We start from the raw sequence: 72,089 nt of genomic DNA, 5'->3' as shown, positions 1-72,089 counted from the left end.
GCAGGAAAAATTTATAACAACTTTACTCTCATTGAACTTCCAACTACCACTCAACATCCAGTGCATTTTATCATTCCAACAACCAGAAGCGTATAATGCAATCGCCATATTCTTAAAAGACACTGATTTAAGATTATAAAGTTTGATGTGATACTACTTCAGAAAAACTACGTAAACATACTACAGTTGCAGTGTCCCAATTTGTTCTTTTGTTTTTTCTCTTCGTATGTGTGTGCGCGCATTCTGTACGGGCCGGAACGTAATACCATTATAATACTGTGGAAGATTCATAGGTGTATATGTATTCTAAGTGTATATTTAATGTATATGCTTTGTTATCTAATGTATATCTAGCTGGCTGTTTGGTCTGGCACCTAAAGCCAATAAATTAATTTTTTTTAAAAAGCTCAATGCTTGGAATTGACTGAGAAAATTGAATGCCGATTTAATGTAGTTAGGAAAGAATTTGTTGAAAACAGCAAGGAATGTGATAAGAGAATAAAAATAGTGGAATATAAAATCGAAGAAATAGATAGAATTAAATCCAATCAGAACGTTTTAGCGAAGCGTATAGATGAGAAGGATGAGAAATTGGAGAAAGACCTTAAGTCGGTAAAAGATGACCTCAAGTCAGTAGAAGGAAATGCCAGAATGGTAGTGGAAGAAGGAATTAAATCATGTCTTGTGAAATTAAGGCAGGAAATCAGTCAAATCCAAGTAAGTAGCAGTATATGTAATAGGTACGTATCTTGTACGAAGGACTCAGAATTACCCAAGTTTAATGGTCGGCAGTTTAATCCGATGGAATTCTTGAAAACGGCTGAGAAACGGTTTTCCAAGAATCTTGACGATGGTTTGATCGAGTGGAGTATGGTTGATGAGATGTTGGATATTGCATTTGTTGGAGAAGCGAGATCCTGGTTTCAAGTTTATAGACAGGGTATTTCGAGTTTGGAGGAATTTAGGGAGAAACTTAGTTCTAAATTTTGGAGTGATGCTATTCAGGGAAGGGAAAGAGATCGCGTGCTATTTGGCAAATATAGACCTCAGGAAGGTGTGTCTATGACGGAATATTTCTTGGCGCATGTTCTGATCAGCCAGAATATTGAAGGTCTAGCATCGGAGAGAGATACAGTCCGCCAGTTGTTGAGGCATTTTCCTGAGAAGGTCGGATTAGCTGCATGTATGCAGAATATTGTTACGATTAAGGAATTAGAGCAGCTGTTAGAGAGGTTTGATGCTTTGGAAGGGCAGGGGTGGACTAGGCAAAGTGAAGGTAGATATTACGGGGATAATGGAAGACAAGGTAATCAGGTAGCGGGAGATAGGAATAATCAGAATTTCAGTCATTCTAGGCAAGCGAATCAGGGTGGTAATTCCCGAAGGGGAAACAGACACTCTAACCAAGGAGGTAATCACCAGGAATATTATGGCAGAAGACCTAATCAAGGGGAATCAGAAAGTAGGGGGCGTACGGATCAAAGACCGCCAGATCAAGTGCCGAGACATGATAATAGTGAACAGTCCACGTCAAGTAATTTAAACCGGAATCGGACTTCTTAGTTGTGTCAGATAGGCAGTCCGATACCGAAATTCCTATTCACGCGATGAAACAGGTAAGTTACGAGGTAGACGTGAAAGAGGAATTATTGTATGACCATGTGTTTTGTGTTCAGGGAGATTTTGAGAATAGGGGGCGTGATGAAGGTAAGAAAGCTGTGTCGGATGACTTACTTTGTGCTAGTGGTGATGGTAATAGCGGTGTTGCGATCGATAATCTTGTGGAAGTTTCTGAAATTGAAAGCGAAGTTTTTTGTGAAGTTGATGGAGGTTGTTTTGCGAGTGAAGAGTGTTTACAGAGTATACATCATGAGGATGTTTTTGTTGATTTAAGTGTACGTGAGGAGAGTAAAGTTAGGTCCATTATGTGTGAAAATGGTGACTTTAAGAGTAATGAAACTTCTGATAAGAGAGTCGAAAGTAGCAGAGTTGTTGGCATGAAAGTGGTGCAAGTGGGAGCTCATATGGAATGTGGTGAAGATGGTTTAATTGTTGGGTCATGAAGTGGTAATGATAGCAACATTATAGTGAATTATGGTAAGAATTTCAGTAGTAGAGTGAACGTGAGTGAGAATGGAAGTGTGCGTGAGATGAAAGAAAGTCTATCCAAGCGAGTGTGTTATGTTTTATTTAAGGCTGAAAGCTGTGCCAATGATCTGAATGACGTGCTCAGTGATATCGATGTGGAATGTATGAAAAAGTATGTGATCTGTTTGCTTGCATTAATTATGGTTTTGTGGAAGAGTAAATATTGTGAGATTCCCGCGCATTTCAGAAACAGGGATTTCTTTGTTATGAATGTTCTGAATGAAAGCTTGTATGATTCTTGTGTGACCGAATGGGATGAATGTTTGTGTGTGAGATAGTGGATTCCAGACGTAGTTAGTTTTATTACGTTACGCATTCCTCGCTTATCGATGCCAATGTTAAGTTTATGTATAGTTTTTCAATTGAATCAGGGTCCGTATACTGTGGACACTAGAATAGACAAGTGTGCTTATAGGCTCCTAACCGCTGACAAAAAGGTCCTTGGGACATTTAATATCTATAGCCTTCGCAGATATAAGAGATAGGATCTGCACCCTGGATATATATATTATCAATTATGAGTTATGTGTACAGTAGTTAGAAGAGATTGTGTTCAATGCTATATGAAACAATCAGAGTTGTGTGTATATAGCCAGATTATTATTATTATTGTTTGGACAAATTGTATTTCGTGTGTGCGAATACAATGCAGTAGACGCAATGTATATATCATTATTACAGTAAATTATGTGTTCAGTTATGCCATTATAAGGTTATGTATGAAGTTCTGTTTTATGGTGAATCATAATATGTGATATCATCGATTCACCAAGGGGGCGTTATGTGATAGTACATATATCACACCCCCGAATTATATGTAGAAGTTAGAGATATTATTGTCAGTATTCGATTTATTTTTATTATTATTATTATTATTATTATTATTATTATTATTATTATTATTATTATTATTATTATTATCATTATTATTATCAGTATTTCATTTGTATATTTTGCCATTTATATTGGTAAGCTGGAAGATATCCACATATGTAGGTATGAGTAATTTGTTTTGCACGAGTGGGAAAACATTGCTTTAATAACTCTGGTAATTTGAATGAGTCATATGGCTACCCCAGTGTTTGTTGTGATGTACTTGTGTCGGGAAATTCATGAGTCATGTATATATCTCAGCCTGATGAGATGAGCTTGTTGTTGTATTAGGAAAATTTGGTGACTCATGGAATATACCCCAGAGTTTGTTATTGTCTTGGGAGGAAGAAGTAGTTCAGGGCTTGGTCTTGACAAGAGGTTTACTCATGATTGGTGGGCAAGCACCAATCCAGACGTATCATCTGAGAGGAGGGGGATGTTGATGTCTATAAAGGTTGATCATACGGCGGCAACCAAAAACATTGTAAGGGGGTGATTGTAGAGGTGATTGTAAAGGAACGAGAAGGAAGATAACTACAACTACAACTGACGCACTGTACGGGAAGGAAGTGGTTCTGATACACGGTACTGGAATGACACGGCTGCAATGGACTGGACTTCAAACGTTCGTGGAGCGTAGTCTTGTTATGTTCGTGGAAAGTGGCTGATTGTGGAGAGTGCTTGCGCATTAAGTATTGTAGCACTTGTGGCGGCCTAGCATTATATGTTGGTGAAAGCTATCTCAGACTTTCCATAAATTTATATGTTGAGGATCGACAGACGTGTGTATATATCTTTACAACAAGTGTTAAAATATGTGAACACAGTAGTACAAGGTACAGTATCTGTGTGATGTGATAACTGCCGATTATGAGAATCGGTAAGTCGAACTGATATAGAGACAGTGAAGGGTATTTATCTTCATACATGTACATTGTTCATCGGACTATCTACAAATGGTAGCTTAGTTCTCACTTTCGTTTTCCCACAGTTTTCATTATTATTGTTGTAAATATGGAGTCTTCCAGCAATATTTTATGTGTGTATTATATGTACAGTATAATGTTGTGTGTTGATGAGGTGCTCATGCACGGAATTTGTTAAGAATATAGTTAGCTATTTTAGAATCAGTGTTATTGATGAACCTAGGTGCAGTTCCTACCTAATTAGTCGTTTTCAGGAGGTTAGGTAAGGCCTGCAGCAGATGTACCAGTACGCAGCATTATGTACACGCCCTGGGATATAAAGTTTATCATGCTCTTATCTAAATTCGAGGGATCCATTCTGGTGAACTCTGGAGCCCATACTACGGACATTTCGGTTAATTATGCTTATTAATTTTATTAAGTTTTTGAGTAATTTTATTTATATATTTTATTCATGATTTTATTTATTATTATCATCAAAAAGTTACAACCTATGCCATTGTTACCGCCTACCAGTCCCTCAAAAACCAACTGAACAAGTCCTGAGTGTCTTAAGATGTGTCCTATCATTCTATCACTTTTTCTCGTCAAATTTAGGCAAATCGATCTCCTCTCCCCAATTCGATTCAACATCTCTTCATTCGTAAATCGATCTATCCATCTCATCTTTAGCACTCTTCCGTAACGCCACATTTCAAAAGCTTCTATTATCTTTCTTTCTGGGCTAGTTATCGCCTATGTTTCACTTCCATACAATGTCACGATCCAGAAGAAAATCTTCAAAAACGTCTTTCTAATTCTTATATCAATGTTCGAAGTGAGCAAATTTCTTTTCTTAAGAGAGGCCTTCCTTGCTTGTGCTAGATGGCATTTTACGTCTCCTTACTTCTGCCGTCATTAATTATTTTACTGCCCAAGTAACAATATTCATCTACTTCCTTTAAGACTTTATTTCGTTTTCGTAAATTTCCTGCATCACCTGACTTTGTTCGACTGCATTTCATTACTTTAGTTTTGGATTTACTTATTTTCATCTTGTACTCCTTACCCAAGACTCTGTCCATACCATTCAACAATTTCTCTAGATCTTTTGCAGAGTCGGATAAAATAACAATATCATCAGCAAATCTCAGGGTTTTGATTTCCTCTCCTTGCATTGTGATTCCCAATAATAATATGAAGAGACCATAATATGAAGAGAATATTGGAATTCAAGGCGACAAACTGGTGCAAATATTCACGTATAAGAAGAGGAAATAGGGAATGGAATAATTTATCGATAACTTTTTCAAGTTCGTTGAAATCATTTAATACTCATAAAGATTCTTTAGACCTCGCTACCCTAAAAAGAGTTGACCAAGGGAGGCCTGGCGGGACACTTGAGAGGTTGGAGCCTGGCCCAAATAAGTGGAAACAATTTCGGACTCAGCTAGGGCCCCCATGCTTGCTAACACACGCTAAAAAGTTGAGAGACGCTGGGAGTTACCACTGTCGCTTCTTACGACAGGTAGGGTTTACATGTATATCGTTGTTGCGCCTTGACATACCGTTATATGACAATGTTCAGAGGAGAAATACTGACCTGCAGCACATGTATCACAACGAAAATTTGTTGACTTTGCAGTTCATGCAATACTGAACCTTAGATGATAGAACCTTTCTGGTCAGACTTCTAAGCTGATATATATTATTGTTTTCGAATCGAGCCTCTATGAACTGTGTGATACCAACCAATCTCATTTTCACTGTCTGTGTCTTGTTCGTCTGCCGGCTTTGACATCCTGCCTGTATCTCTTGAGTCCGTCGATCAGCGCTTTCTTCCGCTTCTCTGATAAAGGGCCTCTCCATCTTCTGGGTTCTGTCTCCTCCATAACAGCCTAATAGTTTTCCGCCATCCTTCTGAAACTCACCCTGCCATTGATTTCATCCTGCGTAATTCCCACGTCTCCCAGATCTTTCTCACACTCTTGGAAACATCTCAACATAGATGCATTTGGTTTCAGAAAATTCCAAATTTTCCTTGTGAGCTGGTCATTAATCATACGGAAGATGTGTCCATAAAACAGAAATCTTATCTTTCTAATTGCTGTTGTCATCGGTTTCATCTTGCTGTATACTTCTTTATTGGATATCAGTCGAACCTGCCCGTCAACCCATCTGTCGCCTAACCTTCTTAAGGAAACAGTAGAGAAAGTAAGACTACAAATCTCCTTTCAGAATACATAATACATGACTAACATCAGTGATGGTTTAAAATGGATGTTAACAGATCATGGAAAGATTGGAAGTCAAGAAGCGTTCCAATTAGCTAAAAGATTCTGAGTTTCGGGAGTTAGACCAGAAGGTTTAATATGCTTCGGAGACCCTGTGCATTAATCGGAAAGGACAAGTCAATCAACTATTTAAAAGAGAACGCAGGCTACTACGGAATTCTAAGCTGAAATATTATCACGGTTTTTCTAGGTGCAAAGGCGATATATTCTACGGCAACCACCAACTGGAGGAAAAGCTTACAAAGATTGCGCAAAATCTTTCCTTCACTGTGTTAAGCTCGTAAGAAGTACCGTATTCCTATTACATCTTGTATAGCTTGAGAACCTATTCCCACCGCTGAGCTGACGAAGCATCTACTGTAGGCCTATATATTTTTCTAACATTTGAACCCAACGTATATTCTGGCTACTGGCTTAATGACCAAAATATAACATGCTGAGAGGTCATATGAGCTTGATACCCCCCGCAAGTCCACATTTTTATATCCCTCATAACCATTAATCATAGTCCGTAACTTGCTTTTGTCTGTCTTCCTTATCGTCCATTATGAAGTCAGTGATATCAAGTACAAAGATACTCAACACCCGACTGTGCATGTTAAGTTTTAATTTTGTTATTGTTTTAAAATGTTGATAACTTTTCTTAGCAGACAATGTAGGGGTCCCCAAACGACGAAAAACGTAAAATTAATCAATTTCCTCAATTGTGCCGAAATTTGAAAGTCTAAAGGGCCAGGAAATGTTTCAAACTGTGAGTCTTGGATAGCTCTATCAAACAAAACTAATTCTGAAAATCACTTCCGTCCTAAATTCAGTTCCAGAAAATCAGCCTAAAATCGCTTGTTCTTTACGCGTTTCTTATTTTATTCAAATCCTAGCCAAATTAACTTATTTACATAACTATTTTTGTAATGTGTTCCTTGCTTGAATACCCTCAGGCGTTTTTGGATTTTTTGAAAAATGTCCACACCGAATGTAGTTATAAGGGCTTAGGTGAAGCTCTGTATTGACTCACATTAGCGCTCGTAGTGGTGCTTAAGTGAAACGATGCATTGACTCAGATTAGCGCTCCTAGTGGTAGAAAAAGGCAAACTGCTAATCTAATCGGCCAGATAACGATGATTAAGAAAAATGATTGTAATTTTAGGAATAAAAAATATATTCTCATACATTATTATATTTTGCAGCTCATATCCTTAGGATGTTTTCAACATTGCGCTGCTTGTCTGAAGGACTAGAACTGTGGATTTTATATATATATATATATATATATAATTCGCTGCGGCCATCAAGGACCACGTTAAGTCTTGTTGCATTTGACACTGAACTTGGCCTTCTTTAGAGCCCAAATTTCCCTCATTCTTTGTGAGTGGGCCTGCTTACGCTCCGCTGTCCAAGGGGCACCGTGTCTTCTCTTCGGTTGCTCGTCTCGGTTTAGCCCGTTCGTCAATATTTTCTTGCGGAAGAGATCTCTGTTAAAGGCGTCTTCAGCTGAGATATGTAGCATTTGCAGGTCTTCTTTGGTATTTCTAAACCAGGGAATTGTGGTTTTGGGGTTTGAATCAAAAAAGTGAAAGATTTCTTTAGTTAACTTTCTTCTGTCCATTCTTTTCAGATGACCGTAAAATCGTGCCCGTCTTTTTCTGATTGTGTCGGTAATTTTCTCTATTTTGCTGTAGACTTCCTTGTTGGATCTCTTTGGATGGATTCCATTTCTGTACTTTGATTCCAAGATTCCTCTCACAATTTTGCGTTCTCTTTTCTCCAGTTTCTCAAGGAGTCCTTTGTTGGCATTTAGAGACAGGGTTTCGGCTGCATATAGAACTACTGGCTTCAGAACTGTTTCATAGTGACGTGTCTTGGTGTTTTGGGAAAGGCATTTTTTGTTGTAGATTGTGCGGGATGTTTGGTAGGCTATTTCCAGTTTGCGTACTCGCTCCTGAAGTGCTTCTTTGTCTAGTCCATTTTTCATGATGATCTCACCCAGGTATTTGAATTTGTCTACTCGGGTGATGTCCCCGTATTTTGTATGGAGTTTTGGTGGAGCCTCTTTGATGTTAGTCATTACTTCTGTTTTCTCAAACGATATCTGCAAACCAGTTTGTTCGGCAATTTCCTTTAAAATTTCAACTTGAGCTCTAGCGGTTTCTATGTCGGTTGAGAGAACAGCAATATCATCGGCAAATGCTAAGCAGTCTGTTGCGATCCCCTTGGATTTGGTTCCTATTCTCAATGGACTGTAGTTGGTTTCCTGTAATCTCACCCGCCAGGTTCTGATGATCTTTTCAAGAACACAGTTGAAGAGTATCGGGGATAGCCCATCACCTTGTCGGACTCCTGTTTTGATGTCAAAGGAATGCGAGAGACATCCGTGGAACTTCACCTTGGATTTTGTATCGGTCAGGGTGGCTCTAATTAATGCCAGCAGTTTCAAATCAACTCCAAATTCACTTAAGATGTTTAGCAGGACTTCCCGGTCAATGGAGTCGTACGCTTTCTTAAAGTCCACAAAGACAGACACATACTGCTTGGACCTTAGTGTACAATATCTGATGATCGTTTTGAGATTTTGTATCTGTTCAGCTGTTGAGCGACCTTTTCTGAACCCTCCTTGGTATTCAGCTATTTGATGTTCGACTTGTGCTTCCAAACGCTCCAGGATGGCAAGTGATAGAATTTTGTAAGTCACGGGTAGCAAAGATATTCCTCTGTAGTTGTTGATGTTCTTCATGCTGCCTTTTTTGTGTAATGGATGGATCAAAGCTATTTTCCAATCTTCGGGTAGGGTCTCCTTGTTCCAAATTTCTTCTATTTGCTTTTGCAAGATATTAAGTGATTCTTCTGGGGCATATTTCCATAGTTCTACTACTACTGAGTCCTCCCCCGGCGCTTTGTTATTTTTGAGACGGGCAATGTGGCGCTTGATTTCTTCTCTGTCGGGTGGTCTGGAATCTGGGTACCTGAGTACGGGTTCCTTGGTCTCAATGGCGCTTTGCGGTTTAGAGCAATTAAGTAAATTCTTGAAGTAATCTGCCAGAATGCTGCAATTTTCTTCATTTGACGTCGCCAGTGTGCCGTCCGTTCGCTCAAAGCATAGAGATGGTGGTTTATAGCCAGTGAGTTTGCGTTTGAAGGCTCTGCAGTACTCTCTGCTTTCATTCTTCCTAAAGTTTTGTTCTATCTTTTCAATGAGAGAATTTTCGTATTTACGTTTCTCAGTTCTGAACACCCTAGCTGCTTGGGCACGTTGGGTTTTGTAGGTTTCCCAATCATTTTCTGATTTCGTAGAGTAGTACTGTTTCCACGCATTGAGTCTTTCTTGGAGGACTGATTCGCAGGTACTATTCCACCAGGCATGCTTTTTGCTTCTCTTGATTTCTGCAACGTCTTTGGCGGCCTCAACAAGGAGACTTTTGGCGTTGTTAAAGTCACAGTCATTTGGTCTAGCCTTCTCCTGGAACTCCTCGACCCTTTGCCGAAGTTGATCATTGTCGAAGCGTGTGATCTGTTTGGTTGTCTTCCTTGTGTTTGCGGGAATTGGTTTGAATTTGATAAGAGACATATAATGATCTGAGGTCACATTGATGCCTTTCTTTACCTTGACATTCATAATCTCAGGGCTGTTTCTCCTGGAGATCGCAACATGATCAATTTGGAACTCTCCGAGAGCTTGGACGGGAGAACGTCAAGTCATTTGCTTTCTGGGTAGACGGCGAAAGTGGGTCGACATGACCTGCAGGTTGTGATTTTCGCAAATGGTCACCAGTCTTTTGCCGTTGGGATTGGTTCTTTTGTGAGCAGGGTGGATTTTTTTTTTTTTTTTTTTTTTTTTTTTTTTTTTTTTTTTTTTTTTTTTACAAGTTGCTGTTCGCCGCACCGTAACAAAGAGGTCTTATGGCGACGATGGGATAGAAAAGGGCTAGAAGTGGGAAGGAAGCGGCCGTGGCCATAATTAACGTAGATTCTCAGCAATTGCCTGATCTGAAAATGGTAAACGACTGAAAACATCTTCAGGGCTGCCGAAAGTGGGGTTCGAACACACTAACTTCCGAATGCAAGCTCACAGCACCGTGCCCCTAACCGCACGGTCAACTCGGCGGTCGCTCAAACTTAAACCCTATGTTGTCATAAAAGTCAGCTAAGTATGATCTGCTACCCTGAATATTTGATCATCTTCCGAAGTTATCCTCCAAATAACCAAACAAATAAATTGATTCTTATCAGTCCTCTTTGACGACGTAAATTCCTAGATTCTCTTGGAATTTACTGGGTAAAAAATTGCTTAGTTCGCCCCTGTGATGTAATGGTTAGTGTGATTAGCTACCACTCCCGAAGGACCGGTTTCGATTCCCGGCTCTGCCACGAAATTTGAAAAGTGCTACGAGGGCTGGAACGGGTTCAGTTCAGTCTCGGGAGGTCAACTGAGTGTAGGGGTGTTCGATTCCCATCTCAGCCATTCTCGAAGTGGTGTTCCGTTGATTCCCCAATTCCCCTCCAGGCAAATGCTGGGATGGTACGTAATTTACGGTCACGACCGCTTCCTTCCCTCTTCCTTTTATGTCCCTTCCGATCTTTCTTTATTCCTCACAAGGGGCCTGTTCAGCAACGCAGATGAGACCGCCTCGGCGAGACACTGGTCCTCCACCCCAGTTGTATCCTCCGACCCAAAGTCTCACGCTCCAGGCGTTAGACGTAGTATCCCTCACTGAGTCTGTGGAAAAAACCAACTCTGGAGAGTAAACGGATTTAGAAAGATTGAAAGATTCAAATATCCATATCGTAGAATTATCGAAGAAATCATTTCGAAGTGGCGGTCATACAAAGCCTTCATGTATAAATATATTTTATATAACGAAATATTAAAGTGTACAACGAAATATTCCAAAATTTATCAGGAATGAGACCAGATCGTGAGTCAACAAAACAGAAATAATAATAATAATAATAATAATAATAATAATAATAATAATAATAATAATAATAATAATAATAATAATAATAATAATAACGTATGGCTTCCGGAGAGGCCTGGTGCAGGTCTTTTCCTCATACATGACCTATAGGCGACCTGCGTGTCTATGAGGATGGAGCCCTACTTAAGATTTATAATGTTGAACACATCACAAATACCCAGTCCCTGAGTCAGACGAATGAACTAATTACAGTTAAAATCCCCGACACTGCCGGGAATCGAACCCGGGACCCATTGGACCAAAGGCCAGCATGATATCTATTTAACCATGGAGCTGGGAAAAAATATAAATAACAATTGATGATTAAAATAAATGTCTGCCTCTGTGGTGTAGTGGTTAGTGTGATTAGCTGCTACCTCCCAGAGGTCCGGGTTCGATTCCCGGCCCTGCCACGAAATTTGAAAAGTGATAGAGTACTCGAACGGGGTCCACTCAGCCTCGTGACGTCCACTGACTAGAGGAAGGTTCGATTCCCTCCTCAGCCACCCTCGAAGTGGCTTCCCGTGGTTTCCCACTTCTGCTCCGGGCAAATGCCGCGATGGTACCTACCTCAAGTCCACGGCCGCTTCCTTTCCTCTTCCTTGTCTATCCCTTTCAATACTCCCACCCCCCGACAAGGCCTCTGTTCAGCATTGTAGGGGAAGCCGCCTGGGTGAGGTACTGGTCCTCCTCCCAGTTGTATCCCCCGACATAAAAGCTCACGCTCCAGGACACTACCTTTGTGGTGATAGAGGTGGGATCCCTCGCTGAGTCCGAGGGAGAATCCAACCCTGGACAGTAAATGGATTAAGAAAGAAAGAAGGAATAAAGTAAACGCAAGTTCCGGTGGCATAATCAGACATACTTCACAACATGAGAAATGTTTGTAACATTGTATCAATGCTATCTTACGTAATCATTAGTGGTTCGATGTGACGAAAATCATAAACATGTCTCTCAACGACGGAACATTTTTAATATCTGGTTTGCAACTACAGTAGCCTCCGTCGAACTAATCGCAGCAGTAATACAGTAATATACTGAGAGTATACCAGACATTCGGTAACCGAGAAGAGGCGAGATATTTGATGAAACGGAACGAAATTTTGAAGAACATGCTTTTCTCTCCCCAAGAAGTGAGGCGTTGTAACATTAGGATTTATGCCCCTGCTTTCATATATACGGTAAAATAAATACACAAAAAGTCCCACAATTTTTCATTGTTTATTCATTGTAAATGAGATCCTTTACTATGGCAACTTATCGCCTTGGTTTGTCGCGAATTGCAGATGCACACGGAGCTAGGAAAATGAACTGTGACTCTCTGTAACCAGGAAACCCCTATTTTCTTTCTGTCAAACTCTTCCGACAAAATCATCCGTGGCGCAACAGTGCATAAAAAGCCTGGTCTGCCAAGACGACTACTGCCCAGTTAGAATAGTATAGTTTCAAGTGGTCAGTGTGACTAAATCCTCAGCCAAATGCTTGACTTTTGAGGCAGGTTTCGCTGTTTCTCGCATCAGACATCTTTCCGGTTGGTCTCAAGAGGCTGAATGAAACTAATCTAGCCCAGAATCCTTAGTATTAAAACCTTTGGACTGGTCAGAAATCGAACCGGGTTTGTTTGTTTGTTTGTTTGTTTGTTTGTTTGTTTGTTTGTTTGTTTGTTTGTTTGTTTGTTTGTTTGTTTGTTTGTTTGTTTGTTTGTTTGTTTGTTTGTTTGTTTGTTTGTTTGTTTGTTTGTTTGTTTTTCTGTTTTTCTGTTGGTTTTACGTCGCACCGATACAGCCACGCCTTATGGCAGCGATGAGGACAGAGTGACGTAACCGTAGCCGTAACTAAGGTAGAGCCCCAACTTTTGCTGGGAGTGAAAATGAGAAACCACGGAAAACCACCTTCATAGTTAGCGACCGACATTGGGATTTGTATCCACTATCTCCTGAATACAAGCTCACTCACTGCAAGCGTAAACAACTCACTCGGTATGTATGTACGTTGAAGGTATTTACGACTATCTTATAGTTATAGCTATTCCACACCAAAATTAATAAATGATGTTAACAAAACGAATTTAATAAACAATGTTAATGAAAATTTTTCTCAACATAGATAATAAACTGTGGTTAACAAACTTCTTCAACATTATGACCACACCAAGAAAGTTGTTTGTGAGGTTACGATGCATAGGCTCAGGAAAAAGAAAATAGACGCAAAATGTGGCAAAGAAAAATATTGGAAAGGCGTTTAGAATTAAGTTTGGAGAGGACACTTACGTCAGAACTTGTAATTCACGGCACAGCAGGCTTTCAAAATTTTCTTGAGAATGTCCCCACACAACATTTGGTTCCTCTTGACAGTAATTGGGTTTGAAATCCAAGAAATGATACAGATTATCGGGAAGCCGGCTCCACTAATGACGGGCTATGTATAACCTTAAGATTCCTGGCAACTGGTGACACGGACATTTCACTTATATATTTGTCTAGAGTATCAAAAGAAGCAATTTCAGTTATTGGGCTTGAGGTGTTGAAGCCTTACACAACAATCTTAAGGAATTGGTAAAGGTACGAAATAAAGAAAATCTTCATTTAACCTAGTTACGATAGTATTATTTTGATTATGTTATTCAGCGAGGAGCGAAGCTGGAAATGAAACTACATCAGAAAATAACTAAAAGAATATAAAATACTGTATATTAGAACTTTCGCTTGCGGTTTGATAGTCAATTTTTAGAAGAACTAAGAAAGTATGTGTTCCGCGCTACGAATTTGCGTGCTCTAACTGCGTTATTGAGCATGAGCGAACCGAAATGTTAACGAAAACACTAAAAGACAATGAAAAGATTCGTTCCCAAAAGTTAAAGATATTTTGTTAATCAACATTTTCGAAAAATTAACGAACGCGCTATTTTGTTTATGAAGAGTCAAAAATGTTCATGAACATTATTGGTTAACAGTGCGTAATAATAAAGTTTACGAAAACATCTGGGCGTGTATGCACCTTAAATATGAAAAATGAAAATCCACAGCCTGTTTCCAGTCATTTTGATCGGGTCAGGAATGGAATGGAATGAATGAAGTCCCAATCTAGCGGCGAGGATAGGAATTGTGCCGGCTGCCGAGGCCTGTTGCACTCCTCTGGGGCAATGATTAATGACTGACAGATGAAATGAAATGATATTGGAGAGTGTCGCTGGAATGAAATATGGCAGGAAAAACGGGAGAACCCGGAGAAAAAAACGTCCCGCCTCCGCTTTGTCCAGCGCAAATATCACATGTAGTGACCGGTATTTGAAGCACGGAACCCAGCGGTGAGAGGCTGGCGCGCTGCCGTCTGAGCCACGGAGGCTTCTTTGCCAATATGCCACATATTAAATGGTTTTATTTCCGTTATTTCACAGACTGTGCTGTGATCAATGTGTCTTTAACCATGACATTTTTGATAAGCTGTCCTACTTCGGTTCAAGCATTAATTAAATAGTTCTCTTACAATATGCTTCACGTCGCACCGACACAGATAGGTCTTATGGCGACGATGGGAGAGGAGTGGGAAGGAATAGAACATTGTCTTGATCAAGGTACAGACCCAGCGTTTGACTGGCGAGAAATGGGAAACCACGGAAAACCATCTTTAGGGCTGCCGAACCGATTAACTGCCAAATGCAAGCTGACAGCTACGTGACCCAAACCGCACAGTCACTCACTCAGTAGATTGGAGAAATCTTGAGTATGTGTCACGACCAAATAATGGCAGAATGTGTTCCGATGATGTTGTTTCTAATGACCATGACCTTCCGGCACAGTAAGTTACACAACGTTGTTTATCAGTGTGTCCAATGTGCATAGGTTTCTCACGAAACCGTCCTCTTTTGGTCTCCATCAGCTGTTGTGTTCCTTGGACTATCTATTTAGTCATACTCTTGTCAAAAATATACCTTGTCGCTGGTAAACAATTTGTTTACACAACTAAACAAATATGTTTAACAAATAAAAGAATGTGTTTATCTGCATTAATGACAGCCTAGATACAAAACAGCTTCAGTCTTCCGAAACTATATTCACTTCTGAATTAAGCTTACATAAATTACATCATGTCCGCCTCTGTGGTTAGTACTTAGCGTTATTAGCTGCCACCCCTGGAGGCTCAAATTCGATTCCCGGCTCCGCCACGAAATTTGGAAAGTGGTACGAGGGCTGGAACGGGATCCACTCAGCCTCGGGAGGTGAACTGAGTATAGGGGGGATTCGATTCCCTCCTTAACCATTATTGAAGTGGTTTTCTGTGATTTCCCACTTCTTCTCCAGTCAAATGCCGCCACAGCCGCTTCCTTCCCTCTCCTTCGTCTGTCCCTTCCGATCTTCCAAAGCCCAACATGGGCCCTGTGCAGCATAGCAGGCGAAGCCGCCTGGGCGAGGTACTAGTCCTCCTACCCAGTTTTATCCATCGACCCAAAGTCTCACACTCCTGGACACTACCCTTAAGGCGGTAGAGATGGAATCACTCACTGAGTCCGAGAGAAAAACCAACTCTGGAGGGTAAACGGAGGTGTCATCCTGATTGCGAACAAGTGGGTAACTGAAAGGAACGGTTTGGGTTTGACACACATTAATGAGTCCAGATTGCGGCCAGGTATAAAAAAGAAGCCCTTAAGCGAGAATATAATGAGCAAGAATACATCATTTTATATATGTTACGCTGCTTATCTAGATGGATTGTGGCAGGAGCATGCATCACTAGAGGTACCTACAGTCTTCTGAAGTTCTTTAGAAAGCCGCTTTAATTATTACCCGAAATACTAAGTTGCCCAACCCGCTTTACTAGAAATGTTGACTTGGATATGAACAAACTTCTAATTTGACGGGCTACAGAAAATTGGAATACTGGGTAATACACAAAAAAAGTTAAAAGCATGTAAGAAAAAACCCACTTGTTTCCAAATAATCTGAATATTTCATTTCTTATGTATTATTTTGAATAATAATAATAATAATAATAATAATAATAATAATAATAATAATAATAATATAAAGGCCTTGTCGATGCAACCACTCACTTCTTTCATTGGCATAATAATAATAATAATACCGGGCGAGTTGGCCATGCGGTTAGGGGCTGTGAACTTGCATCCGGGAGTTAGTAGGTTCGAATCCCACTGTCGGAAGCCCTGAAGATGGTTTTCCGTGGTTATCCACTTTCGCACCAGGCAAATGCTGGGGCTGTACCTTAATTACGGCCACGGCCGCTTCCTTCCAACTTTTAGGCCTTTCCTATCCCATCGTCGCCATAAGACCTATTTGTATCTAAATGGTAATATTACCTCAAACTAAATTATTAAACATTTTCAATAAGAAAAATATTTTTAAAACATGGTTAGGTTATCTAAAATATCCCAATGTTACCAGTAAATGTTAATACTAGTAGAACAAAAATTACATATGAAACTGTTTTGAAAATTGTATCTGTTTTATGTATCTCGCGTCAACACTAATCTCTTGTTCGCAATCTGGACAGGGTATATTTAGCTGTTCGGAATCTAGACGGTTTTTGCCTTGTTCGCAATCAAGACACAACCTAAAGAGATTAAGAAAGAAAGAAATTACATCACATGCCTACATAGAAAATAGCGTTTTAATGTTACTGGAGATATATATTTATCCATCCCCGAGGCGTAAGGGTAACTCAGAGATCAAGAGTTCCATGTCAAGCCAGTCCCAGTATTTTGTTTCTGGACTGAGGGCTGGAACGGAGTTCACTCCGCTCGTGAGACTAAATTAGGAGCTGTCTGATGTAAGAGGCTGCGAACAGGGTCGCGATAAGCAAGCAAAACGGCTGAGGATAATGTCACATTGACCAAATACGCTCCAATACTTTCAGGCTAACTGACTTGAGTTGACATGCCAAGACCCTTATAGGACTCTTCCACCTCAGGTTTGATTTGTTTGTTTTTGTTGAAAACATCGCTTAAGGAGGGACCTAGAAAAATGGGATATATTAAACTTTTCTTTTTAAAAATTTCTTCACAACTCGCTTTACGTCGCACCGACACAGATAGGTCTTATGGCGATGATGGGATAGGAACGGGCTAGGAGTGGGAAGGAAGCAGCCGTGGCCTTCATTAAGATACAGTCCCACCATTTGTCTGGTGTGAAAATGGGAAACCACCTAAAACCATCTTCAGGTTGCCAACAGTGGGATTACCGGGCGAGTTGGCCGTGCGCGTAGAGGCGCGCGGCTGTGAGCTTGCATCCGGGAGATAGTAGGTTCGAATCCCACTATCGGCAGCCCTGAAGATGATTTTCCGTGGTTTCCCATTTTCACACCAGGCAAATGCTGGGGCTGTACCTTAATTAAGGCCACGGCCGCTTCCTACCAACTCCTAGGCCTTTCCTATCCCATCGTCGCCATAAGACCTATCTGTGTCGGTGCGACGTAAAGCCCCTAGAAAAAAAACAGTGGGATTCGAACCCATTATCTTCCGCATGCAAGCTCACAGCTGCACGCCCCTCACCGCGCAACCAACTCGTCCAGTATACATTTTCCTGCAAGGGAATTACAAAATATGTAATTTTGTGGACATAGTTTCGCATATATGTATTTTTGTAAAAAATTTCAAATTGGAAAGTTAACTTATAATTAAAAAATCAAAATAGGCATGAAATTAAACACTCCTGCATGCATTAAATCATCAAGGTATCAGAAATCATAAAAAAGCACATAGTCCTGGACCTCTCAGTTGCTGAGGAAGAGGTACGTCAATATGACCAATATTCAAATTTGAAAAAATATTGTCAAAACTTTTTATCTAAATTAATTTATTAATGTTTGTGGCTAAGAACGATGTATTTTAAATCAGTGAGCCAAGCTTCATTATTGTAACTCAAATAATGTCCAAGTTACAGATTATTTAGAAAATCAATAAATTTTCATGCACGTCTTCCTTGAAGAATTGTCGTGAATTTGAACTATACAGAGTGTATCAGAACTATACCAACAAATGAAATCGGGGATGCTCTTCGTGTTATGTTAATAACGAACGTGCAATCAGATTGGTGGAGAATTTCTCGAAGTTACTTAGTTACTCCCGGGCACACGATTCAAATTGACGAACTTGCCGTATCTGCTATGCCAGAGAGTCAGCCGCTCCCTGTTGCTCTGCGTCCGAGGAAAAAAGACAAGGGAAGGGATGGGAAGTAGGAGACAGAAGTAATGCTCAGTGCGAATGCATGAGCTTCTTGTTCGTTTTGCATAGTCGCTTCCCAATCCCAGAAGGCAGTGTACAGCGTGTTCTGCACAAATTGACCACTATGTGAACTCCGTAGAAATAGAAATGAACTTGTACCAAGAATAAAGGCAGCTTTACAGGTCGTTCGCGACACACCACACATCCTGAACGGAGTCCAAAGGTCACTAATACATCGTTGTGAACTGTGCATATTGAACATCTACTGTAATCAACCACTGTGCGTATTGTTTCCTTCGTTCAGTATTTCAATCCATTCATAATGTTGTGAGTGAAGGAATACACAATCGTGGGGCGGCAGCATTTCATCTTCCAGCATGTTAAATTATATAGAATGTTACTGCGAACAAAAGAGGAGGGGTGAAATGATCTGGTGCATTCCTTGACTGACAAGTGTGTCTTAATTACAGTGTGTTCTTGTACTGTGTGTTCAGTTAAGGCTGTTTAATAAACGAACTGTGGATAATTGCCTGTAAGGACAATCCTAAGCGAGTCGAACGAGCATTATCTCAGTCTCCATCATACTCCCCCACTTCTCCTCCCTCCCCTTCTCATCCCCGAAGCATGGCAGCGGCTTGTGCAAACGGCCGGGAAATTTAAATTATTTCGAGATACTGAAAATTCGAATAGTGGAGGTTCGAGGTTGCACTGTACTGCTCAATAGACATCCCTTTCTCTGCTATATGGCAGTGTAAAACGGAGCGTCGAAACTGACACGGAGGCAGCGTAACTGTTATTAAACCAAAATAACAGCACACTGTAGCTGAGGTCATGTTTATTTTTCACAACCTTGTGTCCAACTAAGGAGGGCGATTGAACTTATTTAGCAGATGAAACTGCTTTCTTGTCTTCCCAGAATCTCTTCATCTTTTCGCTGTGGTTTTTCTTCCGCCCATGCAGTGCTGGTTCTCATTTTGGGTTTATCGCCAAAATGATGTTTGTTCACCAGAGTTCTGTCCCATATAATGTCATCTATCATGCTGATTTCTTGAAGGTCTTTTCCAATTTTGATTATCCAATTATTTTTGACTTTTAGTGAGGAGGCAAATATCTTTTTAATAAGTATTTCATTGTCAATTCTTTTAATATGGCCACAAAATTTCAGTCTTATTCTAATAGTGTCTGATATTTTCTCAGAATGCTGGTATAATTCCGGAGGCCTCCTTTTCGTCCACACTCCTTCTATATATAGATTTATTAAACACACTGTGTACTTTTAACAAAGAATGGTTACAAGGTCCCTTGAAAGTTATCATCGTTTGAATAGAAATTCAGGGAATTTATCCTCTCCTTACAATCAATCAAGTGGTACTGTGGGCAATACAAGCCGCAGAGCGTACAGGAACACTGGGTTGAAGCATGATGGTAACCTCGTTGGTGACAAATTCTGTGGTGAAAGCCATGCGCTGCAGTCCGCGTGAAGACATGTCGGAGTTCAAAGTTGGACTCTTTACATACATCTGTGTTCATTGCAGGAGTTTCATAGAAGTCTGGATCTATTGCTTCCATCTTTTGCTGTCTTTTTTCGATGTGGGCCTCATATGCTGGGGTGGATTATAGATTATTACTTATCATTAACTCCCTGACGAAAAAGTCCGTGTCTACCAGTTACTGATCTTCCTCCAATGGTCAAGGTTTCTGATGCGTATAGTGCTTCAGGCTTAATTACGGTGTTATAGAGTTTTAATTCTGCCTGCTGTCATTTCTTGATGGATACAGTACTTTTGCATCCATTTCTTGGCACAGGCCAGAGTAAAGTGTAGCTTCCACCGAAGTCCCAGTCAACATCCATGGCTGTGACAATATGGAAGCTGCTGGGGTATGGATGGTGCTGAGTAATGACATTCAGAGCACGACTAGTGCATCTGAGTGTTGTGAAAGGTGCTGCTCATAGGGTCAGTCGTGCTGCAATAGTACTTTCTGACCCAGTGAGGAAAGCAATGGCAAACTACCTCACTCCTCATCTTGCCTAGTACGCCTCATTTTGGTGCTGCCATTGGTTTTTGGGGTTCCTTATAACCGCATAACCTTTGGTGGTGTATTTGAGGATCCAACCAGCCTCTGGGCTGATGACCTAACAGACAGACAGAGTTTTAATTATCCCGAGATATTGATTTTTGTTGTACGTGTTCGATGTGTTTCTATAGGCTTTTTGTAATTTAGGAATTCTCTCTCTGTTTCCTTCACGATTTAATCCGAATGGTTGGATGATTTCACGAAAGTAGAAGGCATGATCAAAAAGTTTCGGTTTGAGGGCATTGCTGCAGCGGACATGGAACGTAGCGCGACTCCGATGGGGGTATTTAAGCACGGACATGTAGGCAAAGGGATTAGTCTGGCAGTTGTGTCGTGCCGAGGTGCGTGCGTTAAAAATGGCCACGTGAACTATGGCGACGTTATTACAAAATACGTCCAAACAGGACCAACGTGCTCTTATTCTATTCTTGCCTGCCTGGACATCCATCGTAGAATGAAGACTGTGTATGGGGTAGCATTTCTGTCGAAAACAACCGTTGTGGAATTGTGTACAAGTTCCGTGCGGGTCACGTTTCGACACAAGGCGCCGGTCGATCTACTGTTCATCCTTTACGAACAACATCAAGTGGGCGGTGGATGAGGTGATTAGGACGGAACGGCGCATAACCATTCCTGCGGCGGTTACGGACTTTTCCACGCAGCAGGACACCGTGTTTTACCACACGGGATCTTCAACGTGGTGCATCGGTGGGATGTGTACCTCAATGCTCATGGCGATTTTGCCTGATTGGCATCGCGATTCTGGACTTCACGGCGGTCAAACGGAAACATTTTGATCGCCCCTTACATTTGAAATTATCTACCTGAGAGATTTTGTTAACTGAGTGTCCAGAGGTTGTTTGTCTAGGTATCGAGGAAATCCTTCCATGTATCGGGTTTTCTCAAATGAGATTTGGAATCCGGTTTTAGATTATTATTATTATTATTATTATTATTATTATTATTATTATTATTATTATTATTATTATTATTATTATTATTATTATTATTATTATTATTATTATTATTATTATTATTATTATTATTTCTTCGTTATGCCCAACTAAGGAGCGTGACTGAACTAGAACTTATTTAACTGAGGTCGTTACCTTTTTCTTCACCCAAAATCTCCTCATCTTCTCGCTGTGGCTTTTCTTGCGATCTTCTGACCAGGTTTCGTTGGTGTTAGTGCTTAGATGATGTTTGAAGTGGTGATTGTCGACTAATTTTCTGAACTTAGATCTGTCTAACACAATGTCATCTGTGATGCCTATTTCCTGAATATCTTTTCCAACTTCGAACAGCCAGTTGCTTTTTACTTTCGTTGATAGGGCTAGGTTCAGAATTCTTTTGGTCAATCTCTGATTACTCATTCCGCTAATATGTCCACAAAATATCGAACGTCTTTTCCTAAATGTGCCTGATATTTTCTCTGAGTGTTGGTACGGGTCGTGAAATTTCCTTATCACCCAAATTCCCCCTGTACGGACCGGTCAAAAAATGTTCCTTAAGATTTTTCTTTCTAGCTTTTCTAAATCTTATATCAATTATTTGCCTCCAATGATCAGTGTTTCAGATGCATATAGTGCTTCAGGCTTGATCACAGTGTTATAATGTCTTAATTTTGCACTTCGGGATATAGATTTTTATTATATCTGCTGCAAGTGAGTCTGTATGCTCTTTAGTCCTGATTTAGTCCTGAAGGTTGGATGACTTTTCCCAGGTATTTGAATGTAGACACTTGGGATATATAACTATTATTATTATTATTATTATTATTATTATTATTATTATTATTATTATTATTATGATTATTATTATTATTATTATTATTATTATTATTATTATTATTATTATTATTAGTATTATATTTCTCTCATAGCTGGTAATCTCACCTACTGCCATTTCTTGATGAATGCAATACTTTTGTACCTGACTTTTGGAATAGGCCAGAGCAAAGTGTCGCTTTTACCTAACTGTCAGTCTCATCCATAGCTATGACAATATGGAAGCTGCTGGGTTATGGGTGGTGCCGAGTAATGGCATTCAGAGCACGACCAGTGTGTTTTAGTGTTAGGAAAGCAATGGCAAACTACCTTACTCCTCAGCTTGACTAGTAGGCCTCATTTTAGCGTCGTCATCGGTTTTTGGCTGTTTCCCTACAACCGCATGGCCTTTGGTGATGCTATTTGAGGATCCAACCAAACTCTGCGCTGATGACCTGACAGACAAACAGACAGGTGTTAATCACCTGCCAGTTTTTTGTACAGTATTGGCAGAAACGAATTGTGACCTCCCTGTTCACTTTCTTTGAGGGTCAGTATGCTGATTTTTCACCTTGGCATTTTTGGGGGCATTTTATTATTGCAATATTCACTGCAGTGATGATGCTATTTGAGAACCCAGTCAAACTCTGCGCTGATGACCTGATAGACAGACAGACAGACAGACAGACAGACAGACAAGCAAGTGTTAATCACTTGCCAGTGTGTTATGCAACAATGGGAGAAACGAATTTTGACCTCCCTGTTCACTTTCTTTGTGGGTCAGTATGCTGATTTTACACTTTGGCATTTTTGGGGGCGTTTTATTATTGCATTACTCACTGCGGTGGAGATGAAATTTGAGGATCAAACCAGTCTATGGAATGGCACTTCCAGAGGCAGTTCAATGAATAACTTACTAATTTATTTTATTACTACTTCCACTTGCTTACAAAGAACAAAAATAATCTGCCGTCAGAAGAAAGAGTACCAGCACAATATACACATACAGTCGAAAACTGTTATAATGACCCCAAAGGGAAGCCAATTAACGGTCGTTATGGGCGATATTCGCACAAACCAATCTTGCTTCTATCTTATAGTTAGTTTCATCGAAAGGAAGAATGTAATTCTCAAGAAAAAATCCAGATTACATTCTTCCACAATCAGATTTACTGTCGTGTCTGATGGCTCACACGTAGAGATTGACAAGAAGAAGGAAAGAAATATTTCAAATGAGACATTGACGGAATAATTTTGCAAGATAACAGTCCTCTGCACTAGTCTGCGGGAGTTATACAAATCCGCATTTCTAAAGAGCTGTGAAGGTTGCCAACATTTTAGGCGCTTAGCTGTGCGAATACATCTTTTAAAGCAACAGAATAACACAACCGAAAAATGTATGGATACATGGTCAATAAGTACCACTGGAAGGCAGTCCACCTCCATAGCATAAAGGTTATTAGCTGCCGTCTTCGGTGTCCCGGGTTCGATTCCCGATTCTTTCAGAGATTTAAAAATGGTAGGAGGTAGAATGGTGGAATGGTATGTGGTTAAAATGGTACTCGCAGCTCACTTCCATTGGGGGTGTGTTTCGAAAGAGCTGCATCACCTCGGGATGAAGACACTTGTTTACTTGAAGGCAGAGTTTCAATACGTCTTATGTCACCTAATCCGATACTAATACAACAAATGTTTTAACTATCCAGTACGATTTTTTAAATGAGAGTTTTGATATCTAGTCCTCATACTGTATCACATATTCATTTAGCAGCCCCTTAATAGACAAGACCCACTGTAATTGTTTGGGTATATCTATGATCTACGAAACAAATCTATTAGCCGGAATATTCCTTTTATTGAATTATTATTATTATTATTATTATTATTATTATTATTATTATTATTATTATTATTATTATTATTATTATTATTATTATTATTATTATTATTATTTCTTCGTTATGCTCATTCCAAAAGCGCACTTGAACTTGTTCGTTGGCCTGATGGATTTCACCTTCTTATCCTCCCAAAATCTCTTCATGAAGGCACTGTGTTTGCATCTTGCGTTCTGTGGACCACTTCCTACCAGTTTTCTTTTTAGGTTTCTCCACAAATTTGTACCTCGCTACTATTGTACTAAGGGGCTGCCAGGCCGAGGCGGTAAAGGCGTGCTCGGTTCACCCGGAAGGACGTGGATTCGAGTCCCTGTCAGGAAGTTAAACAATTTAGGAAACGAGATTTCCACTTCCGGAAGTGCACATGGCCCTGAAGTTCACTCAGCCTACACCAAAAATGAGTACCAGATTAATTCCTGGGGGCAAAGGCGGCCGGGCGTAGAGCTAACCTCTCTACCCCATCAAGTGCCGAGGTTACGGAGAGTGGAAGCCTTTACCTTTTACCCCTCCAAGGGGCTTCATGGCCTGTACAGACATGGCTTTGCTTTTACTATCGTACTAAGGCTCCACGATCTTCTGTGATGTCGCCCGTGATATTGATTTTCTTGGAGGTCCGACTGAGTTTCTTCTAGCCAGTTTATTTTGACCTTCTGTGAGTCGATTACTTAAAATAATTTTTGGTGAGTCTGTCGCTGACCATTCTATAGATATGGCTATAGAATTTCAGGCGTCTCTAGTGTTCGGCATCAGTGAACCTGTCAGTTAATAAGTAGAAGTCAGTTGTTCTCCTCTTAATCCACATTTCATTTTCTCTCGGGGGACCATACATTTTCCGGAGAATTTTCCTTTTTTGCTTTTCAATTTCTATCATTTTAGACTGACCTCCATGCGATATCGTCTCTGAGGCATATAAAGTTTCCGGAAAAACAACTGTCTTGTAGTGTCGTAATTTTGGATTACGCGAGATGACTCGTTGTAGTAATTTCACGTTAGTCGGTACGCCTTATGGAGTTCGGTGACCCTTTCTACGTTGGCCCTACTGTCTACTCCCGATGGTAGTATAAATTCTCCAAGGTATTATTATTATTATTATTATTATTATTATTATTATTATTATTATTACGGGAGAGTTGGCCGTGCGGTTAGGGACGCGCAGCTGTGGGCTTGCATCCGGGAGATAGGGGGTTCGAACCTCACTATTGGCAGTCCTGTAAACGTATTTCTGTGGTTTCCCATTTTCACGCCAGAAAAATGCTGAGGCTGTACCTTAATTAAAGCCACAGCCGCTTCCTTCCCACTCCGAGGCCTTTTCTGTCCTATTGCCGCAATAAGACCTATCTGTGTCGGTGCGACGTAAAGCAAATTGTTTTTGTTTATTTCTTTATTATTATTATTATTATTATTATTATTATTATTATTATTATTATTATTATTATTATTATTATTATTATTATTATTATTATCGCAACTTGGATCAACCTTCAAACCCCGAGAACAACGAATTCCGACTTTTCAAGGGAACTATTTTGAATTTTAAATCGACAGGGAGAAATTCAGGTGAGGTTTGCGATACGTTTACTGATCTAGATCAACATGTTAAGTTATAAATCAACATTTCGCTGTAAGAAAGACATGAAATTACGTAATTTACCTGTGATTGTGACAAAATATTCCACCACAACGTTTACATGCTCGACCGCCCCCACTCCTATTCTGGCCCTCCCAAATTTGAGATAACGTTGGTCCAATGAGGAGAGACCACCCGCACCCCACTATTGCATATAAGCTGCGGCGAAGCTCCAGGACCGCATTCACAACCATGAAGACGGCAAGTATAGCGGTGCTCGTTCTGGTGGTGGGCCTTGCAAGCGGCTCCACCATCCCTCCCAGGGAGCGACGAGTAGGTAAGTATTATTTTCAAAGCAATTACTGCATAAGCCTTGACCTTCTTTGAGTCGATTACTTTAAACTTTTGGTGAGTCCGTCACTGTTCATTCTATAGATATGGCCATAGAATTTCAGGCGCCTCTTGCGTACGGAATCAGTGAACCTGTCAGTTAATTAGTAGAGGTCCGCTGCTCTCATCTCATTTTATCTCGTGGGACCATAAATTTTCCGGGGAATTTTCCTTTCTTGCTTTTCAAAATCTATAATTTTAGAGGGATTTTCGAAGGATACGGTTTCTGAATCGTATAAAGCTTCCGGTTCTATTCAAAGTTCACTGGAGCTGTGTGTGTGTGTGTGTGTGTGTGTGTGTGTGTGTGTGTGTGTGTGTGTCTTCATCATTATAAATAATCTTACCTATGGACCCATCCTCGCAGACATGAAGGTCGCCTATAGACCGTACAATAGGAAATGTCCTGCACTAGACCTCTCCGGAGGCCATATGCCATTATTATTATTATTATTATTATTATTATTATTATTATTATTATTATTATTATTATTATTATTATTATTATTATTATTATTATTATTATTATTATTATTATTATTATTCAGAGTATCTTTGTTCACATTTAACAAGAACACCTAACAAGGTCAACAGCTACACTGAAAACAAGAAATAATAATAATCATTATAATAATGATGATATTAATAATAATCTTCTTGCTGGGCAGACGGCTGAAGCACTGGCCTTCTGATTCCAACTTGGCAGATTCAATCCTGGCTCAGTCCGGTTGTATTCGAAGGTGCTCAAATACGTCAGCCTCGTGTCGGTAGATTTATTAGCACGTAAAATAACTCCTGCTGGACTAAATTTGGGCACCTCGGCGACTTCGAAAACCGTAAAAGTAGTTAATGTTATTATTATTATTATATTTTTATTGTTATTATTGTTTTTTACTATTTGCTTTACGTCGCACCGACACAGATAGGTCTTATGGTGACGATGGGATAGAAGAGGCCTAGGAGTGGGAAGAAAGCGGCCGTTGCTTTAATTAAGGTACAGCCCCAGCATTTGCCTGGTGTGAAATGGGAAAACCATCTTCAGGGCTGCTGACAGTGGGGTTCGAACCCACTATCTCCAGAATGCAAACTCAAAGCTGCGCGTCCCTAACCGCGCAAACAACTCCCTCAGTAAACTGAATATTCACTTCACATTTGGTGAACTAGTTACTGAGATGAAAACATTCTGTTTCATTTTTATTAAGGTTAGACTAAAGTTCTCTTTTCGAAAATACTGTCTGGGAACAGTTAAGTCCTCCGTTAAGCTATTCTCTGAGAACGGCATATGTTGTATTGCTATCGTTCTGTCACTTATACACACAAACTTTCTTGAGTGCATTTCTGGCATATCAGCTACGTGCAAGCTGAAGTCACTGGATAACGAACAATCATCGTAAGCAATATGTATATGTTTTTCTTAATTTCGTATGGCTACTGTATTTCCAGCCGGGTGCAGCCCTTGTAAGACAGACCCTCCGAAGAGGGTGGGCGACATCAGCCATGTGTAGGTAATTGCGTGTTATTATGGTGGAGGATAGTGTTGTGTGTGGTGTGTGAGTTGCAGGGATGTTGGGGACAGCACAAATACCCAGTCTCTGAGACAAGGGAATTAACCATTTAAGGTTTAAATCTCCGATCAAACCCGGGACCCGTCGGACCAAAGGCCAGCACGCTAACCATTTAGCCATGGAGCCGGACAACAGTATGTATGAACTTACGATACTCGCCAACATAATTCAGCTATATAAATGTCACAGTTGGGAACTCCTGCGTCCAGAGGTCCAAGCCTGAATCCCAACCAAATTAATTACTAACCCCTACTACCGATGGAAGATAAAATAAATCCCCTTGCGCTACCTCCCCTGAAGAGCCTTTGACCTACTAAGACCGCAAGCGTTAGCTCTAAATACAGATCATTGATTGATTGATTGATTGATTGATTGATTGATTGATTGATTGATTGATTGATTGATTGATTGATTGATTGATTGATTGATTGATTGATTGATTGATTGATTGATTGATTGATTGATTGATTGATTGATTGATTGATTGATTGATTGATTGATTGATCTGACAGGACCTCGAACCTGCCCTCAGATCCGGGTAATGATCCATGACCGGACATAGAATCGAACCCAGGGCGTCCGGGTAAGAGGCAGACACACCACTACCCCTGCACCACGGGCATATCTGCGATGTATGTTGGATATTCAGCCCGAAGGCTGGTTTGATCCTCCACAGCTCCGCCAATGGCTGTCATAGATAGCCTAGGTGTCAATGAAGAGGCACACTACGAGAAGCATGTCTGGTTGGCCATTTTCGTTCTGTACTCAACATCTCTTCAACACGTACGAAATGTACGTAACACGACCAAATAGGTTGAAAATCGGTTTCGATTCCAATGCGGTCGTGAAAATTCGCTGACTTGGCCCTCAGCGGGTGAATTAAACGCACTCTACAGTGTGATGGTAGTAGTGCCAGACCTGTAGCTTAGATCCTTTCCAAAAGAAAATAAAAGAGGGCTTAGGCCACCATAGCTCAAGTGGTAGAGTAACCGACACGAAATCAGGAGGTTGTGGGTTCGGATCCCACTGGTGTCCGGTTGGCCATTTTTGTTCTGTACTTAACATCTCTTCAACACGTACGAAATGTACGTAACACGACCTAATATGTTGAAAGTCGGTTTCGATTCCAATGCGGTCGTGAAAATTCGCTGACTTGGCCCTCAGCGGGTGAATTAAACGCACTCTACAGTGTGATGGTAGTAGTGCCAGACCTGTAGCTTAGATCCTTTCCCAAAGAAAATAAAAGAGGGCTTAGGCCACCATAGCTCAAGTGGTAGAGTAACCGACACGAAATCAGGAGGTTGTGGGTTCGGATCCCACTGGTGTCCGGTTGGCCACTTTTGTTCTGTACTTAACATCTCGCCGCCTCTGTGGTGTAGTGGTTAGCGTGATTAGCTGCCACCCCCGGAGGTCCGGGTTCGATTCCCGGCTCTGCCACGAAATTTGAAAAGTGGTACGAGGGCTGGAACGGGGTCCACTCAGCCTCGGGAGGTCAACTGAGTAGAGGCGGGTTCGATTCCCACCTCAGCCATCCTCGAAGTGGTTTTCCGTGGTTTCCCACTTCACCTCCAGGCAAATGCCGGGATGGTACCTATCTTAAGGCCACGGCCGCTTCCTTCCCTCATCCTTGCCTATCCCTTCCAATCTTCCCATCCCCCTACTAGGCCCCTGTTCACTATAGCGGGTGAGGCCGCCTGGGCGAGGTACTGGTCATACTCCCCAGTTGTATCCCCCGACCAAGAGTCTGAAGCTCCAGGACACTGCCCTTGAGGCGGTAGAGGTGGGATCCCTCGCTCAGTCCGAGGGAAAAGCCGAACCTGGAGGGTAAACAGATGATGATGATGATGACTTAACATCTCTTCAACACGTACTAAATGTACGTAACACGACCTAATAGGTTGAAAGTCGGTTTCGATTACAACTATTATTGTCTATCAGATAAATGCACCTGTAAATATTATCTGAAAAATTGAAGCTGATGCAGTAGTTGTTCGAGATGATAAACCTTATGAAAATGAAAGTTGTGAGAAATGGCCGTGGAAAAAGGTGTGTAAGTTTTTAAAAAATGTTTATATCCTTGTTTATACTCTCCTCATCATATTCAGACAACACACCACACTGCCAACCACCACAGAAACAAGCAATAGTGCTTACATCCCTTCATATAGCGTTGGCGTCAGGAAGGCCATCCGGCCGTAAAACAGGGTCAAATCCCCATTTGCGACGCAATGCGCACCCGCGACCCCACAGGTACGGGGAAAATCGGTAGCAAAAGAAGAAGTTTATATCCTTGTCTATGGATTTCCAGAAAAATAAAACAATGCTTCAGCCTTAGTATGAATCCGTGGAATACAGTGAATTCAGATATATTTCACACAAACTTAAGTTCGTATCGCTTTAAAACAATAATTACCATTACGATCAGTGGTTATTCTTAGTCTGATCTCTTCTACGGTCATTTTGGGATGGTGCTTATTTTTATTTGTTAGGACTCAATACCGGAAACAAATTTATAGAGACCCTATACAAACTGAAGTTAAAGTACACTAACCGCAATGATCAAAATCAGATGGCTACAACGAATGAACTCCGGCACACCGGTAAACACATGACGAGGTCTTAACCAGCGATAAGTTTCTAAACCTCCTCCATGAATTCATAATCGATAAGAGGAACTGGAGACCACAATCCCCTTACCTGTTCACTCTGGTCTCCTTCATGTACCTCGTTCTAGTTAGCATTTTCATCCATAGTTCTCTCCCAGGGATTACAGTTCGAGTGCTAGAGTACACTTCGTTCCTGTCTCTTTTCTTTCCCTATGTCTACAATTTCAGAAATCTACTTTACTGCCGTACATACCGATACTAAGAACTCATTTTCCTTATTTGTAAACTATTATTATTATTGTTATTGTTATTTTCCAAAAGTTCACAAACAATTTTTAAATGGTTCATTTTTATTCAAATTTTATTAACGGTGCAACTATTATTTTCCATCAGATTAGTGCACTATATATATATATGTCTGTGTGTGTGTGTGTGTGTGTGTGTGTGTAATTTTGCTTTACGTTGCACCTACACAGATAGGTCTTATGGCGACGATTGGATAGGAAAGGCCTAGGAGTGGGAAGAAAGCGGCCGTGGCCTTAGTTAAGTTAGAGCCTGGTGTGAAAATGGGAAACCACGGAAAACCATATTCAGGGCTGCCGACAGTGGAGCTCAAACCCACTATCTCCCGGATGCAAGCTCACAGCTGCCCGCCTCTAACCGCACGGCCAATTCACCCGGTGCACAATAATCTATAAATAGTAAATGATAATTTGAAGTTGATGCAGTAGCTTTTTATTGATAATAAACCTTATTCTTATGAAAATGAAAGCTGCCTCTGTGGATCAGTGGTAGAGTGTCAGCCTCCGGATCCCGAGATAGCGGGTTCAAACCCAGCAGAGGTAGTTGGATTTTTAAGGACGGAAAAAGACGATGCGGCACTCCTGTCGTATGTCGTATGGTGTCGGCATGTAAAAGATCCCTCGTGACACATTTGAAGTTTACTCGACAAAATTCATTAAAAAGTCAGCCGTAAACGCCCAAGAGAGTTTCGGTTTACTCGGTCTGCCATCTAGTAGCCCTGGAGTAAAACGGAAAGTCAAAATTGACGAGCAGACAGCCAGATGGTGTCAAATTGAAATGTGTGTATACGGTACCTGAGACCATATTATTAGTAGTAGTAGCGGTATTTTCCTATTTGCTTTACGTCACACTGACACAGATAGGTCTTATGGCGACAATGAGATAGGAAAGGTCTAGGAATGGGAAGGAAGTGGCCGTAGCCTTAATTAAGGTAGAGCTCCAGCATTTGCCTGGTGTGAAAATGGGAAACCACGGCAAACCGCCTTCATGGCTGCCGACGGTGGGATTCAAACCCACTATCTCCCGGATGTGAGCTCACAGCTGCGCGCCCGTAACCACACGGCCAACTCGTCCAGTGTTGTTATTAGTAGTAGTAGTAGTAGTAGTAGTAGTAATATCAATCCAGGAGCGTCCGTGGCTCAGGCGGAAGCACGCCAGCCTCTCACCGCTGGGTTCCGTGGTTCATATCCCGGTCAGTCCATGTGAGATTTGTGCTGGACAAAATGGAGGCGAGACAGGTTTTCCTCCGGGTACTCCGGTTTTCCCTGTCGTCTTTCATTCCAGCAACACTCTCCAATATCATTGGAATGCGACAGGCTTCGGCTGCCGACACAATTCCTATCTCCGCCACCAGATGAAGGCTTCATTCATTCCACTCCTGACCCCGTCAAATGACAGGAAACAGGCAGCGGATTATCATTACCAATCCAAAATCGTGAGTTGAAACCTGGCACAGGTCTTTAATAAACGAAGAAAGTTTAAAACAATCAAGCAAGCTTGTAGTTCCACGTGACTCCAGTTTTGCGGGGAGTCTCAACCATATCGATGCAGCCATTTTTATTTCAAAACTGTCACATTTTTCGGCCGGGATACGAATCCCGGTTGCCTTGGTGGGAAGCCAGCGACTGATCCACGCGGCTGCTACATCCCTGGAATAAAGTTCATTCAGCAGATGATGTCCTATGATGTCGGCTTAGTTGATGTCCTAGAATATCGGCTTAACATATTTGGTGCTTACCAAACAAAATCAAATCTCAGCAAACGGTCGAGCAATAGAGTTCCAGTTTTTCTCCCATCTGGTACAGTAAAATGGAACTTCAAAATTGACCTGCAGGCAGCCAAAATGGCGTGAAATCGAATCGTCGGCACAAATTAATCGAGAATTTTCGATGATGATTATTTATATCAGGGGCAGTGCGTCGTATTAATGGAGTGTTGCACAACTCCCAGTAATTTTACACTTCATTCGTCGTCTTTTCTTCTAACTTTCACCCTGCCGGCTTCGGATCAAACTCAGGGGGTTCGCTTTCCTACGGCAACTCCCAAGCGGGCAGCGCGGCGCGACGAAGCATCAGGTAGTACGCTCGCCAGTGTCGGTCCTTGGGTGTCGCACGAGACCAGCTAGCCCCCTATAGAGAAACAGTAATTCTAGATTTCCCCGTTATATTGTACAAATAAGTAGTATGACTTCATTGCTGCTTTCTCTCCTCTCGCGACGGTAATTTCTTCTCCACGCTACTAGGGTACGCCATACCAAACCACCCTCAATATAACCAACATTTTGCATCATTTAAAAACAGGAGGACAAATTTTCAATTCAAGTGCTGTATAATTAGCCTCTTATTTTCTGTGTTTTAATTCTTCTTTCTTTCTTAATCGGTTTACCCTCCAGGGTCGATTTTTCCCTGGGATTCAGTAAGGAATCCCACCTATATCACCTCAAGGGCAGTGTCCTGGAGAGTTTGGGTTTGGATACAACTGGGGAGGAGGACCAGTACCTCGCCCAGGCGGCCTCATCTAGTATGCTGAACAGGGGCTTTGTGGAGGGATGGGAAGATTGGAAGGGACAGGCAAGGAAGAGGGGAGGAAGCGGTCGTGGCCTTAATTTAGGTACCATCCCGGCATTCGTCTGGAGGAGAAGTGGGAAACCACGGAAAATAACTTCGAGGATGGCTGAGGTGGGAATAGAACTCACCTTTATTCAATTGACCTCCCAAGGCTGAGTGGACCCCGTTCCAGCCCTCGTACCACTTTTCAAATTTCGTGGCAGAGCCGGGAATCGAACCCGGACCCACGGGGGTGGCAACTAATCACACTAACCACTACACCACACAGGCGAGCCCTGTGTTTTAATTGCCGGATCTATTTCAGTTTTAGTATAAACAATTACAATTTGATCTACGTCGCACCGACATAGATGGATAGGAAAGGTCTAGGAGTGGGCAAGAAGTTACCGTGGCCTTGATTAAGGTATAGCCCCAGAATTTGCCTGTGTGAAAATAGGAAACCACGGAAAACCATCTTCAGGGATGTCGACAGTGGGGTTTGAACCCACTACATCCCGGATACAAGCTCACAGCTGCGCACCCCTAACCGCATGGCCATCTCGCCCGATTTTAGTATGTACTAGCTGGTGTACCCGTGCTTCGTTACGGAATTCTACATTGTACACTGTATACAGAATTCTAGATAAAGTCATACACACGTTGTGAATAAGATTGTATTTAACTGCATAAAAACGTAGGTATTTAAAAATTAAATTTTTGGCGCCTTCCCCTAAACTACCATTTCATCCAGCGTTATTTGTAGCCTAGACTGTAGTGCTTTATTCGCCGACTACACACACTATTTCTTATTGAGTTCTGTTCGCCCATTTTCTCGTGGACTTAGCAACAAATGTCGAAATTCTTGAATATCAGTTATCATAGCCGGCATATGGTAAAAATGTATAAGGCGTAAATTATGCAAAATTTAATTCTATGTAACTTTAATTATGTATTATTGATCGATAGCTCCATGAATAACATAGATTTTGGTGAATTGAATTTTAGGCATTCCCTAAACCATAATTTTACTCAACGTGAATACGTAAAATAATTTATAGCCTAGATTTTAGTGCCTCATTTTTCGACGTTACGTACCGATTTTCATTACATTATCTTCAGCCATTAACTCGTGATGCGTGTACATACATACATACATACATAGGCCTACATACATACATACATACAGACAGACAGACAGACAGAGAAGATGGAAAAATTGAAAAGTGCATTTCCTTGTTACATTTACAGAAATATCATTCTTTTTCAATTATGAGCTCTATATAGACAAAACTACCCTTATTATTATTTTTCTACTACTTTTTCTCACACCTGTGGGGTCGCGGGTGCGAACTCCGTCGCACATGTGGATTTAGTCCTGTTTTATGGCCGGATGCCCTTCTTGACGCCAATTCTATATGGAGGGATGTAACCACTATTGGGTGTTGGTAGATAGTGTGGTATGTTGTGTGAATATGACGAAGAGTGTGTTGGGACGGACACATACACCCTGTCCCCGAGCCAGAAGAATCAATCAAAGCGATTAAAATCCCCAGCCGGGAATCGAACCCGGGACCCTCTGAACCGAAGGCCACTACGCTGACCATTCAGCCAAAGAGTCGGACAAAACTGTTATTGTATATAGATAGATAGATAGATAGATAGATAGATAGATAGATAGATAGATAGATAGATAGATAGATAGATAGATAGATAGATAGATTTAACTACTTAACAATAGAGTTTCTTGTTGTTTCTGTAAGCTTGCCATATAAAAAATGTAACATTGAGAATTTTGATGCAACACCCAGCTTCAGATACCACTAGGACGCACATATTAGGAATGACAATTATATTCCGCTATTCTGAGGATATTTGACGGTTATTAAAGCCAACATTGGTATTACTGTTACCACTTCAAGTAACAGGCTTGAGACACTGTAGTCAGAAATCGCGTTTACTTGATACTTGATAGCGTCTATTCTGGTGTGCGTTCACTACAAAATATTCGGGCTACAGTAGGACTGGGCGGGAAGTAGCAGTAGCCTAGACGTTGGGAACCATCCCGGTATGTCTTGAACTGAAGTGGAAAACCATGCAAAACGCTTATAGGAACCCCGCGAAAGTTATTTAGAGCCATTTCCTTACGAAAAGAGAGCCTTCGGGGCTCAGGTGGCAGCGCACCGGCCTCTCACCGCTGGGTTCCGTGGTTCAAATCCCTGTCACTCCATAGGAGACTTTTGCTGGACAAAGCGGAGGCTGGGCAGTTACTTTTTTGGGTATTCCGGTTTTCCCTGTTATCTTTCATTTTAGCAATACTGTTCAATATAATTTCATTTCATCTGGCAGTCATTAATCATAGGCGGCACAATTGCTATCCTCGCCGCTAGATGGGGCTTCATTCATTCCATTCCTAACCCGGTCGAATGACTGGAAACAGGCTGTCAATTTCCATTATTTTCCTTACCAGATTATTGAACATTGAACAATAAGTTATATGGCTCAAATATGGATGTTATGATACCAAAAATAATTCCAGAGGCGTTGCCTAACAACCTGAATAATTTTAAATGTAGGCTATATTCTGAAAATAATATCGAACATAATAGGAGAGATGTTTCCGCCCACACCACTCTACACAAGATCACCTCTTCCATATCTCAGTACCCCTCACAGCATATAATTTATACCACCTAAGGAACGAGCCGCTTTAATCAGTTTAGACGTAGAGAAAGCATTTGACAAAGTATGGATCTCAGGTCTCATTTTTAAACTGCGACATCTACCACTACTTATCACGATCATCCGTTTCCTAGCTAACGTTCTCAACCGACATGGTGCTCAAATAACCATCCACAACACCCTATCATATAAATTCCCCTTATTAGCTGGAGTACCACAAGGCAGCCCTCCGAGCCCCCTATTATACGTCCTATATTGTATACATAACCCCCAAACCTCATCCCCACTCAAACTATATCAATTTGCAGATGATACGGCAATCCTCGCCCTTGGAACTAACAACCGCTCCCTCCAATCACGCATACAACCCTACCTCCACCAACTCGAACAATGGTTAAATCTTTGGCAAATCAAAATTAACGTAAACAAAACTCAATTTATAGTTTTTAGAAACGACAACCGTAGATACTGACCCACGAACAAAATCCACCTCACACTCAATAATCAACCGCTTACAGAAACCTCAACCCTTAAATACCTATGTATCACGTTTCAGAACAATCGAAAATGGACTGTACACTTTAACAATATTTATAAAAAGGCATACAGCAGGTTTAACCTCTTTCGCTGGTTAAAAGGTCAAACCTGGGACTAAAAGTCACTCAAATAATAAACGCATATAAAGTCTTTGTTCGACCTATTATTACCTATGCCTCCCTAACCTGGATCTCAGCCCATCCCATCCACTACTTAGACATTCTAAAATTAGACCGACACGCCATTCGATTTGCGTACAGCCTCGGACCTAAAACTAGAATAGAGATAATTAATGATTTATACACATTCCCTACCATCCGCCCCTACCTCCATTCTCTTAGATTGCAATACCTTAAAACTGCTAATTCCCGCAACCTCCCACAACCTATAGAAGCCATCAACCTATCCCCGCTAGCTCAGTCCATCCTAAACCAACAGCCAACACCCGCTACCACCTACCTATTCCCAACCCGAGCCACTGTCCGAAAATAACCTACGATTAAAAATTACAATAAACCACTTCAGACGGCGCAAAAGTAGGTCAAAGACCTCACAAATAATTCTACCATTGGCAACACAGAGTACTGACTTGAAGGCGACACCACCGCCATCAACTAATCAATTAATCTAAACACTCAGACACACAATACACAATACTGTTTAAAATCATATCCCTATACACAAACACGCAAACAACACACTACATGAGTATAAAATGTAACAACAACACGAAACACAACTATAATAATTGTAAAATAGCAAAACAGCAAGCAAAAGAACTCAAAAACTGAAAATGAAATGATATTATTACAATGAATCTGATTGGAATATGTACGTCACACAAACACACAAACACCACACTACGGTACACGAATATAATATCTAACAACACAAAACACAACTATAATAATTGTAACATAGCAAAGCAGCAAGCAAAAGAACTCAAAAACTGAAATGATATTATTACAATGAATCTGATTGGAATATATACGTCACACACGATGCAACACATTACACCCCTTCAAAATGTAACAAAAACACAAAACAAAGATGGAAAAATGGAAAAATGACATCAAGAGAGGACCCACAGTGGAAAGTGCAATGAAATGAAGTCAAATGTGAAATTAATTATGTGAAAGTGTGAAAATAATTATGTGAATTTATAATACGAATAATGATTAATTCACAATGAGCAAAAACTCTAAAATAAGATGAAGTGAATACATCATATAATGTACATATTGTAAAAATTGTAATTCAAAAAGGTTCAATAAACGGGGAAGCAGGGTAAAAGCTGGGGAGGGGGGTGAGGGACTCACGCAGGGGGACGCCTTGTTGTGACAATCCACACGCCAGTACCCATATCACACCAACGACGTAAAAATACGTGTGCCATAGCACACACAATAAACAAGTAGAACACACAAAAACTACCGAAATCACCGGCCAGAGTCCCTAGTTGGACCGGTGGCCTGCTCCCAAAGAGGGAGAATGAAATAACTATAAGCAGCAGTATAGCACTCAGACTGATTTGTAGCGTACTTGGTTAATCACTGAAGTTTGCAAGATCCGAAACCGATTGTTAATTTAAGAACGCCTTCTGTCGCATCAGTATATTTAGTGCGACTTTTTAGAATAGGTGGCTTAAAACGAAGTAATGTTAGACATAATAGATAACTGCAATTATTAACATTATCCTAATCTCCAAATCGCTGAGAATGAGATAGCTGCGTAACGTAATTAGTTACGTGCTCCCCTCAGTTTCAAGTTCGACTTCCCACACGAAAATTTGATTTAATCAGTGTTTAGGAGAGCAGTGTTAGTTGATGTACTGCCAAGCTAAGGAATCCACTACCCAGCGAGTTGGCCGTGCGGTTAGGGGCGCGCTGCTGTGAGCTTGGATTCGGGAAATAGTGGGTTCGAACCTCACTGTCGGCAGCCCTGAAGATGGTTTTCCGTGGTTTCCCATTTTCTCACCAATAACGTACCTAAATATTAAGGCCACGGCTGCTTCCTTCCAACTCTTTGACCTTTCCTACCACATCGTTGCCATTAGACCTATCTGTGTCGGAGCGAGGTAAGCCAACTGTAAAAAAGAATCCCCTGAGGCCCATGCTCTCTGCACTATAACACCTTATAGTGATCATCAGCGTGTTGTTTTCTGTTTCCCATTTGCAGTGTCTAATATTTTACTAAAATGACTACTTCCATTCAATGAACGACATACACTAATATTATTCATCACTACAATGCTACTGGTACAGCATATCGAAGAGCTTAAGACTCAATGCAAACACACCCTAAACAAGTGACTTTTGGTAAAGAAAAACGTTCGCAACGTTATTTTGCAGTGAACTGTGCTTTAAACGATTACTTTGAGAAAATAAACCTAACAAAAATAAACGATTTAACATTAGATCTTATTAATTTCAGGGAAAGACCAACGACGCACACAAAATGATCAGTCACAGCCATTCGCGAAGAATAGTAAGGATGTAAAGGAGAGAATATAAAAGTCTCTGATAAGACCTCAACTAGAGTATGGTTCCAGTGTATGGGAGTCTCGTCACATTACTTGATTTGAGAACTGGAAAAAATCCAAAGAAAAGCAGCTCGATTTGTTCTGAGTGATTTTCGAAAGAAAAAAAAAAGAAAAAAAACGGTAGCGTTAAGAAAATGTGCAAAGTTTGGGCTGGGAAGACCTGGGGAAAAGAATACGAGCTGCTCAACTAAGTGGTATGTTCCGAGCTGTCAGTGCAGAGATGGCGTAGAATGACATTAGTAGACGAATAGTTTGAGTGGTGCTTTCGAAAGTAGGAAAAATCACAATATGAGGATAAAGTTGGAATTCAAGAGGACAAATTGGGGCAAATATTCGTTTAAAGGAAGAGGAGTTAGAGTGCAATAATTTACCAAGGCTGGTGTTAAATAAATTTCTAAATTCTTTGTAATTATTTAAGAAAAGGCTAGATAAACAACAGATAGGGAATCTGCCACCTGGGCAACTGCCCTAAATGCAGAACAGTGGTGACTGATAAATAATGTGTAGTGTTCTAAGACTGTATGCACAGTATATGCGCGGAGGCTTCCAACCCCTTTAGCAGTTTCGTAGTTAGGAACTAATTTCTTCATGAACACAGGGATACGTCTTGATAACAATGAAATGGGAGACCTAATGTTGAGGACATCATTTGACAGAGCTCTGAGAGACCTAAATAGAAACAAGGCATCTCGAATTGATGACATTCCCTCCGAATTACTGACTGCTTTAGGAGAAACCAGCATGACGAGATTATTCCATCTATTGTGTAAGATGTACGAGACGGGAGAAGTGCCATCAGATTTTCGGCAGAATTTTCTTATACCTATTCCCAAAAAAGCCGGTACTGACAAGTGTGAAAACTACCCCACTATTAGTTTAGTATCTCACGCCTGCAAAATTTTAACACGTATTATTTACAGAAGAATGGAAAGACAAGTTGAAACTGAGTTGGGAGAAGATCAATTTGGCTTCAGAATAAATGTTGGAACACGTGAAGCAATCCTGACTTTACGTCTGGATCTTAGAGGATGGAATTAAGATGGACAAGCCCACGTACATGGCGTTCGTAGATCTAAAAAAGACATTCGATAATGTTGATTTTACCAAGCTATTTGAGATTCTGAAAGTGATCGGGAGTAGGTACCAAGAACGAAGAGTATTGAATAAGCGGACCACTTAAATATAATATTTAAGTTATTCTTAAATGTTCGCTACTTGTTTTAATAAAATGCTAGAGAGTGTAAATGTGAAACAAGGGGCTGCCTTGTCGAGCCGGTAAAGGCGTGCTCGGTTCGCCTGGAAGGACGTGGGTTCGAATCCCCGTCAGGAAGTCGTAAAATTTAAGGAACGAGATTTCCACTTCCGGAGGTGCATATGGCCCTGAGGTTCACTCAACCTGCACCAAAAATTAGTACCAGGTTAATTCCTGGGGGCAAAGGCGGCCGGGCGTAGAGCTAACCACTTTACCCCATCACGTGCTGAGGTTACGAATAGTGGAAGCCTTTACCTTTCACCCCTCCAAGGGCCTTCATGGCCTGTACGGAGATGACTTTACTTTGCTTTAAATGTGAAACAGAAATCAACAACAACAACATGGTGATGACCATTGTGTGGTAGGGTGCACTAAATTAGTAAATAAATATATAGACTGCTGTAAGGAAAATATTTGACAACTGTAACATAACATGTGATAATAATGCACTTTCGTTTCCTTCCACAGCTGACAAGGAATTTCTGACCAAGCAGAAGAACATCATCCAACTCTTCATCCGACCACACCAACAGAACATGTTCAAGGAACAGGTGGACATTGGAAACTCTTATGATATAGAAGCGAACATTGATAAGTACCGTGATGTTAACGAGGTTCGTCTCTTCCTCAACGTCTACAAGCATGGGGGATTTCTGCCTCGTGGAGAAGTGTTTTCAATCGTATACCAGAAGCACATGTGGCAGGTAGAGCGAATCTTCGATATGTTGTACCTGGCCAAGGACTACGATACGTTCTACAGGACAGCCTGCTGGGGTCGCGATCGTATTAACGAGGGCATGTTTGTGTATGCTCTGTCTGTAGCTGTGATCCATCGCGAGGACACACGTGATATCATCCTTCCACCCCCCTATGAGGTGTATCCGGAATTGTTCGTCGACTCTACAGTCATCCAGAAGGCCTACGAAGCAAAAATGAGACATCAAGAGGGCCCCGTTATCATTCCCTACAACTATACCACGCACATTCACAACTATCAAGATCTCCTCACCTATTTTACTAATGATATCGGTCTGAGCACCTACCTGACTTATCTTAACTACGAATATCCTATCTGGATGAAGACTCGTAAATATGGATTGAAGGTACAACGCCGTGGAGAACTGTTCCTCTATACGCGACAGCAGATGCTAGCCCGCTACCAGTTAGAACGTCTATCCCGAGGACTACCTGGTGTGGAGACCTTCGACACAAATATTGATCATCCAATTAAGGTGAGTCACGCAATTTTTATTTTAGGTCTATCTGTCTCACTTGTGTTAAAGTTCGCATGTGTGCCACTACAATGTTCAAGTAAGAAATCAAACACATAATAAATAAACCCTCAATAAAATATTTATAACAGACTACTCACTCACCGACGAAAATTGAAGTCTATACATCGCTGTTTTCTGCTGCAGAATTTGTCGATGACATTGGACTTGAATTCAGCCGGCCCCGTGGTGTAGGGGTAGCGTGCTTGCCTCTTACCCGAAACCCCAGGTTCGATTCCCGACCAGGTCAGGAATTTTTACCTAGACCTGAGGGCTGGTTCGAGGTCAACTCTACGTGATTACAACTGAGGAGCTATCTGACGATGAGATGGTGGCCCCGGTCTAGTAAGCCAAGAAAAACAGCCGAGAGGATTCGTCGTGCTGACAACACGACACCTCATAATTTGCAGGTCTTTGGGCTGAGCAGAGGTCCCTTTGTAGGCCGTGGCCCTTTGGGGCTGTTGCGACAAGGGGTTAGAGCTGAACTCGATGTTGGCAATCATAGAATATACTTTTCAATTGAGAGCATAGCAAGGACACTAAACCATTAGTGTGCCATGGTGTTTCGAAGAAATGTCTTGATTATGTTGATAGAAGAGGAATATATTGATTCAGCGAGTTGGCCGTGCGGTTAGGGCGGCGCAGCTGTGAGCTTGCGTCAGGGAGATAGTGGGTTCGAACCCCATTGTCGGCAACCCTCAAGGTGGTTTTCCGTGGTTTCCCATTTTCTCACTAGTCACCAGCTGTGCCTTAATTAAGGCCACGGCCGATTTCTTCCCAGTCCTAGGCCTTTTTCCTATCCCATCGTCGCCATAAGATCTGTCTGTGTCGGTGCGACGTAAAGCAAATTGAAAAAAGAAGCCGGTGCAGCAGTTGTAATGGGTGTCGTGCCTAATATACTTAACAATCTGGTCATTTGAGAAAACGTGTTATATACGAGTACTTCTGGTCAGGATGAATTGAAGTAGTAGTACAACTGCTTCCTGAAGTCCGATGTTTGATATAAAACCGAAGCTCTGTCATCAATCTGCACATTTCAAGCACGCTGTAAGTTGAGTAGCGAAATTAAGCTCTTTCTCAGGAAAATTACCTGAATACCGTACTCCTCAAATTTATAATAAATCCAATAGATTTGCTGCTTCTATGGGAAGTCAAATTTATTGAACAGGGGAGAAGGCGACCGCCTACATCTTGGCTGCAAGTTTGGTAGCATAACTTGTGATTTATCGTCACGCATGCACTCGTAGCATGTTTATAGTATTTGTTTATACGTAGTGGACTTCTGAATGACGTCAAGGGCTAGTTTCTCTCCAGAATTTCCATACATGGTGATACGGCTGCTTCCTTGTGAGCCAAATCCAAGCTAGTACTTCAGAAATGTTTGTCATAGAACGAAGAGAATAAAATTTTCTGTAAGATAGAAATACCAGCGTGTTACAGCACATTAGCATAAGAAGCGGCCACCACTGCTGTTACAGGTGTAAAGTTTAGTTTGCGAGTAATTATTATCCTTTTAATATTCTCTTCCACGCGATTGTTACACGAGTTCAACATAAATCTTGCAATATTAAAACTTCCATTCTCTGCGAGACTTGTACATCACATGTAAGACACTCTCTCATGTTCCTGAAATCCCAGGTTCAACCTTGGCCGACGCAAACACACTGTAGATCTGTCATTATTTTTCCTCAGTTTTCTCCTTAGACACGTGGAGAGATAATGCCTTTCTCAAGGACCATAATTGCTTCATTCCCTAAAACAAAGAGAGAAAAAGAGAAAATAATATTAATAATAATAGTTTTATTGGTTTTACGTGCCACTAACTACTTTTACGGTTTTCGGAGATACTGAGGCGTCGAAATTTTGCCCCGCAAGGGTAAATCTACCAATAAGGGGCTGACGTATTTGAGCACCTTTAAATACCACCGGTTGTAACCTGCCAGCTCAGTCCGGCAAGAGAGAAAGAGAAATTGTTAGTCAAATGAAAGTCCCACACCGGCAAAACAAGTAAAGGTGTCAGAAAACAGAATATTTTCCCTAGGGCACTGGAGCTCAAAAGTGTCCGTTGAAAATCGCTACGTGTGGATGGTGTTGCAGGAGAGTGCATAAGTGTAATCCAAAGGGAAGATAAATAAATTAGTAGATAAAAGTTCAAAGAAAAAAAAAGAACTTCGGGACACTTTCAAATTTTCATTGCATTGTTATTCCAGCATCGCTTCTTCCACACACTTCACAGTTGAAGTATGTTAGTACTTTCCTGGATAGGGAATCGTTGATATAAGCATGCATTAATACGCTTATCTATCCGCGAAGGTAAATTAATTAGAATTCAAAATTTCACTGCTACTGCATACTTAATATCGTAAATGAGATGTAGGTAACTGTAAAAGAAATATAGTCCATAATAGAAGACATAGAGTTATTATTATCACAATTAAGGAATTAACCATGGTAGCAACCAACCGTCACTTCTGCATACTGTTTAAATAAATGGCCCGTGAGGACAAAGTATCCCGTATACAATTATTATGGACCAGCGGATCTGAATGCCCTAAAGTGAACGGTAAAAAGGAGTTCAGTTGATATAGACATTCTTATTTACGTATTAAGCTTCATGATTGCTTTTCCTGCTAATAATAAAGTATAGACTAGTGGTTCTCAAATTGTGATACGCGTTCCCCTAGGGGTACGCCTGAGACTTTTACTGGGGTACGCGAGCAGCCTTCCGTGAAGAAATGAAGAAAAATTGAAATATGGAAATAAATAAGAAGGAAGTTAAGTATGTATATATGGAGCCACACTTCGCTTGAAAGTTCCACCTGGACTACGACACGTCAGAAAACTGTGTTACGCCATGCAAGCACACCCGTCACATTGAAAGTTTGATGGTTCGGAATCTCTGAATTCAAGAATTAAGATCGAATAGGTTTCATCCTTATTTATTAATTTGATATCGAGGCTAAAATCCAGGGTTTTGTGGAATTTTCATACGCGGGGTATCCTGTGTTACTTTATTGTCATTGTATTATACTTGATACAGACACGAATTCTTAAATTTCTTGTGATGTGTTACAAAAATGTATTTAATTCCACAATCTCCTCTTATTTACGATGTGTATTTAAAACAATGGTTTATAACAAACTAGAGGACCCGTGCGAGAAATCTTGCATGTTCATAAAGTATGTGGTGGAGTAGCCCTCTGGTGAATTACTAGTGAACTACGGAATACACAAATCAGTACAATATTAGACAGTCTTACTTATCGCTTAACGTAATCTTTGATTTTTTTTTTTTTTTTTTTTACATTTATGGTATTCACTTGAACGGAAGCAAATGCAAGTGCATTATTACACTGACGAATGTACGGGAAGTAATTTTTGGTTTTACTACCATTCTTGTCTTAACTGATAATTACAGCATATTATAATGGCATAAAACAGGCGTTCCAGAGGCCAAAATCTGAATGGGACAGCAATGATGGCGCATATTTTCCTACAGCAACAGTATTTGCAAATCGCACACTTCGTACAATTTTTTAAACTCATATTTTAAATAAATTATCGATATTTATGAGATGAGAGTGCAATTTGTCACTGCTAATGTATAGTCTCTTTCTTTTGAATGCTCATTTGTCACGATCGGTTACTTGTGAGAGCCGCAAAAAGGATCTATACTACTGAAATAATATATATGATGATTAAAATGACTTAATAATTAACCAGGTCCTCATATTTTTAAACCTATCATTTAGAGATTATTTCGTGGAGATACATGAACTTTTAGCCATGAGTGAGGGGTATAATCCCATAATAGTTTGAGAACCTCTGGTATTGTCATATCATTTTCACTTCCACAGGTCGGCTTCAATTCTCATCTCCACTACAAGAACGGAGAACAAGTTCCAGCCCGCCCAGAAGGCATGCGTGTTCGAGACTGTGACATAGTGACTGTGGATATGGTGAAGAACATAGAGAATAGACTTTTGGATGCCCTTGACAGTGGTACCTTCCTCGAAGTAAGTAATCTCTAGTGTTTTTGTTGCATTATTAATTTACTTAAAAACGTTTAATACAAGAAAGAGTCATTATCTATGGACTCGGAAGCTAGACGCACTCCTGGTCACCAAGGGTCATCCTGAATGTTGGCTTTCTCAGGCACATGCAGAACATGGCTTCCTCATTATTACTCTCTTGCATGTGTCATATAATGCTGTTCTAGCATAACGAGTATGAGTAGGCCTACCATTGCATTTCAGATCATCCCCAGGGTACCCGAGACCAAATGTGTCAGCCGAAAGTCTCTACCTGGAGAAGGTGGTACAAGAAAATGCCCTTGTATAATCCGAAGTTAAAGCCAAACCAATAGGTAAAGGTTCAGAAAGAAAGAAAAAACATGACAAAGTGTAATAAGCAGTGTTTCAGGTATCGTTACACTGTAATTCTATCATCGTTTCCATTTGTCGCATGATGAACCACGGAATTGCAACAGTTCTCAGCAGTTTAAGAATTAGCAATACTCAAGTATATGCTATGCATTCAACACATCTTAATCAGCACACATTAAAAACTGCAGGACATTTTGTATATCAACACATACTGAAATAAATTATAATTCAACAAATACCTTTCTTATTTAAGAAAGGAGGTGAATAATTTTATTTATTTATTTATTTATTTATTTATTTATTTATTTATTTATTTATTTATTTATTTATTTATTGATTTATTTATTTATTTATTTATTTATAGCGGCTGCCTAGCCGAGGCGGTAAACGCATGCTCGGTTCACCCGGAAGGTCTTGGGTTCGATTTTCCACCAGAAAATTTTAAGAAACAAGATTTCCCTTTCTGGAGTGGCACATGGTCCTGATGTTTCCTCAACCTACACCAAAAATAATACCAGGTTAATTCCTGGGGAAAATGCGACGGGGAATATAGTTTATCACTTCATCCCATTCAGTGCCGAGGTTACGAATAGTAGAAATAGGAGTCTTTACCTTGCACTCCCTCATGAGTCTTCACGGCCTGTATGAAAGCAGTTTTTATTTATTTATTTATTTATTTATTTATATTAAACCGTTAATTTTATTGTATTTTAATGTTTCAGTTAAAGGATGACGAGGAGCTCAACAGAGTTTTCCTGAAGAATTTGGATGTTATGGATGTCCTTGGAAACGCGATCCAAGGCAATGGAGACTCCATGAACAGACGTTACTTCAAGTCTTTATTCAACATGCTCCTCACGCTGTACGGACACATCGTGGATCCCATGCACACATACGGGGTGAGAATTTATTTGCTAATACCACATAGTCTATAATGATTCAAATAAAATATAGGTGAGAGTCTCTCCCGTTGGGTTTTCGTGACAGCGTTGCTCAACCCAAGACTGACTTCCGGTGAAATTGAAGATACGTTTGCTAGCCAGTACATTACAATTTTATTTAACTTAGTCGATAAGATATACAGTCACAGACGAATGCATCGTAGAAGGCAATGATTTAGTCAATACAATAAACAGATAAATTTAAAAAAAAACTTTCCCCTTTTAATGGTCATGAGTATATCTTTCATCTTTGGTGGCCAATTCCTACCGTAATGACTAATGTGACGTCACTGACGGTACACTTTCTATTTCACATACTCTGCTTATACAAATCCACAGCCGAAGCATCTTTGGCGAACAAGACCTGCGGTAACGACTAATGTGACGTCACTGACGGTACACTTTCAATTTCAACATACTCTGCTTATACAAATCCACAGCCGAAGCATCTTTGGCGAACAAGACCTGCGGTAACGACTAATGTGACGTCACTGACGGTACACTTTCAATTTCAACATACTCTGCTTATACAAATCCACAGCCGAAGCATCTTTGGCGAACAAGACCTGCGGTAACGACTAATGTGACGTCACTGACGGTACACTTTCAATTTCAACATACTCTGCTTATACAAATCCACAGCCGAAGCATCTTTGGCGAACAAGACCTGCGGTAACGACTAATGTGACGTCACTTCCGCCACACATTTTGCCGCGTTACACAAATTTTCGGATGGCCCCCATCCATAAGACATATTCATGTCAAAATCGATCAACTGATGTTTACATTTACGACTGTTACATTTTTTTTTTTTTCAACTAACTTATCTGGCTGGTCGCATAGCAACACGGATGGCTAATTAAACAATATAGCCCTAAAAATGCACTTTGACATATTGGTAGCTGCCTCTGTGGATCAGTGGTAGAGTGTCGGCCTCCGAATCACAAGATAGCGGGTTCAAACCCAGCAGAGGCAGTCAGATTATTGAAGGGCGGAAATAATTCCATTCGACACTCCATGTCGTACGATGTCGGCGTATAAAAGATCTCTGGTGGGACGTTTGGTGTTCACCCGACAGAATTCATTAAAATCTCAGCCATAGACGCCCAAGAGAGATCCGGTTTACTCTGTCTGCTATCTAGCAGACCTAGAGTAAAAGGGGACGTCGAAATTGACGAGCAGACAGCCAGATGGCAACAAATTAAAATGTCTGCACTCGGTAGCTGAGGCCATACGATTATTATTTACATATTTGGTAATTATCAAACGTTATGTCGAGCATAAGATTCTCCATTCCATGATATACACATCACGAGTCAGAACTTACATTCAAAAGTCGATAGAACAGTAATGAGGAAATTCTCACATTCGACATAACTTTGACCCTAACGGTTGTAGTACCATAATCTCGGTCTCAGAGAGCTTATATCTGTCAGCCTATTTGTGAACAAAACGAGACCGGGATTTTTGAAATCGGTTGACGCGTTCAGTCGCAACGGTGCGGTGAACCGGAGGACCGAGAGCGCGTAATCGAGCGAGCGCTCGTTGCACGAGTATGCATCATTATGCAAAATTTATCGTTGGGCCATCTAGCTGAGGTCTTAAATTACGTACAGATGATGTCAGATTATCGAGTGTATCATTTATGATTTGCCATAAACAGTCTGTCATAAATAGTCTGATTTTCGTAATGCATGAAAGCCTGTTAGGTGTGACGTTCTTACAACAAAATAATGTTTGTTTTATCAAAACAGTAGTGCTTCAATTGTACGCCAACATATCAGAGTTCCAAATGTTATACAATTCGTTGCACAGTAGCAGCAGTGGCGTGGCGTGGGTACTTCCGGGGGTTGCCGGTTCGGAAATGGTACAGTCGAGGAGAGGATGAAGTTCTTTCGAACGTTCGTTTTACATGGATTTTTTTCCAACGTATAGAATTATGCGAAGAAGAGTGGAATTTTAAGATTAATAATAAATGTGTTTGTGTGTTTGTCATGCTGAAAGATGCAACCGATATATACACACAGCCTCAGCAATTCTGCATACCATGATACTTTAAAATGTCTTTCGAAACCCTCCCTGTAATTTAGTCTTCAAATCTTTTAATTCAGGAGTTGTTCTGCAATTCGAAATAATATTACTTTTCTCGCTAAATATGCATGTTCTTAAGGAACAGTTAGAAAGGCTGTGTTATAAAACAGTCACGATAATTGTCAAATTAGAAGCCACGCTTGGGAGGTGTATGGGAAGGAAGAAAAACGCCGTTTGCCTTTGTGTCTAACCAGCAAATAATACTCGCAACCAAGAGCGATAAACTCTTCCCATGGCAATTCACTGACAGTGACATCCAGCCTAGGCGAGTTTGCCGTTGAAGCGCAGCAGGTAACACGTGGCGTAAATCAGAAGCACGGAAGACTTTTTTTAAGAAACTTAAACCTCCTTTTGGAAGGAGCAAAATTAGAATCAGTTTCTCACTTCAACTACCTCGGAAGCACAATATCCAAAGACAACAATGTCAAACAGGAAATACTCAGCAGGACACACAAAGCATCGAACTTTTACATTCAAGTCAGAAAATTACTCGGGGACTGCAAAATATCACAAAAAGGTAAAAACAATCCTGTAACACACCTACCTCATACCGATTCTCAAATATGGTTTACAGACATGCACTATGCTAAACAGAGTCTCCGTGGCTCAGGCGGCAGCGCGCCGGCCTCTCATCGCTGGGTTCCGCGGGTCAAATCCCGGTCACTCCATGTGAGATTTGTGCTGGACAAAGCGGAGGCGGGACATGTTTTTCTCCGAGTACTCCGGTTTTCCCTATCATCTTTCATTCCAGCAACACTCTCTAATATCTTTTCATTTGATTGCCCCAGAGGAGTGCGACAGGCTTCGGGAGCCGGTACAATTACTATCCTCGCCGCTAGATGGGGCTTCATTCATTCAATTCCTGACCCAGTTGAATGACTTGAAACAGGCTGTGAATTTTCATTCGCTCTGCTAAACAATGACTGCAGCAGAATTCAGGCAACAGAAATGAAATTAATTAGGACTAAGAAATAAACTACTTGAAAAGACGAACTCAGGAATTAAATAAACAGGAAGGTAGCTGGCACTGAAGTCCCTATTTCCAGTGTAATAAAGAAGCGTAGACTTCGGTGGTATCGGCCCGTTATGAGAATAAAGAGCAAAAGACCTGCCAGAAAATACTTCGAATTTAGTGTCCAAGGAAAAAGACCAAGGGAAATGCTGGATAGACACCAGTAGCAGCGAAATGGCAGTTAGAAGTGGGGGTGGTGGAGGGTAAAAATGTATAAACAACAAAAAGTATCCGGGTCTAGGGCTATAGCGGGGGAGGAAGGGAGGCAGCAAAATTGAAAAAAAGTTCCAAAATGGTGTGTTTCTGAAGCAAATTTTGATAGAGACGTAAAGATTGAGTTTACCAACTTTAGTACGGTAATAATAATACTATACAATAAAACTTTCGTCAAAGGAACAATGATTAGACATGTATTATAAATAAATAGAAGTTCGGCGAGATTATACAATTAAAACACACACTATAATAATAATTTCGTGTGGCTATTTCTAGCCGAGAGCAGCCCTTGTAAGGCAGACCCTCCGGTGAGGGTGGGCGGCATCTGCCATGAGTACGTAACTGCGTGTTATTGTGGTGGAGGATAGTGTTATGTGTGGTGTGTGAGTTGCAGGGATGTTGGGGACAGCACAAATACCCAGCCCCCGAGCCATTGGAATTAACCAATGAAGGTTAAAATCCCCGACTCGGCCGGGAATCGAACCCGGGACCCTCTGAACCGAAGGCCAGTAAGCTGACCATTCAGCCAACGAGTCGGACAAAAGTAAACTCGTGTCCTCATACCGAGGTGGCTGGAGGTGAGCTGCATGAACCATTTCAACCACATACCAGTCCTCCTGCCATTCTTAAATTTCTGGCAGTACCGGGAATCGAACCCGGGCCCCCCGAGGACGGCAGCTAATAACACTAACCGTTACGCTACGGAAGCGGACAAAACACACACTAACGAAGTAACAGACACTAGATAGAACTACACAGACACATTTACTGAGACGACAGCAGGTGAATCATACCGCAGTCTCCATGGCCTTGGCATGTCCTTCGCAGCACATACTACACGCTGCTACGCGATTCTCCGCTCCTTGCTGTGGCGCTGTATGAATCTGTTAGCCGCGACGAACGGCATTTTGTGCGTATTTCCGCCAAGTGTTTTTCTGAATAATTAAAGAACTTAAAGGAGGGAATCAAGTGTCTGAAATGGAATATCCTTTTATGCCCCCTAATCGCCGTTAGTGATAGACACGGTGAAATCAGACGTGGAGGAGAGAGGTCTCAAATGGGAAGATGTCCTGGAACAGAAAATGTATGCAGATAGGAAGAGATGGTGAGTGTTTGTACACCACACCCGGGAAACTGGAGTTGGAAAATGATGATGATGTTTATGTGCCCGTTCAATTCTTCGGCACTAGATAGCAATCATATCTTTCCTTACATGTATTACGGAAATCTGGTGGGTTCAGCTCGTTGATAGAAATTACAAATTACATAATCAGGACTGTACCTGATTTATATTCTTCCATATGTTTCTGGCGGCAACACCAACAACGTAGACTTCACACCCCTGAATGGCAGTGAATAATATCGTGCACTAAAGAAATACACAGTAGATAACAATAAAACAAGAAATAAAGTAAGTATATTTAATTTATTGCCAGCCAAACTGTTCATTGACTAAAAAGTCAATTCTAACAACAAAGATCATAAAAAAGAAAATACACAACATAGATTTTGATACAGAATTCTAAAAAATGTTCAGTAGATTGCTTTTACTCCAAACAGAACCCACACACAGTAATTCCTGTACATACTCTGACGAGGATTATGACAACAGACATTTATCCTAAAAATTTAAAGTATCTTACCGAATTGTAGGCCTTTAACTAATTTTATAACAAGATATAACAAGCAAATCTTTCACAACAGTCATACATTGCATTTATATTATTAATGAAAAGGTGCGCCCGGAAGGAATAACACTACAGATAACCACCAAATATTTCGGCATGCATATCGAAGAAAGGACAACAACAGCCACACGTGCAATTTATAATATTAAGAATTTAACATCCCTTGCACTAGCGACAGCTATGACACTTTTTGAAACCACAATAACGCCTATAGTTACGTATGGGCTCACTCTCATTTGGGAGAAACTAACCATCTCTGATCTTAGAAAAATTGAAAATGTCCAAACAAGATTCCTGAAAAGAGCTATTGGACCTGGAAAATTTGCACCAAACAGAATGATCTACGCCCTGACGAGAGAAATGTTCTTCCTAGAAGAATTAAGGATCAAACTACAACTACCTTCCACCGGACCGTACAATGAACTAATAGCAGAAAGAAAACGGAAAGCAGAGGAGATAGACTACAATTTCTTTGGGACGGACGCAATGATATACAGGGATTGGACCGGGAAGAAGCAAATACAAAGACGTGCTATCATTAGGCTAACGATACATGGGTTTCACCATAAACTATGTGTTAACAAAAAGTTTCATCAAGCAAATGATTTGCACATCATGCGGCCAGAAATGTGAACAGTATCATTTTACGGTTTGCAAGAGCCGAACAAAATCTCTATGCTCTTACAGCACGGAAAATTAACAAATACATTGCATTTAAAAAGTAAATATTTCATCAATAAATAATTATATAATTAAAAATAAATAATATTTGTTATAGAGAATTTATTCAAAACTATGTTTTAATTGAAGCTAAAAGATTTTCTTGAAGAATTTATATTACTCAAACATTCAAATTTAAGTTTTGTTTCAATTTATACTGTAGAACATTTATTGCTTTAATTCTCTAAAATATATATTTTTAATATCAAGTACACTATCCATAGGCTATCTGAGATTCACTATTGGTTAGACGAACGTCCCCTGTGCATATGGTTCTGGGCTCAATTCCTGGTGCATTCAGTTGGCATTTAACAGCACTTAAGTATGAAACACTCGTGTATATATTTTCAAATAGGTACAGCCGACTGCACTTACAAATTACCACATGGATTCGTAAGACAAAATAAATATTTCCGTCAAAATAAAAGACGTTCTGAAACAATGATACGGTGATACTAAACCTGAATTACTAACACATTGAAAAGAACATTACGACTATCATCATCATTTTAAAATTCCAGTTTTCCTTTCTGTATTATTGGGATTAAAATGAAAATCCACAGCTTAGAATGAATGAAGCCCCCATCTAGTGGCGAGGATAGGAATTGTGCCGGCAGCCGAAGCCTGTCGCACTCCTCTCGGGCAATGTTTAATGAATGACAGATGAAATGAAATTATATTGGAGAATGTTCCTGGAATGAATTATGACAGAGAAAACCGGAGTACCCGGAAAAATCCTGCACCTCCACTTTGTCCAGCACAAATCTCACATGGAGTGACCGGGGTTTGGACCACAGAACCCAGCGGTGAGAGGCCGGCGCGCTGCCGCCTGAGCCACGGAGGTTGCTCTTATTGAGATACATTTTGTTATTAATGGCGTCCTCCAGTGTCCTTCCCCGATCTGCAATGTCTATCTTTACGATGTCCATCCAGTAGATTCTTGGTCTTCCCAATGTCCGTTTTCCTCCCTCATATCTCCAAGTTAGCATAAGCTGTCCTTGTTGGCTTCATCCTCATTACATGCCCAAAGCACTCCCATCTGGACATGCTGACCCGATCTAACAATTATGTCTCAATACCAGCTTCCTTTCTAACCACATCATTCCTTAACATGTCTAATTTTGCTTTTTGAATTGTGGACCTTAGGAATGTTATCTCAGATGCCTGCAACCTTTATGAGTCCTTCTTAGTGAGGGTGGAGGTTTCAATACCATAGGTTGAGATTGGTATGAAGAACTGACTGAACATCACCAGTTTTGATTTTGTTGGTACTTTTGGATCCCAGAGGAGTGTTCGTACTTGCTACTTCTGCACTCTATTTGCCACCTCCTTTGTGGCTAGTGTATCTTGAAATATTACATTGCGTAGGTATGTTAAGTTTTCCACACTTTCTAGTGGATGGTTTCCTAACACGGTGTTCGCTGGTCGTCCCTCTCTGTTTATTGCAATCACTACTGTTTTGGGTTCGCTCATTCTGAGATTGGATTTCTGGAACTTAACCTTCCATTCATAGAGTCTCAACTGTAATTGTTCCTCGGTTTCTTCCCAGGTCATAACATCATCAGTGAAAGCCATTGCGTTTAGTTCACTGTTGATTTTTGTTCATTACAACTGTAGAAAAGAAAATTAATAACTAAAAGACAATAACAAAAATAGAAATGTGTGGATACAATGGATAAATAATCCTTCAGAACCATAAGGGATATATTTTGTAGATTGTGAGTGTTAAACCCACCTTCTTGAGGAAGGAGCTTGTTCCATTAAAGGAGGTTCCTCTGGCTCCAAAGGGAAGACCCTTCACTTCCCATATGCATCCAATTGTACTGTAGATCCATTACAGTACATAGCTGAAGCCTCAAATGTCTCTTGAGACCAACAAAAGTTGAAAGGTTGTGTGTCATCATCATCATCATCATCATCATCATCATCATCATTATTATTATTATTATTATTATTATTATTATTATTATTATTATTATTATTATTATTATTATTATTATTAAGAAATGTTCAATAAATCATGCCCTAAAGTACTAATTGTTGTAACATATTTTGTAGGTTGCTCCTGGAGCATTGGAACACTTTGAGACTGCCATGCGAGATCCTGTCTACTATGGTATCATCAAACATATTGTTGATCTTGTCCAACAGTACAAGAGCCAGCTCAAGAGCTACACTCGTGATGAGGTAAGTGCCTGCTTTTTTAAAACTCATTTTAGCAATATTGGCTTTGCAGTTCAAAGTTATGATGGCTGATGACGTAGAACAAACGTCAGATTACAACCTTGTTCAGGAAAGATGGAAAGTTTTAATACCTTTAGACTCAACAGTAAAGATGTTGCAAAAAGTATGAGTTTTTGTCCATGGAGCAGAAAAGACTGACAATTAGGAGATGAATATGTTTTTTTTAAGAACACAATTTATTTAAAAAACTTTAATGACTTATACATGCATGGGATTGGGTCATAAATTGTAATTTTTCTCAGTTTATTTGTCTTTATAATAGGTTAATTTTAACTGCAAGTACACAACGTTTTAATCCTTCAATTTTAAGAGTGGCACACAACTACACTTTACTTCATAAAACATTTTAAGTCAGTTTATAAACACACATTATTTTTAGCATCTTTTAACAGTTACATAATTCATTCCCATCGCAATTTGCATCCCTTGAAAGGAACAGATACACATCGACATTTCACAATCAATAGATGCAGCTCCTTGGTCATTATTGAAATATTAACCAGTATCAAAGCCTACACAAACATGTGAGCAGGGTCTGAGGGTATTCAGCCTAAACAATGAACAATAAATAAATAAAATTATTAATTATAAATTTCCTTATTGAGGATAATTATTTCAAGTTCCCTATAGGAATCCAACTCTATATCAAGAATGTTGCAAATATGATTGTTGTTTGAAGATTTTATTCCAGCCAAAGGCATATAAACTGATAATGTCTTTGCCAAGGGCTATAGCACAACTAATTCTGAATGGAGAAATAAGACTCTTTCTAGAGCATACAAGCATGAAATCATCTACTATAAGTTCACAGTAAATCTATGCATTTACTAGGTAGATATTTTCTCATTCTCATTACTCCTTAGCCTGCAATATCAAGGGGACATAAAGAGGCTAGTGATATGCCTATTCCCACACTTGAATACCTTGGTTGGAAGGGCAATCACATTTTCACTACTCAAAGACATGCTTCATTTGAAATTATCAATATTTTGTAATAATAATAATAATAATAATAATAATAATAATAATAATAATAAACAAGAAACACCCATTCCGTAGGAAAAACTTCATGAAATAGCGGCAAGAACAAGTCTGCAAATTTCATATTCAAAGACAAAGCATATGGAAGGTACAAAATCAGGATTTAACAACCATCCTCTAATCACTAGACATGGGCGAAAATCTCCCAAGTAGATAAATTCAAATACAGTACCTAGGCGAAATTAGAAGCCAAACGGGATAAATCAGCAAGCAAACAAAGAAAGAATTACAAAATTACAAAAAGCATACAAAATTGTCTAGAGCAGATACAATAAAAAATGCATATCCGAAAACGCAAAATTATGACACTACAACACACTTGTCAAACCAGGTGCCCTTTATGCATCAGAAACTCTGATTGATGGCAGATCACAAATAAAAATCATCGAAAAATAAGAGAGGAAAATTCTAGGACCTAAATGCAAAAATGGTATTTGGATGAAAAGGAAATCACAGGAAATCACAGAAAAAATCACAGACACCATTAGGGAAAGAAGATTAAAATTCTATGGTCACTGATCAGAATGGATAATTATAGGCTAACAAAGAAAATTCTAAATATCAAAGCATGTCTAAAAAATTCACAACTGGCTTACAGAAAGAAACAAAGTCTTCCGAAAATTGTATAAATGAAGAAATCTTGCAGGAAAGAAAAAAATTAGAAATCTCATAAACAAACACAAATTTGCTGAACATCCTAAAAGACAAGCTACAGGATGAATAGAAGAACGCAAAAAGGAACACAGCGAAAGGATGAAGAGATTTTGGAAAGACAAGAAAAAACGTTGTGCTATATAAGTTCATACGCGCTCCTCAGTTGGGCATAACGAATCAAATAATGAAAACAATAATAATGTTATTGGCTTTACGTTCCACTTTCACACGTGCTCCTTGGTTGGGCATAACGAATCAAATAATGAAAACAATAATAATGTTATTGGCTTTATGTTCCACTAACTACTTTTCGGTTTTCGGACATGCCAAGGTGCCAGAATTTTGTCTTGCAGGAGTTCTTTTACGTACCAGTAAATCTACCAACACGAGGCTGACGTATTTGATCACCTTCAAATATCACTGAACTGAGCCAGGATCGAATCTGCCAAATTACGGTCAGAAGGCCAGCGCTTCAACCGTTTAAGTCCCTCAGCCCGGCAATAATATAAAGAGCTATGGCACATACAGCCCTCTAGGGATTGTTGCTTATCAAGATAACTGCTACCAGCTAGATGGCATGCAGATGTAGGAGAATCATGTAGTCAGTGTGACAACATCCTCAGCTGCATTGCTCAGCTTTCGTGAATGGAAAATAACTTAGTATAGTAAAGTTAATTCATCCATCTTTCCAACACTTAAATTGGTGCAATTAACTGCGCCATGTGATTTTATCAAACCACACACGGGTGACTGGAGTGGGACTTTGATGCTGATGATGAAGATGATGATGATGATGATTTTATTGTCACTATGCAATTGACACAAACGTTCAAGAAATAACACAAATCCCTCCCCATAAAACCAGTTTTCTTTGAGAACGATTTAGCTTCTTGACTTGAAATATCTATTTTTTTCTTTCTTCCAACAAAACTGAAGTACTGATTTTTCTTTCATAATCTAATTAATACCTCACTTGTTTTTGCAGTATAAATAACACATAGAAAATATTTAAAATTAAAACTGAAAATTACTCTGTGTCTGATTATTCTTGCAGCTCATCGTTCCTGGAGTTAAAATAGAATCTGTTGATGTTGACAAACTAATCACCTACGAAGACGATTTTGAATTCAACCTCAACAATGCCGTCCAGATCGACTCAATCGATGAGGCTGAGAAGTTGGATATCCGCATCCGTCAGAAACGTCTAAACCATAAGCCAATCTCTGCTCGCATTGTAGTGAACAGTGACAAAGATATTAGAGTAATGGTCCGTGCCTTTGTTGGACCTAAGTACAACTACCTAGGCCAAGAAATGACACTGGATGAGAAAAGACATTACCTCGTTGAAGTTGACCGCTTCCCATATGACAGTAAGTATAATTACGCTCCACTAGTTATGTTTGCCCTAATCTTGGCACTCAAGAATATATCTCTGCTGTGGCTCTGTAGCTATATTGACCTCAGAGTACTAGGGAGAAGATTCCTTGCATGTAGACTTTTCTCAGAAAAAAATAGCTTATAGATATAATGTTTGTTGTAGGCATCCACAAGGATTTTATCTATCTGGGAGGTGAATTATATGTCGATAGTAATTAAAATTTTGATTACAATATTAAATGCAAGGAATATATGCATTCTTTCTTTTTGAGCAATTATACATGCCCTCCTCCGGTTTCCATTACCAGTGGGTGTTGTTTTTGGGTTCTTTTCCAGTGATATGTGTATTGTTCCAGGAAAATAAATATTGTAATATAAGTTCACCCGACAAACAATTAGTCACCCTAGTGGACACGCACAGATGGATCGTTAAGCCTGTACAGATGGCGCAGCAAACGAGTCTCGTGCTCAACCGCACGCGCACTGCCTCTACGTGACCATACGGCAGTAACGATAAGTGAGACACTGAGGTTTCAAGCGGACAGTGAACGTCAACATGGGTAGATGTAAGGATGTGACAGAGTGGCAGAAAGGGACAATTGTGTGTGTCTATAAGCAGTGGTGTACTACACGTGGCCGCGAAACACAATGTCAGAATTATGTCAGAGTTTATAATTTTCGTGTTCCGTATTGATGACAATATAATTCGTTCAGATAAATGAGCTAATACAATAAAAAAGTTAGTACTTCAATTTACTTTAATCATGGTACTAGTTTCAGCTTATTGATATTAGGCCATCATCACCCATAAGGTCTTAAAACATAAGCAACTAAGATCTAATTTAACATCAGTTTATTCTATCTAAATTTTTCACCAATTGCTTTTAATTTTATGCAAGTGTTCAACAAATTATTTATAGCTCTTCAAGACAGTTATTTATATTTATTGAAGTATACCAACACATCATAAGAATGTTCAAGTGTTGTGTTACATCCTCAAGTCAGTAGCTTATTTCTGTGTATATGGAATATTAGATCAGAACTATTTTCAAGTAGTATCTATTTTTGTTATACTCGTATGTATGGCCAAATAGGTTTTAAAGTGTTTTAGACATATGGCTGATGATGGCCTAATATCAATAGGCTGAAACTAGTACCACGATTAAAATAAATTGAAGTACTAATTTTGTATTGTATTGATTAGGTGGATTACATCATTTATCTACAATAATTAGTCAGAATTGTAGTCGGACAAAGATCCTGACTGAGAAAGACCGGAGACGCGTTTTACGGCTTGTGAATCAACAGTAGGTGACTGTCCGGCTCCATGGCTAAATGGTTAGCGTGCTGGCCTTTGGTCACAGGGATCGCGGGTTCGATTCCCTGCGGGCTCGCAAATTTTAACCATCATTGGTTAATTTCTCTGGCACGGAGAATACGGGCGCCTACGGGAGTCAAATCAAAAGACGTGCTCCTGGCGAGCCGAACATGTCCTCGGTCACTCCCGGCACTGAAAGCCATACGCCATTTCATTTTTTTCAGTAGCTGACTGACAGAACGTAACGTGATCTGACAAATCACGTTTTTGCCTGTATTCCAATGACGCACGTCGTCGAGTGCACCAACGGCCAAATGAAGCATTTCATCCTGGATGTGTGCAAGGTCAGGTTCAAGCCGGAGATGGATCTGTGATGTTTTGGGAGTGTTTTTCGCAAGATGGATTGGGCCTACTCACTGAGGTGACCACTAACATGAACCGGCGTGTTTATATACCCATTCTGAATGATCAGGTGTTGATTTTCAGTCAACATCCACATGATGAGTATGCTATTTTATTTTTGTTTGCTAGTGGTTTTACGTCGCACCGACGCAGATAGGTCTTACGGTGACAATGGGATAGGGGTGGGATTCATTCATTCATTTCGGCAAATATATCTATTACTCTCGTCTTGAAGTCAGGCGTCACAGAAATTTCTTCTCTATAGCTAGAGTTCTCAAGTTAGACAGTCTCTGGTTGGTCATCCAATTCCTTAAATATGTTTTAATTCATTTGAATGCACTCATAGCGCGTTCACTAGAAACTGACTTTAACGGAATATACAGCATCAAGTTAAGCAACTTTTTTTTCCGTATGCGTACTCTAGAGTACCTTATTAAGACTGGAAGCCAATAGTTATTGGGGTTATAATACCGCAACTAATATTGGCGGGCAAGAAAATGCACGTACTTGAAGGGTTTTGATGCTGTCATTCATTTATTAGGTGTAAGTTTACTATACTTCGTATTTAAATATTATTAATTTATTTTTAGACGTGTCTTATAATAAAGTAAGTTCAAATTAATAACATTAAAAGCATGTCTAAGATGGTAGCCAATAAGAGCACCTTTATAAGAGAGATCCAAATACTAGCCAATGAGAGCAAGAAGAGACGCTGGTAAGTCTGTCGACTGGGCAGAGACATCTCGCTATAAGAAAGTCATAGTTCCATAGTCAGCACCTACAGATAGAGTTAGTGTTGCTCTATCTAAAAGCTTTGAAAATCAAAGGGAAAATACACAGAATGGACAGCGTCTACTTTCGCCTACGTGCTTCGTGTAACTAACATTGCCTTAGCATTGCCGAAGTGAGACGAAAATAAGTAAAGCGGGGAATACAATAATGTCACGAATTTGGAATTATTTAATGTTCTAAAAAGTATGAATTAACTAGACAATATGTTTTTCACAAAATGTTAAGTGTACACGCTGTCTACCCTGTCCCCCCTGACACTTCGCCCCTGGTAGGTGAAGCTTTATCTTACCCTGCAATAATTAAGAGGGGAATTCCTCAAGGCAGTATTATCGGACCTTTATGTTTTCTTATATATATAAAAGATATGAGTAAAGAAGTGGAATCAGAGGTAAGGCTTTTTGCGGATGATGTTATTCTCTATAGAGTAATAAATAAGTTAAAAGATTGTGAGCAACTGCAACGTGACCTCGATAATGTTGTGAGATGGACAACAGGCAATTGTATGTCGATAAACAGAGTTAAAAGTCAGGTTGTGAGTTTCACAAATAGGAAAAGTCCTCTCAGTTTTAATTTCTGCGTTGATGGGGTGAAAGTTCCTTTTGGGGATCATTGTAAGTATCTAGGTGTTAATATAAGGAAAGATCTTTATTGGGGTAATCACATAAATTGGATTGTAAATAAAGGGTACACATCTCTGCACATGGTTATGAGGGTGTTTAAAGGCTGTAGTAAGGATGTAAAGGAGAGGGCATACAAGTCTCTGGTAAGACCCCAACTCACCGGGATTACCTGACTCAAGAACTGGAAAAATCCAAAGAAAAGCAGCTCGATTTGTTCTGAGTGGTTTCCGACAAAAGAGTAGCGTTACAAAAATGTTGCAAAGTTTGGGCTGGGAAGAATTCGGAGAAAGAAGAAGAGCTGCTTGACTAAGTGATATGTTCCGCGCTGTCAGCGGAGAGATAGCGTGGAATGACATTGGTAGACGAATAAGTTTGAGTGGCGTTTATAAAAGTAGGAAAGGTCAAAATATGAAGATAAAGTTGGAATTCAAGAGGACAAACTGGGGAAAATATTCATTTATAGGAAGGGGAGTTAGGGATTGGAATAACTTACCAAGGGAGATGTTCAATAAATTTCCAATTTCTTTGAAATCATTTAGGAAAAGGCTAGGAAAACAACAGATAGGGAATCTGCCACCTGGGTGACTGCCCTAAATGCAGATCAGTATTGACTGAATTGATTGATTGAAAAAGCTAATTAACTGTTGTATTCCTGTTCTCAGTTGTTACTGGCAAGAATGAAGTCACGCGAAATTCACGAGACTTCAGTCTTATCACACGTGACCAACTCACAACCAATGTGCTCCTGAAGAAGATTGACAATGCTTTAGATGGCACAGAGCCTCTCTACATTGGATCAGTAAGTACCTGTAGTCAATGCTTTATTACATACTGTACCTTTTTTCACACACTATAGATATATAGACACATTTATCAAAACACTGGTCTCTTTTTTTTTTTTTTTTTTTTTGACCAAGACGATCTTTCTCACAGCTGTAAAATGTTAACTCCTAAAGTACTCAGGACATAAAATAATGTGCAGCCAACATCTGAAAATGTCTAGTGCCTAGGAGATGCCAAAAAGCAGTAATTCAGATATTTTCATTTTATGAATGTCATAATTTACAAATAGAGACTTCCTGGGGAAACACTGACTTCTGAGGATTAAAACAATTCATTACAAACAATCATATCTTTATATTAAGTTACCAGTATGTTATATTAACAGATTAGCCCGCCTGGTGGGCCCCCGATGAGGGTGGGCAGTATCTGCCATGTGTAGGTAACTGCGTGCTGTTGTGGTGGAGGATAGTGTGATGTGTGGTGTGTGAGTTGCAGGGATGTTGGGGACAGCACAAACACCCAGCCCCCGGGCCATTGGAATTAACCAATGAAGGTTAAAATCCCCGACCCGGCCAGGAATCGAACCTGAGAACCTCTGAATCGAAGGCCAGTACGCTGACCATTCAGCCAGCGAGTCGAACAGCCCGCCTGGTGGCCATGATCGCTAAGGCATTGAAGTCTAAGCGGTCTGACACCGAGGTTAGCCGGTTCGAGTCTCATTGGTCGGAAAACATTTTCACCATCAGAATGTTGGCCGGTTGGGTAGGGGAGGAGGTGGTATACAATTTATAATCACTAGATTGCGTGCCAAAAGCCTGGATAAATTCCAAACCTCTCTGCAGTGCTCATATGGAATGAGGGAGTATGACGCTGTTGGTGGTGATTCGTCCGTCGGATGGAGACATTCAGCCTCGATCAGCCCCTTGGTGCTATTCGACAGGAGTAGGCTACGTGCCGGCACCGGGTTTCACCCTCTCCCTTCCTCGTATCATATATCACGTCAGTCATTTCATCTCATTGACTCCTCTGATGAGGTTGACGTCAGAAAGGCCATCCGGTCATAAAAACCCGCCACGACAGATTCATCTAACCTCACCTCATACCCGATGCCATAGAGAAACAGAACAAGGATTGGACAAACAACAAACAAACATGTTATATTAACAGATTAACAGACACTGTAATTTAAAGTCGAGTAAAAGATTAATTAGCTTGGTATTTCACACAAAAAGTTTTCTATGCACATTCTCTTCTAATCTGAAGTGATTTGCCACTAGCTTCTAAAAATGTTACACAGGAAATAAGCCAAAGATGAAAATACAGTACAGCAGTAAATCTGGCAGTTGTTGTGGACTAGAAGTAACTACGATGTTAAAGAGCGCGTTCCTCTTCTGGCGGTGTCTTTTCTGACAAAGTTTGACAATATTTACTCCTTCGTCTGCCACACACATTTGGGAGCTCATGTTATTTTCGTACTGTACTGAAATTTAATGTTTTTGAACCACAACATTATTCTTTCAGGTGCTGTAAAAGTTACTCGTTTGATAAAATGTAAGAGTAAGTAACTACATTAGGGACAGGAATTTCTCGCGCTTGAGAGTCTCAAGTCCGGAAACCAACATCTAGAGAATTGCATAACCCCTCTCAAGTCACTCTCTGTGTGCATGTGTAAAGGACAGCATGAGGCTCGAGATGTTTTAAAGGAGCACATTTTTGGTAATTTCTCGAAACACATGTAGATAAAAATGTTAAATTCCTTGTCTTCAGAGTACCACGTATTGGATCTTTGGATTAATATCACTGTATATTTGTAAAAAGGGTTCGACTCATTGGCTGAATGGCCAGCGTTGGGGCCTTCGGTTCAGAGGGTCCCGGGTTGGATTTCCAGCTAGGTCGGGGATATTAATCGTGCCTGATTAATTCTTCTAGCCCGGGTACTGGGTGTTTGTGTTTGTCCCAACACTTTACTCTTCATATTTAGACAACACACTACACTACCAACCACCACAGAAACACGCGATAGGAAAGGCGACAGGAAAGGCATTCGGCCGTAAAAGAGGGTCAAATCTATATGTGCAACACAATTCGTACCCGCGACCCCACAAATGTGGGAAAAGCGGAAAAGAAGAAGATATTTTCAAAAAGGAATTTAGCAGAACAAAACTCGAGTTAGGAACTGTTTAAAAGCAAACTACATACTGTATTGCCGTTGATGCTTTCACGGCTCGTACTTATAGACATGATACTGTATAGGCTTTTGGGCTTGTGCTGTGTCAAGAAAATAAGGCAAAATTCTTTACGTTTCACAGGGAACTGTGCTCTGCATCAACAGAAGAAAATCTCGACTTTCCACAGGAAAGACTTCTTAAACAATGACTTTTTTGAAATTTAGGCGTTATAATAGAAGTGGAAATGGTACGTTCATTCGTCACCAGATGGCTCCCCGGACGTGGCACAGCGCTAGCGTTCGAAGCGGAAGCTGACCGAACCATCAGAATCAGACTAAGAGGGTCACATAACATGCGAACATAACATATGACATTGACAGGTGTATAAAATTGACACAAGCCTGGAATGAAACATGAAACGTTCCTCACCGCCAGCTGACACATAGAACACTCCCTTCTGCCCATGGTATATAGAAACCAAACCAAACCCCATAGCGCAACAGCCCTGAAGGTTCATGGCCTACCAAGTGACTGGTGCTCAGCCCGAAGGACTGTAGATTACGAAGTTTCACGTGGTCAGCACGGCGGAACCTCTCGGCTGTTATTCTTGGGTTCCTAGACCAGGGACACCATCTCACCATCAGATAGCTCCTCAGGCTGAGTGGACCTCGAACCAGCCCTCAGATCCAGGTAAAAATCCCTGTCCTGGCCGGGAATCGAACGCGGGGCTCCTAGTAAGAGGCAGGCATGCTACCACTACACCATGGGGCCGACTTACCCATGACATATATACAACACAATTGGATAGGTTGACACAGCAATGCCTGTATTTTCCTCCTCACTGTACAGATGACAGTGCATTCTTCAAAACCCTACGGATTTTCAGGATGTGGGTCTGTGCCCACATATATTCTTCTTCCACAACTTTCCCACATCTGTGGGCTTGCGGGTGCAAACTGTATGTTATTAGGCCCTGTTTTACGCACGGATGTCCTCCCTGACGCCAACCCTATATGGAGGGATGTAACCATTATTGCGTGTTTCTAGTAGGTAATGTAGTACGATGTCTAAATATGAAGAGGAGAGTGTTGGGAAAAATACAAGCACCTAGTCCGCGGGCTAGAAGAATTAATCAGATGCAATTAAAATCCCCCACCAGGCCTGGAATCAAACCTGGGACACTCTGAACCGAAGGCCTCAATGCTGACAATTCAGCCAATGAGTTGGACTCTGTGCCCAGAAATCAGTTATATAAAAGCCTATTTGTGATTTAATTTTCTGCGGGAAATCCTCTTATGCCTGTAAATGACATCCAAGGTAATTGTATCTCCCTTGAATGCTATCAGTTCAAGCACTTTTAAGTATTTATCTACTTTGCTCCTAGAACTTCTAACTAAAACACATAAGAATAAATGTTCAGTAGCAACAGAGACAGAAATATATCCATATCAGATGCGCCTATAATTTTCACTTTCCTCTGCTGGTGTATTTTTCATTGATATAGAGTGGTGCTGTAGAACCTCCATGGATTAGGCGGCAGCGCGCCGGCCTCTCACCGCTTGGTTCCGTGGTTCAAATCCCGGTCACTCCATATGGATTTGTGCTAGCCAAAGTGGAAGCGGGACAGGTTTTCTCTGGGTACTCCGGTTTTCCCTGTCATATTTCTTTCCAGTAACACTCTCCAATATCATTTCATTTCATCTGTCAGTCATTAATCATTGCCCCAGAGGACTGCGACAGGCTTCGGCAGCTGGCACAATTCCTATCCTCGCCGCTAGATGGGGTTTCATTCATTCCATTCCTGAGCCGGTCATATGACTGGATTTTCATAGAGTGGCTCTCAAGTTCGTCTGTAGATTAACAAATCACCTTTTGTACAGAACATTCTACATGTTCTCTTGTCATGCTTGCTTGGGTTATCCATGAAGACAGCATCTATCATTTCTATCCAATTTTAACCCGAGGTATTGTTATCTGACTGGAGCATATTTCAGTGTGAGCAGACAAAGTATCTTAATAAAAATCCAATATAAAATAAGTACACAGGTTCATTTTTTAATTCTTCATAATACAAGGTCCAGAAAGGATGTCAGAGGGTTTTTCAAATTTAAAAATAAGATGTACAGTACTTAAATATACAGTATGTTGAAAGTCAGGTTGTGAATTTCTCTAATAGGAAGTGTCCTCTCACTTTTAATTACTGCGTTGATGGGGTGAAATATCCTTACAGGGATCATTGTCCGTATCTAAGTGGGACTATAAGGAAAGATCACATAAACGGGATTGTGTACAGATCTCTGCACATGGTTATGAGAGTATTTAGGGTTTGTAGTACGGATGTGAAGGAAAGGGCTTATAAGTTTCTGGCAAGACCCCAAGTACAGTATGGTTCTAGTGTGTAGGAACCTCCCCAGGATTAGTTGATATGAGAACTGGAATAATCCAAAGAAAAGCAGCTCACTTTGCTCTGGGTGATTTCCAACAAAAGAGCAGCGTTATGAAAATGTTGCAAACTTTGAACTGGGAAGACTTGGGAGAAAAGGGACGAGCTTTTCGAATAAGTGGTATGTTCTGAGCTGTAAGTGGACAGGTGGTGTAGAAGGACACTAGTAGATGAATAAGTTTGAGTGTTATTTTTAAAAGTAGGATGATCACAATATGAAGATAAAGTTGGAATTCAAGAGGAAAAATTAAGGTACAGCCCCGGCATTTGCCTGGAGTGAAAATGAAAAACCATTGAAAACCATCTTCAGGGCTGCCGACAGTGGGGCTCGAACCCACTATCTCCCAATTACTGGATACTGGCCGCACTTAGGCGACTGCAGCTATCGAGCTCGGTAGAGGACAAATTGGGGCAAATATTCATTTAGAGCAAGAGGAGTTACAGATTGGAATAATTTACCAAGGGAGATGTCCAATAAATTTCCAAATACTTTGCAATCGTTTAAGAAAAGACTAGGAAAACAACAGATAGGCAATCTGACACCTGGGCAACTGAAATGCAGATCAGTGGTGACTGATTAATTGATATTTATTGGTTTATTGAAAAGAAACATTGTTTCCATTTTTTGATTCGTTATGCCCAACTAGGAGTGCGAGTGAACTTATTTATCACAACGTTTGTTCTTGTCTTCCCAAGCCGTAAAATAACAGCCAGGAACTATATTGAGGCAACCTCTAAGGCTCAATATCTTAGTTGTATCCCTAAGACCGACTTCGATCGATCTCCCCACTATCTTCAACTTGTTAGCATGATGGAAATATCAGTTGACAAAACAATTACTCCAGGCCCTAGTACAAGTACCTACTAGTTTATCTTGGTCATCAGATTCTGGGGGACCAAGAACATCATGTGGGAATGAATCGGAGTTTACCAAATCATTTCCACCGAAGCAAAAACACTTCATAGTTACTTCGAACATCAACACATTACTTAAAACTGACAAATTAAAACAACTAACAGAGATTGTGGCCATTTAATAATGACCAGGAAGAAATGTCTTGGAATAACACTCTCCAAATAAACGATGTTCATTATTTCTCACACACTCTTTCAGTCTGCTCCTGAAGTTCTCCATAGCACACTGTACCATATCTTCCTGTATCGTCAATATTTTGTAATGAGTTGCTTCCTTGAGATCATTCATTGTGCGGTGTTTGGCCTTACAAAGTTTCCTTTTAAAATAGTCCGAAAGAAAATTGCCAAACACACTGAGAATGAGCGAACAAGCAGGCCATGGAACATCACTGTGGCGATAAATGACACGTCCAGGGAACATATGGTTTAAAACTGCCATTGAAGCCTTAGATGTGTGTGCTGTTGCACAAGTTTGCTGGAACCAAGCTGACCTGTATCAATGCACTATCAATGTAGTTCTAGTGCTAGGAAGTTGCTTAACATTGCAATGTAGTGATCCGAATTCACTGTAATGGCATGACTGTCATCATCACAAAAATATGGTCCAATTATCCCAAAGCTGCTCATACACAACACACTATCACTGTGAAAGAATCACTCATGCAGGATATGTGGATTCGTGTCTGATCAGTATTGAGAGTTCTGCTTATTCATAAACTGGAAAGATGGAAATGTGCCTCATCACTCATTATGATAACCATGTCATCACTCTTAATTTCCAGCATTTTCACTGAGAAAGCTCTTTGATCTTTGCAATCATGAGAACTCAACTTCTGCGCAACGAACAGTTTGTAGGTGTGGAACGTTAAATCCATATGCAGGATTCTCCTCACTGGCTGTTCAGAAAGACGCGGTGTTATAGGGCTGTTCTGAAATGCTTGCCTCACTGCCTGGATGTTCTGGGATGTATGGGTGGTTCTTGGCCTTCCTATTGATTTCTGTTCAGTTGCCAAAGCAGTTGTTCTGAAATTGTTAACCCACAGCAATATCGCGTTGTGGCTGGGAACCTGGCCATGTCGACCCACATTCAAATGTTGCCGAGATCTAGTGACCTGTCTTTAAAAATATCTCCATAGCAAACACCTAGTGCATAGCGTTCTACACCTCCGTCACAAATAAAATTGTATGGAAAGTGGAGTTCATTCATTTTTCTCCCATTTGTGTGTACCTTTCCTAGCCGAAGCTACAGCAGATCTTTTTATCAGACCCTGTATTTGGAGTTTGTCAGAAATTTTAAAAATATAGAACAACTCAATTCAGTGTGGAAATGAATACTAACAATTGAAATTCTTCTATATTACAAGTAATAAACATACTTAAATACTGCTTATAAGTATTCTTGCTAAAGACTGAAATGGAACCATTTAGTGAAGTGAATGTAGATGTGTCCGCCTCTGTGGTGTAGTGGTTAGTGTGATTAGCTGCCACCCTCGGAGGCCCGGGTTCGATTCCCGGCTCTGCCACGAAATTTGAAAACAGTGGTACGAGGGCTGGAACAGGGTCCACTCAGCCTCAAGAGGTCAACTGAGTAGAGGTGGGTTCGATTCCCACCTCAGCCATCCTGGAAGTGGTTTTCCATGGATTCCCACTTCTCCTCCAGGCAAATGCCAGGATGGTACCTAACTTAAGGCCACGGCCGCTGCCTTCCCTCTTCCTCGTCTATCCCTTCCAATCTTCCCAATTCTCAGCAAGGCCCCTGTTCAGCATAGCAGGTGAGGCCGCCTGGGCGAGGTACTGGTCATTCTCCCCAGTTGTATCCCCGACCCAATGTCTCATGCTCCAGGACACTTGAGGCGGTAGAGGTGGGATCCCTCGCTGAGTCCGAGGGAAAGACCAACCCTGGAGGGTAAGCAGATTAAGAAAGAAAGAAAGTATGTAGATGTATGGATGAAGGTCTTTGGACGTTCTAATTATTAATAGAAATTAGCAGAGAATCTAGGTTTGGTTCCTGTCACTTCAATCATTAAGCTTATTACCAAAATCACTTCAAAAAGTAATACTCTTTAAAAGTTCTCTATACTCAAACAACAATAAGATTTTGTGATCTGATTTGACAACCAACTAGATTCTGTAAAGATAACACCTGCCATTGAATATTACATTAATAATATTTATTTTTAAAGTGTTGTTTTCAGGAGTACCGTCACTGTGGATTTCCTGAGCGGCTCATGGTTCCCCGTGGTACAAAATCTGGTTTTCCCCTCTCTGTCTATGTTGTCATCACACCATACGAAGGTGAGGACTTAAAGTCCTACCGATCTGTCATCTCATGCGGAGCAGGAGTCGACTTCATGGCTGCAGACAAACTGCCAATGGGCTACCCCTTTGACCGTACCATCTATGAGCCCCACAACTTTGTCATCCCCAACATCTACCAAAAAGAGGTAGTTGTATTCCACAAGACCCAAGAAGAGATCAATAAGTCTCAGTAAGAACTTTTTAAAAATTTCTGAATTTTCAAGCACAGAAATTCTTCAAATCTCCATAGATTTCCGTAATTCATTATATAAGTATACAGAAGCATAGACTGAAAGAAATAAAGACTGATTTTTCACAATAATGTTTGATTTCATGCAAACTATCCCATCTTTTATTAATAAGTTTCCATTGCTTTATCTCAACAGCCAAGAGCATTGTAATTGTCAGCTAAAGAAATTTGTCCGGCATTTGTCATAATTTACCTGCGTACCAGGAATGATTTTGGGCCAGCATTTACATACATACTCAGGAACTTAAACCAACAAACCATTCTAGCAATTATCTACACTAACTGTCAGAAAAAATTACTGCACTGTGAGATTTGACCACATGCAATCAATATGTGGACAGCTGATGATGACTGTTACCTGTAACTGCTTCATTTCTCATCTTCTCATCCATGATTATGCTTAACCCAGGGACAGATGACAAGAGTACTACTATGTTCCACTGATATTACGTAATATTAGTTTATCATAGGTATTCACAATCTGATATTCAAAACAGATCTTATTTGAGAATTGATAGTACACAGATTGGTCATCCTATGTTAAGCAACATCTTAATGATAACTTGATGCTAGAAATCTACACCCTAGAAGTGACGAATGTTCTTTTCCTAAATGCCAGGCCATTTATGTATGTATTCCACATTTATTCTTTAAACAAATTTAAACAGCTTAGATAGAAATTAGTCATGCAGTCATGCAGTACACCATATTACACAGAAAACTTTATTTAACATGCTCATATAAGTATTAGATAATTTCCTTACTTATCTGGTGATTATCAGGCGATCAAAATTTTACAACTATAAAAGACCTTGTTTTTCATATGTTCAAGTTCACCATCAACGATAAAAATCACTCATTTTTAAAAATTACTATATACATAACATGCAAAATTTCTTCTAGTTTTTAAAAATATTAAGTCCTCAAAGGTAAGCACAGAAACACAAAAAGTTCCGAGCTGCACGCAGTTCTGTCAGTCCCGAGCGCTACTTGGAGTCATTCTCAGAGAGTGTTGTTTTCCTGCCAGGCCACACACGTCTCCAGAAATGCTGCACCCCACAATTACACTTCAAAAGAAACAATATAAAAATAAACTCAATAACCTGTTGAAAGATATTCACAAAACTAACAGCAACAGCGAGTGAACGCGAAGTTGCATAGCAAATCAGACCACAGGGGTATGAAGAAATGGCAGCTGACTTTATACACAGTTCAAAAAAATTAGGGGAACATGTTTTGTAACATCTGGTATGTGAATGTTAATTTGGGAGACGGTGTTCCAATGGTCGTACAGCATACCTTGTGACCTTAGCTACTCAGGGTATGTCAAATCGAAGTTATACTCCAAGTGGTAGCCATGAATTAAACTGTCAGGTGACCCCTCGAAACAAAATGAATAGCGGTGTGTTCATGTGTCGTTGGGAGGTACAGAGACTACTGCAGTCATTTGAGCATGTTTGTACCTAAACCAGCACATCCCATGAGACATCTTAACGAGGTTTAAGTCGCAAGGGCCGTCACTTTGATCCAGGAAGGATGGACTTTTCGTCGTGTTGCTGTGGATTCAGTGTCTCTCCGTCAGTTATTTAACGCTTGTGGAATCACTACATTGAGACAGGCCAGTTCACAAGGAAGGTTGGACAAGGTTGTTGACGCATGACAACCCCTCAGGATGACCAATATCTGACCAAATGTGCATTGTGGCGTCATTCAGTAACTGCCAGAGAACTGCAACAAGACCTCAGGAGGGTCACTGGAGTCACGTTGTCTGACCAGACAGTAAGGAACAAGTTAAGAAAAGTGTCCTTACAATCCAGACATCCTGTGTGAGTGCCCCGTTTAACGCAGCAACATCGCGCAGCTCGCCTTCTGTTTGCCCGTACCCACATCAACTGGCAACTTCGCCAATGGAGACCTGTGTTGTTCACAGACAAGTCCAGATTTCCCCTGATGCAGCGTGATGGACGTCAACGTGTATGGAAACGCTGTGGTGAGCAGTATATGCCAAATGTTATCCAGGAAGGTGACCGATTCGGACAAGGTTCTGCGATGTTGTGGGGTGACATCAGTATTGATGGCCGTACGGATCTTGTTGTCGTCCGTGGTAATCTTACCGCTGTGGGGCACATCGAACAGATACTGCTACAGCATGTATTGGTTGCTGCATACGGTGTTGGCCCTGAATTCGTACTCATGTACGACAATGCCAGGGCTCAGGTAGCAGCATCACCAGAGCTGTCTTGCGACAACTGGACATTCAACAGATAGAATGGCCAGCAGTCAGTCCCGCCCTTAATCCCATCGAGCATGTGTGGGATAGACTAGACCAGGGGTTCCCAACCTGGGGGGCGCGCCCCCTAGGGGGGCGTGGGGCTTTATCAAGGGGG

At 40.5% G+C, this 72,089-nt stretch overlaps 1 protein-coding gene across 1 annotated transcript; it reads left to right on the top strand.

The window, feature by feature from the left end:
* The first annotated feature begins 25,908 nt into the window (after positions 1–25,908).
* Positions 25,909–69,771, top strand: LOC136857003 (hexamerin). Its single transcript, XM_067135338.2, has 8 exons — positions 25,909–25,993; positions 40,542–41,305; positions 45,202–45,360; positions 46,452–46,628; positions 54,456–54,584; positions 57,391–57,706; positions 61,508–61,644; positions 69,350–69,771. The coding sequence occupies exons 1-8, from the start codon at positions 25,909–25,911 to the stop codon at positions 69,644–69,646; spliced, it is 2,064 nt and encodes a 687-aa protein (XP_066991439.1). The 3' UTR covers positions 69,647–69,771.
* Positions 69,772–72,089: the final 2,318 nt, after the last annotated feature.

This window comes from Anabrus simplex, chromosome 1 (genome assembly GCF_040414725.1).
Source record: "Anabrus simplex isolate iqAnaSimp1 chromosome 1, ASM4041472v1, whole genome shotgun sequence".
Classification (NCBI taxonomy): Eukaryota; Metazoa; Arthropoda; class Insecta; order Orthoptera; family Tettigoniidae; genus Anabrus; species Anabrus simplex.
This window is presented reverse-complemented; position numbering and strand designations above follow the sequence as displayed.

Excerpts from the sequence above, each read along its gene's own strand:
- LOC136857003 (XM_067135338.2), top strand. The coding sequence starts at position 25,909 with ATGAAGACGGCAAGTATAGCGGTGCTCGTTCTGGTGGTGGGCCTTGCA. Across the intron at positions 25,994-40,541 it reads TCCCAGGGAGCGACGAGTAG|CTGACAAGGAATTTCTGACC; the intron begins GTAAGTATTATT and ends TTCCTTCCACAG. Across the intron at positions 57,707-61,507 it reads TGACCGCTTCCCATATGACA|TTGTTACTGGCAAGAATGAA; the intron begins GTAAGTATAATT and ends TCCTGTTCTCAG.